The 66,821-nt window shown below is 39.3% G+C and overlaps 2 protein-coding genes and 1 pseudogene across 6 annotated transcripts; 1 reads left to right on the plus strand and 2 right to left on the minus strand.

Moving 5' to 3' along the window:
• Positions 1 to 16,065: 16,065 nt before the first annotated feature.
• LOC144528250 (uncharacterized) lies at positions 16,066 to 17,216 on the plus strand (annotated as a pseudogene).
• A 10,500-nt stretch (positions 17,217 to 27,716) lies between these two features.
• On the minus strand, positions 27,717 to 45,931 carry LOC144527511 (ubiquitin-associated and SH3 domain-containing protein B-like). Of its 2 annotated transcripts, none has more exons than XM_078265605.1 (14): positions 45,102 to 45,931; positions 33,636 to 33,689; positions 33,205 to 33,391; positions 32,922 to 33,120; positions 32,439 to 32,608; positions 32,028 to 32,236; positions 31,204 to 31,348; positions 30,867 to 30,987; positions 30,636 to 30,758; positions 30,398 to 30,490; positions 29,720 to 29,864; positions 29,519 to 29,625; positions 28,893 to 28,993; positions 27,717 to 28,794 (listed from the first exon to the last, which is right to left on the minus strand). In XM_078265605.1, the coding sequence occupies exons 1-14, from the start codon at positions 45,227 to 45,229 to the stop codon at positions 28,657 to 28,659; spliced, it is 1,920 nt and encodes a 639-aa protein (XP_078121731.1). In that variant the 5' UTR covers positions 45,230 to 45,931; the 3' UTR covers positions 27,717 to 28,656. The 2 variants fall into 2 exon arrangements, with proteins under 2 accessions (XP_078121731.1, XP_078121730.1); XM_078265604.1 differs by having other exon boundaries at positions 28,893 to 29,002.
• Positions 45,932 to 47,973: 2,042 nt separating this feature from the next.
• f11r.1 (F11 receptor, tandem duplicate 1) lies at positions 47,974 to 59,463 on the minus strand. 4 transcript variants are annotated; one of them, XM_078265488.1, is made up of 11 exons: positions 59,445 to 59,463; positions 59,085 to 59,193; positions 55,284 to 55,343; positions 51,025 to 51,141; positions 50,378 to 50,521; positions 50,004 to 50,206; positions 49,809 to 49,911; positions 49,402 to 49,509; positions 48,580 to 48,592; positions 48,329 to 48,392; positions 47,974 to 48,169 (listed from the first exon to the last, which is right to left on the minus strand). In XM_078265488.1, the coding sequence occupies exons 2-11, from the start codon at positions 59,134 to 59,136 to the stop codon at positions 48,134 to 48,136; spliced, it is 900 nt and encodes a 299-aa protein (XP_078121614.1). In that variant the 5' UTR covers positions 59,137 to 59,193; positions 59,445 to 59,463; the 3' UTR covers positions 47,974 to 48,133. The 4 variants fall into 4 exon arrangements, with proteins under 4 accessions (XP_078121614.1, XP_078121613.1, XP_078121612.1 ...); XM_078265487.1 differs by lacking the exon at positions 59,445 to 59,463 and adding an exon at positions 59,325 to 59,371; XM_078265486.1 differs by lacking the exon at positions 59,445 to 59,463 and adding an exon at positions 59,312 to 59,360.
• Between the last annotated feature and the right edge of the window lie 7,358 nt (positions 59,464 to 66,821).

Below are 66,821 nucleotides of genomic sequence, written 5' to 3' on the forward strand. Positions count from 1 at the left end.
TGGCTGGTTTTCTTCTTTGTCTCTTTCAAGTCCTCGTGAGTTGAGGTGGTGTGACAGGAATTCAGACACATTCCTGTCATGCCAGTAAAAAACAGAAAGAATCTCCGTTATGTAGCTGCCATCCCAGTGGCGGTTTGAACAACACTTAGAATAAAATAATAATATAATATTAATGCATTAAATCATGACAGAAAGTACAGCATCATGATGCACATGTCAAAGGCTGAAGATCATTTACCAACTAATGCTACTTAAAATATTTTTCTGGATGGTTCGGACTTTTGGACCAATTATAGGAAGTTCAGGCAGGCTATTGTCGGAACGGGAAAAAGGAAAAACAATGCAACAAAACGAGCCGCATTAGCACATTAAGACAGAACTGCCACGCTGTGTCAGACGTGGTAATAGGCTTTTTCTCTGCTGTTACTGACTTGACAGACACTGAAGCTGACAAGACCCACCCCAGGTTTATACTTTGAGGATTTTGAGAAGAAAAAAGAGAAAAAGGCTTTTTGGAGTTTGGAGTACATTACAGTAACAACAAGGCTCTCCACATATTTGAGGCCACAAGAACATGTCCTTAATGGGATATGTGGAGGTTTATGGCTTCATTGTATAGCAGGAAGACATCTACCCCCTTTCACAATACCCCGACAAAACTCTACCTCTCCTCAATGAAAGGCAGTGATTGCTGTAACATTGCCTTTGTATGAATGAATGGGCTGTCATACATATATATTATGCTCAGACATCATGGTAAGCTGAGGGGCAATCCAATGTTTGGAAAGGAGATATAAATTAGAAAGTGAGTGAGTGGGGGATAAAATACCTAGTATTCAGACAGAGACTAAAAATCCCCTCTCATAGTTGTCTTCATTCGTCTTTTCTCAACAGGGAACATAAGAATACAGTACATATTTAAATGCAACAGGGTCCGCCATCCCATTAGCTAATGTTGTCAAGAGTAATACTGTACAAGATCGGGAGGTGGTAGGTGACATGTTCCTGATTATACGCCTAATTGTACTTACAGTATGCAGTTTTTATTGATACAGTATAGAAGACAGAATGTAGACTTTGGACATCTGCATGTCCCAAATTCTAAATATGGTATCAACCATGAATAACTCTATCAGACCTAATAACCAAATTATATGCATTAGTTGATAACAGCATAACATGGTTTCACATGGTTATTATAATGTGATATTGTCATACAGAATGCTGTGATTTGTGCTGAAGTACAGCACAGCAAAAATGCATCCTTTGAATAAATTCTCACTGTATTTACTCTTTTCTTTTTTCTTTTTTACTACTGCTGTTTTCTTTGCTGCAGTGCTCTGCGATTGGTTGAAAACTTGTGTCAAGTCACTTGAGTGCTGTGAGGATAAGGAGCATCATTGGCTGGTGCGCCAACCCCACTCCACCCACGCCAACCACCCACTTTCCAGAGACGTGGCGTAGATGAGTGGGCAAGCAGATGTGTGCATCAGGTGGGGCTGCACTCCTAAAGAGGTGGAGGAGGCACTCGGGGCCACCCCAGGTAACAGAGCACCAGCAGGGGCTGCTTTTCACTACCCTTATTTTTATTCACAGAGGGACGAGTGCAGGGATGCAGTGGAGGGATAATCCACCTGTGCTTAGTTTTTGCAGTGCTGTATTTACCCAGAGTAGTAAATTCAACTTTCACGTGAATTCATCCCAGCAAGTAGCATAAAAATGGTAAAATTAGGTCACTCTAGGATAAAATATTTCAAGGAAAAAAAGGATTTGTACATAAAGCTGGTCATTTGGGCTTACATTGAGGGTAATTTGCCTTATGATGATCTTGATTGATTCTCCATGATAGGACAAGAGACATGTTACCTTTAATCTATAATTCACTTTTTTCATATAAGTCAAAGTCATGGCCTCTCTCAAGTCTCATTAAACCTTCGCTGACTGTACAGACTCACTGACAAGCTCAAAGCTCACTTTTGGGTAGCACATCAAAGCTCAACAGTATTGACGAAGCTGGCTGGCATCACAAAAAGACCTTACAATGACACTGTGGTATAAAAAAATTAGGTCAAGCCAGTGCTGTGAGTCACTTCATGTGGTCGTCTGCCATAAACCATTGACATAAATAGCACCAACACCACACAGACAAAACAAAACACAGATTCACACTCACATACTGTAGTACTAAGGTGAAGTGGCCATCAACAATCTGTCGCTTTGACACATCACACCGAACTTGGCAGATAAGAATGGTGAAATGAGAGTGTGGATTATTTTGTGGTGTTATTGCTGGTATTGTATTGTGTGTAGAGCACACAGCAGTGTGTGTGACCTCCACCTGCAGGCCAGCCCAGGAAGTGAGACTCAACTTACCAGTGGGAACATGGTTTCTGCTTTCCATCCACTACAAAAGGTCATACAGCCACCTATGGATGAGAAAAACAAGGATCAATAGATAATTTGCTCCAAGTGTATAGACTGAACTGGTAATGTCTTTTATGTGCTCTGCTCCCCTCACTTGGACTAGCCTTCAAAAAAACTTGAAAATAAAAGAATGTGTCTCTCTGCCTGATTCTAAAGCTCTTGTAAGTACAATGGTAAATTAATCAGTTGGTATTTGTCATTGTGCGTGAATAGGTATTTTAATATTTCAACATGTTAATGTAATTCGTTTTCTTGTGGTTATTGTTGCCTGTAACTTGTATGCTGCTGTCTTGGCCAGGTCTCCCTTGTAAAAGAGACTGTTGATCTCACAGGTTTTACTTGGTTAAATAAGGGTTAAATAAAAAATGTACAGCAAGTAGCAGTCCAAATCATTGCGGAACAACAATTCTGTAATGTCTGACAGATTTTCGTTTCTGTATTTCACATATTTCAGTGCTGATATGAGCCTAAAATATTAATCAGAGCAAGAGTGACTGTTTTGCAGATTGAGGTCAGGATTTGGCTTGGTATGTTATGTAACCTGGTATATGGACCAGAATAATAGTAATACATACAAGATTGCAGTTGAAACGGGAATCACAGTGGTGTAAGGCAGGCTGATGCAGACTGCGGCAGTGTCTGTGTTTTCAGGCTGTGGCTCTGTGCTCATAACAGACAGACATGCCCAAGAGAGAAGTCTTTTCCTTCTTGCCTCGTTTCATTTCTCCTACCCCATCAGTTTGTGTTCTCCCCTTATCTCACCCACGCTCTGCTATTCTGTTTCTTACATTTGGTTTTCTCCAATTCCCTGATATCGCCACATTGCCACACTTTGATGCTTCCACTTCCCCATTTAGTCTGTCTGTGACATATTGCCAGACAACCAGACAGACAGATAAATCAGATAGATAGATAGATAGATAGATAGATAGATAGATAGATAGATAGATAGATAGATAGATAGATAGATAGACAGACAGATAGATAGATAGATACATAGATAGATAGATAGATAGATCTCAGTTCATCTCTTTATCTACAATCTCATTAGGGTCTTGTCAATCTGTCATTGCCACTTTTTGCACACGTTTTTTTTCCCTCTCTTGCTCTAGAAGGGTGGGATAGCCGCATTGGTTGCTATGGCACCAGACAGCTCCTTGTTTCCTCAGACAACGGCTAACTGTGATTGTGTGTCTGTGTGTATGTGTATATGTGCATGTGTATGTGTGTGTGCATCTACATGTCTGTGTGCACAAGCAATGCAATGGGTAAGGCCCCTTGTGTGAGGAGGTGCAGCAAAGTGATAATCATCAGTGTCTGGTTTAATGTGCCTTTACTGCAATCAATGACTGCATTTACATGCACATAATATTCAGGTTTTTGCCCTTATTCCGACAAAGACGATATTCTGACTAAGCTGTTTACATGGCTAATGAAAGTGAATATTCCACTAATATTCACGTTTACATGTAGCCGTGCAAAAAGTCAAATTTCAAGGTTTATCAGCGGTGTCGGACTTGTTGGACTGTGCGAACACAGCCTCCCCCTTTCTTTCCTTCAGCCAGCTCCTTGAAAAGGTTTTCTTAGTGATGTGTGTGCATATCCAAAAACCTGTTGATATCCAAGTCTTTGATGATATTTAAAAGTAGCTGTGTTTCTCCTTCTTATCGGGTCTGCAGCTTTGCATATTGTTGGGTGGTTGGTTTGTGTACAGCAATCATAGCAACGCACAGAGCTGACCATAAGCCTGCGGTAAAACCATTGACATATATATAATGGACCAACAGATCCCGTTGCTCTGGACAGAGACCAGTGAAGGCCATTAGAAGCACTTTTCCGGTGATGGCTGAGCGTTACTGCGCAGCCTCCAACTGAGAGAGAACACGTAAATGTGCCGTGAGCAACCTGTCTGAAAGTTGTAAGTCTTCTGGTAGCTGTGCCAAGAGAAATCTCAATCATTCTGAATATTGCAGAGACGGAGAGCGTAGGTATATGTAAGGAGATAACATAGGCACAGGCTAATTACTGCTAACTAAAATGCTAGTTAACATTAGTAATTAATCTTAAACAGCTAATGGAAGTCGAAACTGCCTGCGAGCTTCTCCTGTACTATACGGTAATTTCTCTACTGTGCGACAGTAAGTCGCGTGGTTATGACACAATCGTTAGCCTATTTTTACAAAAACTCCTGCTACGGAGCCATAACGTGAGGTACAACGTAATGGAGCCTTTTATACATTGTCGTGTTTCTTTTGAAATAAACAATGGACAAATAGAGTCTTTAAACGCTTCGGATGTAAAGTTATTCGCTGTCAAAGTGGTGCCAAAATGAATGGCAGTCAATGGAATGCTAACGGGAGGTGATGGCTTGTTAGCATCAAAATGGCGCCATAGGAGCTACGCGGTCCGAAGAGAAGCTTACTACCTTGGGTAAAACCCCCAAATGAGACGCATATTCCCAATGCTCTTTATACATGTCCAAAGAATCAAATTTGGAATATTGTCATATTCAGAATAATAGTGGAATATTGGTGTGCATGTAAGCATACTCAGTGATACAATCCACTTAAGATTCATAATCCATGACAGGTGAGCAGCTGTAACTCAACTTCATGCTATGTTTTAAATCCACCTGATGACTTACTTGATTTATTCATGAGATGTGAATGGGGTTAAGGTAAGGTAAAGGTACTTTATTGTCACATACACATACATGTAGCAAAATTCATTCTCTGCATTTAACCCATCCCTCAAGGGAGCAGTGGGCATCCATTTACAACGCCCAGGGACCAACTCCAGATCTGAGCCAGTGCCTTGACCAGCACTGACTGGAGAACCTAGTACTTGTTTTTTGACGGTGGGGGAAACCAGAGCACCCGGAGGAAATCCACGCAAACATGGGGAGAACATACAAACTCCACACAGAAAGACCCGGAACGACCTGGATTCAAACACAGAACCTTCTTGCTATGAGGCCACAGTGCTAACCATTGGTTAGCATGCTGGCCAGTTACAGCAGGCATGCAACTATTTGAGAAGTACATTGAATTTATATCAATCCTAGATTTCTGTGCTGTTTTTTTGTGTAAAATGTTGAGTCTGTTTGACTTCACAAACCCTATTCTTTGGGCATCCATCCCTTTTGACCTGCCCTTTCTCCACTATGTGTTTCTCCAGCAGAGGGCAGTGTCTGCTTGACACTATACTGTGCCTCTCCCAAGCTACATCCACTGAATGTTTATTCTAAGCAGTGACAGAGCTTGACTCAGAAAACATGTATTGACCTTGCCCTTTTTTGATAAAAATGGCTTAAACACTTGTGGTTTTATTTTCCATACACAATCAAGCTCAGTACATAGGCACACCAAGAGGTTAGCAAATATCTACTACTGACTGACAAGAGAAAACAATGAGTAAAAGTAAAGGGGCTTCTTAGTGCCAGACATAAGCTTTTTTCACCATAGACTGACATTCAGTGTTTTCTAAAAACCTAAAATATCTAAAGCTACTACCATTCTACTACAAAAACTACCATTCGCGTAATTCTTTTCCCAACAAGATGAAATGAATAAGGAGGGCTAAGTACATGAAGTTGACTTGCAAGAGATCTTGAACCTGTCGGAACTACAAGAACTTGCTGCTCTGACAGCTGGGGTGGTAAAGAAAGGGAACTTGAGTACTTGTGTGTCTGTGTGTGTGTGTGTGTGTGTGTGTGTGTGTGTGTGTGTGTGTCCGTTCATGTTTGTGTATGTGCATGTACGTGAGGAGGCTGTGGCGTTGGGTGAAAGAGGTGTGTTTTTTTCCACCCTGTGGGGCCTCAGGCTGGGGTAGGGCAAGGCGGAGCTTTGGGGAGGCGCAGCATGGGGCGGGCTGTTTCAGCTGAACTCAGTGCACTGTAACAGCACTCGGGGCGTGAGGTCACAGAGTCCAGCATTCCTCTAGAGCGCTGTCTGTTTACACGACTGCCGCTGTGCAGGGGGGAGGTGGCAGCGCTGCATAACTACACCATGAGATAACAGTCATTGCTTGTATTAATGTTCATCATCTACCAAGGAGATAAGAACCCTTTAGTCATTGTTTCAAATATTATAAAGTATTCAGGCTTTTTACTCCATTTAAACCTACATTCTTTCTGTACATAAATCCCAACAGTCACTACGGCATCACGGTAGACTAAAACTTAGAAACAGTATTTTTGCCTCCACATACTGTACATACAGTCAACTCTTTTCTTTATCCATTAATATAGGCATAGTGATACACTGTATGTCTCCTCCTTTTACCTTTGTGTTTAACATGCACAGACAGTGAGGAAACACTTGACTGTATGAACTCTATACAGTACAACCTAAACATAGCTGACAGTACCTGTAATGCAAACAGAGCAATAGAGAGTGTGCCTCTCCTTTCAGCTGAACCCTTGTCAATATGTGCAATAGTAGACAACACTGTTATTGCAATAAGCCAAATGTAACTTTTAACACCATTCTGGTATTTTACTTAAATGTGTAAAGAAGCTTTGAAATATAGTGCTTGTGAATACTCAAGTATATGTAAAATATGAAGTGTAAAAAATTGTTCTCTAGTATCCAATCTTGACTGTTAACTGTTAAGAATAGACTATAATTCACATCTTTGTCATTGTGAGATCATATTCAGACACCAAATTATACATATTGTGTATATGAATTTGATATTGTAGTGTGCGTGTACTGCACCACAGTGTGTGTACACACTAATTCCAGCTCCAACGAAGCAACCAAAGTCAAAAGCATTCCTGCGCAGGACAGAGAGGCCATACCAGAGCTGCGATTATCTGTGGTGACTAAAAAGGACCAGTACAACCTCCTCTCAAGTGGCCAAGCTCATCAGGTTATTTATGCAGGAAAAGCTTGAACTTGGCTGAGCTGAGATGCTGCTGGCATCTCTGCAGGGCTAATCTGTCTGAACTTTGACTGTAGGTCCTCTGTGCTGCTGCTCTCACATCCCAGAGCCTAGAATCCAGCTGGTCAGCACCAGGGGAGCACAACAGAGATGGGGAGTGACACCCAAGCCCAAGAGAGACAGTGCTCTGACTGTACTGTGGACTAGGGAGGGGGGTATGGCTGTCAAAGGATTCATTGTTTGACAGGCCAACATGGTTTCATGTGCAGCGCATGATTCTCGCTGCGGGTCTGAACTATAGCCCAATCTGACCTAAACTGTCCAGGAGGATGTAGCTGTGGCCTCCCTGGGCAGGTTAAAGTGTAACCATGTACGTGTTTTCTCAGGAAAGTGTGTTTATCTAGAGGACCAACACGGAGGCCCTTTTGTTTAACTAAGTAGTGAGGCTCGCCCTAAAAGTAAAGGTCTCTGAAACACACAGGAACCAGGTGGCTCTTCTCTGTTCGATTTACTGCTAGTTAGGTACAGTTTGCATGAGCATGTGTGCGCTCGTATGTTTGTTTACATGTTGGCAAGAAAGCAAAATGCAGATACAGACAAAAATAACAAAATGAGCTGAGATTCTTTCTTCCAGCACAAACAAACAGCACACAATAAAAATGCACACAAACTCAGAAAAAGAGAGGCACCTATCTCTGTGGAGAGTGAAACAGCTGCAGCCAATTAACTGCAAATAGTGCAAGGCAGATGATCAGGCACACTGTGGCACTGTTAAAGGGATATTCTGGTATTTTTGTGTTTTTGTCTTGTTCTTATAATTGTGGCAATGTGGCCAACAACTTTTCACTTGCTAACTCCATTGTAGCGATTCAGCAAACGGATTGTGGCAAAACAACTTAAAGGAGATGCTCATTTTCAGGTTCACACAGGTATTTGGGCTTTCTACTAGAATATGTTTACATGCTTTAATGTTCAAAAACACATTCTGTTGAATATACCTGTATTTATTCTGTCTCAAACGCTCTGTTTTAGCACCTGTCTCTTTAAGCCCCCTTCCCGAAGAGCCCAATATGCTCTGAATCGCTTGCGAGAACAATACGGCGCACTTTTGCAAAGGTAGTTCTCAAGCCGTGGTTGGAGATACTCAGATGGGGGGCGGTATATTCTAATGAGCCTGCATGTGACATAGAAAGGGGAGCCACATCTGAATGGCTTGCTGAATCACTCCAAAAAAAATTATTTTTTATCTCAGCATATTCAAGAAAATTAGGTGCTATGGCTGGTTATCCAGTGGACTATTACAAGGATGATCATAAGTATATTAACCTTCATGGCCAGCCATAATTATAAACAAGCTTAATTAAAATGAAAGTGACTTTTAAGCGGATGATGGCACTAGATGAAAAAAAGTTATTATATTCATCCTGAGGAAGAAATGTCAAAAAGTAAGTTCATGTACCAATTTAAAACTATAGTGTGTGGTTTCTGTCTCCCCCATTAGGAATTCTAAGTAATGACAACAATCTGTCATTGCATCCACATGACACAAGCCTTCTGTAATCGCGCACCGCCCCCACCCCTCCTCCACACAGTTGCTTGTAACCAAGGAGGACACAGAAGATGAATAAAAACATGATGGATTCTTCAGAAGAGGTAACTATCTTCACTTGACTTGCGAAAGTCGCCGGATGAGAAATACAGAGAGAGTTTTGTGGAGCTGATAGTCTCAATTAGCTTTGTATGCACTCGTTTCGCAATGGCTTGAATGTAACGGACGTTCATTAATATAAAAAGGTACGCACTAAAGCTTTAACCCTCTATTGCATGGTGTTGCCATATGGCAACAAATTCTTTTTCTTATTTTTTTTCACAATAAACAATATAAAATGCATTGTTTTCTGTTTAATTGTGTATATGGGTCTTTTATTTTGAACTTTCATATATTGGATGACATCACCTAACCAGGAAATCCTGTTTGACGGCCCCTTTTCTGCAGAAAATAAAAAATTTATTCTTTTTTTATCTTTTTATCTTTGAAAGAAAAAAAATTCAACTGTTATCTGGGGCAAGTACACTTTCAATTTTCATCATTTAAACCAGTTAAAATGCAATATTTTTCTGTAAAAGGCTAAAATTAATTTGTTGCCATATGGCAACATTATGTGAATATTGAAGTGAAATGGGTCCATTCAGTGGGCTCAGATTGAGTTACATTACTTTAGGCTACTCTGACACTATGTTTGCAATTATTTACAATATTTCAAAAGGAAAAAAATATTAAATGTATTTATATTATGTTATTCCAGCCCTTTTATTATTATTAAAATAATAAATTAATATATTATCTGACTTATTAATTACACATTAATGTAAATGAATTTCTTGCATGTATATAACTGTCTTATTACAGTGTTATTATTAATAATCATCGCAAACTACAATTAAAACTAAACTAATTTCACTGTAAACACATTGGGCTATGCATTTTAATAAATACAAGTTGAATTTGTTTGATATTTTTTTCAATAAAAGCATGTTTCTAAAGAAATAATGGATTTCTTGGCACTTTCCACGAATGCGCGTTGTTGCCATATGGCAACAAATTACCAACTACATACATTTACATTTGCATTATTTAAGCAACCTGGAGTCATAAAAACACATCAAGACATTTTTACCATGTTTAAAAAATAATTCATGCAATAGAGGGTAACCAATCCATCCAATATTTATTGAGATATACACTAAAAACTAAAAAATGTAAACCTCATGGCAATGGCTTGTTAACTACAGTTCCCGGCACAAATATGTTTGCTTTGTCTCTCTGTGCCCCTGCCAGGGATTAGCATGCCAACTGCCATCAATCAAAGAAACACAATGACCCACCCTTCCAGGAGGAACAATCAGGAGAGGAAAGTCATCATCATTTTTGACAGTAGAAGGTAATGACTACACGTGACTTCAATTGGACTGAATTTTTTATTTATTTTTTATTTAACAGCACTAAAAGCAACTTTCAAGTGTACTGTAAGACCCGCTGTTTTAATGTGCTGGGTAATGTAATTTTTCCCGCCGTGCGCTAGAGCTTAGATCTGGCCCAAAAAATCAAGCCCGACCCAACCCGAGCCCTTGCACGTTGTGTCCGAGACCGGCCCGACACATTACCTGGAATTATGAGCCCGAGCCCGATTTCAACCCAACACTTTTTTAATACATGGGCCGTTACAACTGACGTTCTCAACTACAATTCAGAGTTGTTTAACTCAACGCATTTCTCTGTGAAAATGAAGGAGCCAGTTGAGGTGGTTCGGGCATCTGGTAAGGATGCCCCCTGGGCGCCTCCCTAGGGAGGTGTTCCAGGCACGTCCAGCTGGGAGGAGGCCTCGGGGGAGACCCAGGACTAGGTGGAGGGATTATATCTCTAACCTGGCCCGGGAACGCCTCGGGATCCCCCAGTCGGAGCTGGTTAATGTGGCCCAGGAAAGGGAAGTTTGGGGTCCCCTGCTGGAGCTGCTACCCCCGCGACCCGACCCTGGATAAGCGGATGAAGATGGACGGATGGATTTCTCTGTGAGGACTTGCTTCGCCCTCATGCTTGGAAAAGTAACAAAAGAGAACATTGAAGGCTGACTATCATCTTTTGTGCCACGGCAAGCCTGCTTCATGTGTCTGTTCATCATCCAAGTTCCCGTTTTATTTGCTGTCATAGGCAAGCAGCGTGCCGCACTTAGCCTAATGCACTCGACAAAGCCGACACATATGTTGTCACTGCCCACGACTTGTTTAAAATGGTTCCATACCTCCGACTTTCCTCCAAACTTGCTCAAAGGTAATTCTCCTGTTTTTCTTTTTTTCTTTACATCCTCAAGCTCCATGTTGCACTTAAGCTCCACCATAGGCTACAGCCCAGCAGCCCCGGTGTGATGTGTGGGAGAGGAGGAGACTTTGCGCATGACACGTGTTGCATTTTGTAACTGTAGTCCAACTTGTGTAACTTTTTAGACACATTTGTTACTTTGGCCTAAATATAGCCTATATAGATAATATTTCTGATTATGGCATACTTTCTCCCCACCCAATTAGGCTAATAAAGTAATGATTAAAAAAACACAAACGCTTGATCAAGGGCCCGGCCCGGCCCGAGAATAGTGGCGGAAAATAACGGGCTCAGCTCGGGCTCGGGCAGAAAATCTAAACTCTACCGTGCGCTACATTAAAATCAATGCGACACACCTTACAAAAAGCGTGGAGGTTGTTGATATGACTAGGTAAGATGCATGTCAATTGTTGCGCCCAACACTGTTGAAATTTCTAGCTATATTTCGATTTCTTTGCGGGAACACCGCCTTCACCTGCCTTTTTTATCAGCTCGCTTTCGGGTCTGAACTTTCCGCGAAGCTTGCGCAGAGATCAACTGCGCAACTAGGTTGTATATGGTGTGTGGATTGTGTGAATAGGATGTGTTTCATACAAGATCTGGCAACTGGTCAACCTTAGACAAACATATTGGTCCGATTATTGATAAAGGAGTTTGGGCCATGCAAATTACGGGAGTTTCCCGGGAGAAATAACAAACAGGGAGGGGTCCAGGAGATGGGACTAAAAAACGGGAGAAAAACGAGAAAAACTGGAGTGTTGGCATGGTATTGTGGAGTGTTGGTATGGTGTTGGCTGCCTTGTGGCAGCTATACACCTTTACGTTTACATTCAGATATAATGTTCGACATATCACCACCAAGTAACAATACTCTTCATCCCTTTAAACTCACTGCTTCATATTGTTTCTTTTGAGCAGCAACTATCTAACTACAATTTTAAGAAATTAAGAATTTAAGAGCAAAGAAGGCAATATCCATGGGTGCTGTCCAAAATAAGGAGAAAAACTTTAGAAATGTACACTTCTGTCTTTTTGCTTTTCTAAGAAAATGCACAGTCAGCAAGTATGTCCAACATACTGGAAGCAGATATAATGGCTTTTCTCTGGACCAAGGGTCTTTATTTTCCACTCATAATGCTGATTCAGCCTACGATGCAGAGGCTTACTATGAGGAATGGATTGCAGGATAGAAAAGAGGATATTGTGCACTGTTGGCAGTAAGGGAAAAGGGCAAGAGGAAAAGACCATTTCATAACCCAGAGCATTTAAATGAAATTAATTTCATAAAGATTAATTTCAAAGAACAGTATACTTTAAAGAGGTTATACAAAGTTTTAACTTGCTCCAGGTGACTGATAACTGACTGTTACGTTAGGCCATGATAATCTTAGCCGACGGTCCCACAATGCCGTGGTTTTTGACAACAATGACTGTCCCATTGTACGGGTACTGTATCTACATCACAAAGGACTCAGCTATCTTGCATAATTTTGGGAAACTATGTAAGAGGAATGTCAATCAGGGCAATGTTTTGGTAAAAGATGCTCTGTGCTTTGTTTGTCTGATCATTATCAACTGGAATGACCTGGATTCAAACCCAGAACCTTCTTGCTATGAGGCAGAAGTACTAACCACTGTGCTGCCTTGTGTGCTAAAGTCTTTCCCTGTGTTCCTCATTTTTGTGTTGGATCTTTAGTAACCTGTTATCAGATTACCTGCCAGCCTCTGGACACTTTTTGTTTGCAAGCCATTTTCATTTTATAAACCTTCTAAATCTTCCACTGCCCCATCTCTACCCTCTGCATTTTGGGTCCAAGTCTGCAATTTGAAGTTGTGACACTGTGGGTTTTCTTTTTAGGAAAAGTAGAGTTTCCCACATTAAGTTTCCAATTGCAATTATGCAAACCATTTATTTTTCTCAACAATCCTATTCAACAAAATGAAAACAAACATATCCAAAAACTACTTATACTACAACTATATACTTATACTTGCCTGAGTACAATCTGGTTTAACAAAGATGCTGCATCTCACTCTCTTGAGACAATCACACATGCCACCTTTTGCATATCATAGCAACTATCAATATTTGGTTCGACCCTCTCTCTTTCAAAGATGTCAATCCATTCTTTATGTGCACACAGCAAACCTCTTTTGATTTACGCATGCAAACATTATTGCAAATTTGATTATCCACATTGTTTGAATGCAGAGCTTCATCCTGTCTGTGTCTGTGTGTCGGTTAAACCTGTGAGTTGGTATGAGAAGCTTAAGGGCAAAGTGGCGGTTGGGAATGACAACAAGCTGCACACGGCACGCTGTTATTGGTTAGGGGTCATAAGTGATGATCGAGAGGGATTATTTGTTTCTATATTATAATTTTTTAGGATAATACTGCATGTTATATCTAAGTAAGATTATTCTGCCATCTTCATTTTTATTTTTATGAACTTGACTCTGTTTTACAGTTACCACAACAGTTGATGTAAGTGTTGTCACAAAGTCCAAGTGAAAAGCACATAGAAGATATGAGTGATTGTTGTGGTTGAAAGGATAATTAAATACAGCCATCCCTAAGGGATGATGGAGAGTAACAGGAAATGCAGGGTTACTCAGAACCCAGTGTTTGCTTTCTATCCTCATATATGGTCATCCCTCATGCATTGATATAAGTATATTGGCATAATTAGCGTATTGCAGATATATCGTATTAGTGTATGTCAGCCAACAGGTAACAAAAAATTGCAGTGCAGACTTTGATTACACAGTCTGTCCCCAATAGTGGACTGACAAGCTTATTTTTCAACTGTAAACTGTCCTGCTCAGTACATATCTTGGTCTCTATCGATATCTGCCTAAAAAAATCTAGTATTGATGGGGCTTTAATACAGTACACAGAACCATAATATAAGATCATCCAAAACATTTGAAAACATTAATTTCTACACTAGATAACATGTAAAAATTGCACCGAACACCGAATTAAATGATTCCCTGTGATGTGACAAAGTGTTGATGTGACTGACCTGATCCAGGGCCCAATTTTAAGCTCTATGCTCATTATTTTGCATTTGATAAACCCTAAAATCATAGGCAACAACTCCCAATTAGAGAAAATCCAAAATAGACACAAAGCTGGTTTACCATCTAGTAAGCTGAAGAGGCAATTTTGTCAGGAGAGAGGGCAGAAAAACAAAACTATTAGTAAAGCTAAAATGCCAGTGAATCTTTGAATTGCATCAACCACTGACATGAAAAAGGACTCAAAAGGGATGTCCATGTTGCTGTGTTTTTTGCGAACATCTAAGAAGGCAGTTGTTTGCTACCACAGAAAAAAACACAATTAATAAATGAATGATGTCTTAATTCCATTTAGCTGTTTCGGTTGCAGGGTCCTGGTATTGTGCATCACTGTCACAGCTGTAAAAAATGTCTATAGTCAAAACTCTCAAAAAAATTCATCCAACCACAATTCGGTCAGAGATTCCGGTGCATTGTGCTAGTAGTGCCTTGCCTCGAACAACTATCCTTAAACTAAGATGAGGAGCAGGCTACAGAGGTCTGGTCAACTCGCTTCTTTCTAACTTCACACCCACAAAACATCACATTAGTGATCAGTTGGATTATGCCACATAAGTGATATTGTATGATAATGAACCTTGTCCAATCACAACTGGGGTCCCTCAAGGTTCCATCTTGGGCCCCTTCTTGTTCTTTCTGTACACCAACTCTCTCGGTTCTGTTATTCACTTACAGGGCTTTTACTACCACAGCTACACAGACACCCAACTAAGTTTCTCTTTTTCCCAGTAGGAAACACAAGTAGCAACTCGTATCTCTGCCTTTTCGCCCTTAGGGTCCATTTTAAAAAAACATAACATTTCTTTCCATTGTTTTGCAGACGATGTACAAATCTATTTGCCTGTAAAAAACAATGAAAAGGACACTATCCAGCCTTTGTTGAACTGCTTGAGTGATCTCAAAATTTGGTTGGATCAGAATTTTCTCTGTCGCAATGATAATAAGTTTGGTCGTGCTGTACATTTTAGTGCCTGTGTAGATGCTCGTGGTACTTTAGGTTCCCATATTCGTCCTTTTACCAAGAATCTGGGTGTGATTTTTGACAGTGCTTTTAAATTTGACAAACAGATTAGTTCTGTTGTTAAAACCAGCTTCTTCCAGCTGAGACTCTTGGCTAAGGTCTATCCCTACCTGCTACGCAAAGACTTCGAAAGAGTCACACATGCATGTATTACGTCCTGCTTAGACTACTGTAACTCTTTGTATGTTGGATTGGATCAGTCATCCCTTCGTCGGTTACAGTTGGTCCAGAACGCAGCAGCTCGACTTTTAACCAAGACTAAAAAGCGCAACCACATTACACCGGTTTTGGCCTCGCTCCACTGGCTTCCTGTTTGTTTCAGGATTGAATTTAAAATTGTATTAATTGTCTTCAAGATTTTAAATGGGTTGTCGCCTTCTTATTTATCGGAGCTCTTACATGTCCACATACCTGTCAAAGCACTGAGGTCTTCCAATCAGATGCTCCTTGATGTGCCCAGATCCAGGTTAAAAAACAAAAGGTGACCGAGCCTTTTCAGTGGCTGCTCCAAACCTCTGGAATAGTTTACCTATTCATGTAAGAACAGCTCGGATCATTGAAACGTTGAAGTCCTTGCTTAAGACCCATTACTATGCATTGGCTTTCAATTCAAGTTGAGCTTTGATATCTTGACCTTTTTCTACTATTGGTTATTTTATATTGCATATTGTGTATTGTTTGTGTATATTATCTCTTTGATTTTTGGAGCTTGTTAAGCACGTTGGTCAACTATGGTTGTTTTTAAACGTGCTATATAAATAAAATTGAACTGAACTGAACTGGTCTGACTGACATCTCTCATTGGATGTCCACACACCACGAAACTCAACCTTGACAAGACTGAGTTGCTTTTCCTTCCAGGGAAGGGCTTTCCCACCCAGGACCTTATAGACACCATCAACAACTCTGTGGTAGGCCCCACCCAGACTGCTAGGAACCTGGCAGTCACACTTGACGACCAACTCTCCCTTACTGCCAACATTGCTGCAACAACCCGATTGTGTAGAAACATGCTGCACAACATCAAAAGGATATGTCCCCTTCTAACCCAGAAGGCTGCTCAGGTTCTGGTTCAGTCATTGCACGTCTACTACTGCAACTACCTCCTGGCTGGTCTGCCTGGAAGTACCATCCGACCTCTGCAGCTCATCCAGAATGTAGCAGCTTGACTGGTCTATAACCTACCCAAGTTCTCTCACACTACATCGCTCCTCCGCTCCCTTTACTGGTTACCAGCTGCTGACCGCATCCTTGGTACTTGTGTAACGTACTGCATACGGATCAGGCCCAGCTTTCATCCAGGATATGGTTAAACCCTACGCCACAGCCCATCCACTCCGCTCTGCATCAGCCAATCTGCTTGCTGCTTGCTCACTGCGAAGGACACCTAATCACACAACAAAATCCCGACTGTTCGCTGTCCTGGCTCCTAAATGGTGGAACGAGCTCCCTATTGACATCAGGGCAGCTGACAGTCTACACATCTTCCACCGCAGGTTAAAAGCACATCTCTTCTGACAGCACCTTAGCTTAAAAGATGATGCTATTAAAAAAACAAAATGTCACTTACATGTTACACTTTGTATTTTGGCTTATTTGAAGCTAATGTACTTGTACTCGATTCTTGCAGTTTGGGGTTTGTACCTAATGTTATCATAGTCTCTATATAATATTGTATAATTAGCCTTCCCTTTGTCATTTTCCCATACGATTTAGGTATAACTTTGTTCTTACTACAAGAGTGCTTCAGATGCATGTATTTAATAAGCATCTAACCTTAAGCAATGGTTAAAACCTCCTCAGTTCTTCTTTCTTTCTTTACAATAAGCCTGATACTCGTGTGTTTTTCTCACTGGCTCAGTATGGGGACAGCTGGAAACAAAGGATCAGTTCCATACTGTGAGACCCTCTGCTTTTCTAGCAGGTTGATCACATCAGATGGAGTCCAGGACGGCAAAAAAATGCTAAGAGTTTCCAGAGGGGGGCTCTTCATGAGCAACTCTCGCCAGTTCACTCCTCTGCACACTACAGCTCTGTCACGTGTGTTACCTGAGGAGGATCAGGAAGGCAACATCTGGATATGTTCTGAGGGCTGTAATTTTAGAAGCTCTTAATCCCATCACAGTATGTTGTTTATTTTGGTCCTGTTCTCTGGTCAATAGCCAGATTTCTTAGAAGCAACCACCAGGTTACTGTGACTGACACGGTGAGGCCCCACAAAACAGAAAAGGGCAAAGAGTGAGGAGAGAAAAAGGGAAGCAGCATGGTCATATTTTACAGCAGACAGGGAGCGTGTGGTCTGCAGGCACACCAGGAGTTAGTTTATAGAGTCGTTTCTTTTACGAGGGGCTGTCCTACCTTAAAAAAATGAGCAGGTTCAGACCAGTCATCTCTACCCACTGTCTTGACACAAGGATATGGCTCCATAAAGTACTACACCGATTCTTCCTCCTCCTCCTATAACCAAACACATGTAAACCTGATGCACGTGTACACTAGAGCAGTGATTCTTAAATGGGGGTATGCGTACCCCTAGGGGGTACGTGAGATTTATAAAAAATAAAAATTAAAAGTTGTTAAGTTACACTATACTGTAATTAAATGTGACACATTCAGTATATCACAAGGCTTCCTGATACCTGCATGTGGGGTGTCAGGTCTCAGGCAGATATGATCGCAAAATCACTACATAATGAACAAGCAATCAGCACGAATGTTACTCTAATGTGTTGAGGAGTTTACAGTTCCTGTCCACATTACATCAAATTAAAGCTATAAAGTTCTAAAGAGATTTTAGCAGTATTTATTCAAGTGATGATTATTCTTGTGAGCTTTTTTTTTTTTTCACATCCAAACAGTTGGCACAATTTTATAAAAAGGTCGGATAAAAACTTTTATTCACAGAGGAGTTTTCGTAAACGTATACTGCCACACTGGAATAAATTATGTTTGGTTTAATGCCAAAGCTGCGCAATTTTGCCCACCACCATTTTCATACATGGAACAAGAGATTATGAAATTTTTTTTATTTGAAGCAGACCCTACTGTATAAAATACCACAACCAATCCTAAATGTTAACAAGAAGCATTACCTTTCACATGTCTGCTCCCCAATGTATACTCAGTGTATAGGACTATAGTGGAGATACTAAAATTACTCTTTGCTTCCAATGATGCTCTGGTAGTTCTTAGTATAAATGTGTACAAACATCAGGCCTACAAATATTATAATACATATGAGAGAACACATATTCCCAAAATCTGATGCTATTAGGGCTGAAATTGATCACATGGGTGCCTCATCATCACAGCGGCATAGACACAAAAACTTTCTGTCAGAGAAGAACAGGGTCATTTTCATTAAGAGATATTTATTTAATATGCAATCAGTCAAGCAGAGTTTTTCACTGCAACTAATGCTTTGACCTTTGGTTTGTGTAGGGATTATTCTAAACCGTTTAGTGAAATGGTGTGTGATCACTGCAATGATACTGTCTTTTCAGCCCTAAGCCTCATACCAGTTACAGCAGGGAAGCCGTTTTTCTGTCACATCCTTTCACTCGCTGCCTAAGCTTCACTTTAGCCTCTGACACTGACCTCAGTCCCTTCATTTTTCTGATTTCCAGACTGCAATGATCCACCCTGTACTGATGACACATCACAATAAAACATAAAGAAATATTTCTGTAATGAACACCATCTCTTTATCTCGAAGATATCGTTCGGTCTCCCCTGGATAGACCACATATTGATTAACAGATGCCCTTAGCCCTTTATAGAGCTTTTGCTACAAAAGGACAATAATCCTCAATAAACTTGGTCCCACTTAAAATGTAATAGCCCACACTATTAACATGCATGAGATGGACAATTACAAGGAATAGAACTATCCTTTAACATTTCTAGCCTTGAACGCACAACCAGGCAATGTGGAAAAAAATAATGTTAACTTTAAGTTATCTTTTAATGTTTCAATAATTAATGTGCCATATCTACCCTAACAGATTTTACAATTACAGCACTAAACTTACAAACATCATATTTGGTACCAGGAACGAGCCTCAGGCACTGGCTAGGGCAGGGTAACCTTCAAGCCCGGCTGTTGTTATTTTCCATAGAGGTCAGCAGCTAAGAATGTAAAGCATGCAGAGCCTGAAACATGCCTTTCCCTTCCCAATAACCCCCACCACTTTTCTGTAAATAATTTATGACATTACTCCTACACAGCACCTCCATCTCTGTTTGTTTACAATACATTTACATTTTAAAGCATACTCTAAGTAACTCCATCATCCTACTGTATACACCCATGTCTCACCCATGTATGTTCCTAGTTTGTAGGCCCACAGCATTGTGAGCAATATCACTAAATATGGTGCCATAATGATGTTAATCAGAATTTCCAAAAGTAGTAATTAGAGAGAGAGACCTGTGAAAAAATAGGAGCGCTATTTTGACCTGTTTCCCTTCAGGATATCCTTGGACAGCATGTCGATTTTCAAACTGCCTAACACACAACAGACTGGAGCTGAAGGTCAGCAATTCTGAGTGTGCCTAACCTTAAACTGTACATAATATAATAAGATCATAATAATTCATTCAGTTATCTTTTTTTCTGAAATATTTACTTTTAAGCAGCTACTTTTTTAGGTATGTTTTGATACAGTATGTAAAATATATTGGCTCTATGTAGCATCTAACAGCAGGATCTGTATTTCTAAAGTGTACGAATGTCATGTAGATGCTGCGATGTATATTTAAACAGCAAAGAAAATATACCAGAACATAACAGCCATCTGCATGTACCAGATATCACAACATGGGTTGTCCATCACAGAGCTATGGTAGGAAAAGCTAACAATTGAGGGCAATAGTTACTGAGTTAGTTATTGTACAGAATATACACAATTAGTTGTGCTACAAAATTATCAATTTAATGATTGATCATGATTAACGTAATGATGATTAACACTGTTAATAAGTCTATTTAGCACCAAATAAACAAAAAGGTAGTTACTATCTGGTGCAGAAAATCAAACATCTAGTTAGCTAAAGAGTTTGTGGCTAAAAAAAGACTTATTTACACTTATTAGAAATATTGGAGTTGGATGAATAACAGAGGGCTATTATGGCTAAAGGTTACTAATGCTGAGTTAAAGGACATTTTTAATGCTGCCCTGTTGTAATATTGAGTATAGGTCTTCACAGGTCCACTTGGTTCCTAGTAATCGAGTTCTGACTCAGGAGCCAAGTTGGGCAGGGTCCAAATTATTTTCAAACAAATCAGGTCCAGGTTTTGTTCTACAGCCATGGGTTTTGGGTCTGTGTCAATTTTTATGATCGTGGATCCAAGTGGACGTGCTACAAGCTCTGATCATGTGGTGTATGTTACTCGTGATAATTTTTGACTTGCAGGACAAAAACATGTTTTTCAGTCAAGGCAGATAATGTGAACGGTGAAGTCAAGGGGAAAACATGTGTTGCTTCTCTTTTTTTAATGAGGCTGAATTAATCAGGCTCAGGTTGTCCACGGGTCTTTTTCCAATCAGGTCCAAAATTGTGCTGTGTCTGGATGCTAGGTCTCAATGGTGACCTAAAACATTTCTGATCTGTTATAAGGTTATGTTTAGCTCTGATGAACATTTGTACAACAAATACATGGAAAAACCCACGATGCTCATTTAACTTTTAATTTGTGCCACCTTTTTTATTTAATACAGCCAGAGTGATTCATTCTGCACTTGTCTGTCAACATCCATTTAAGCTGCCAACAATATTCACTACTGCCCTTAAACAAGCAGCCACACTATTTTAGCAGTTACAGTAGCAGGCCGTCTCTCTATTGCATTCATCATGCACAGCACAATGCATGCAAGCATCCACTGTGTCCTTTGTGCTCCTGATCATGCTTACCCATATTTATTTGAATACATTTGAATTTTGCGCAAGAACCACAGGTCTGACTACAAAAAAAAAGAAAAACAGCATTAAGCAACAATTTCACAGAACGTGAATACAGTGAATTACTACTGCAACAAACTTGCCAGGAATATCAAATATGGTATTTTTTTGTTACAAATACCAAGGGTACATTTTCACTAATCAAACTTGTCCACAATGTTAAACTCTCCTGAGATAATCTACCACCAACACTCCAGACTGAATGAGTTATTTACAATGGTATTATGATTGGAGTAAGGGTACATATTATTGGTTTACAAGTAGGCTGCTGTTACTTGAACCATCAGGAGAAAATTCTGTCTGCTCTGGAGACATCACACTGTCCTGTTGCTTCCTGTGTGTGGAAGTGTGTGCCTGTGTTTATTTCTGGAAATGTGAGTTGTCTGAACAAATGAACAAAAGAAAACAAGACATACCATGAAAGAACCGGAGCAGCTGAGTCTAATCCAAAGATGAACCACAGACCAGCCAATGCATCATAAAACCCAACAAACACAACACACGCCCCCACACACACGTGTGTACACACAAATTAACAAAGCGATAAATAAAAGCTCAACTGTAGGAGTGCTACAGTACTGTACAGTTTATTTAAGTATATTACAGCAGTTGTACAAGAAGGTAAAAACTTTTATACTGATCCTGGTTGAAACCCCACAAATTAGAGTAACTTCAACTGTGCACAACTTACCCTTTTCAACACAAGTCTTCTTGTTGTCAGTCCTTCATTCCAGCTTGGCAAGTTTGTTCCTTAGAATTCTTTTGTCTCAAGATGGAGGCAGAAACTCTCTAAACTGAATTCTTTTGCTCTGAGTTTTTGTTATTTTCAGTCCACCAAGTCCAGTTCTGCTTCTCTCCTGCTGATTGCTGCACGAGCTGCTAGCATGACAGCATTGATAAACAACCAGTTGGAATGAGAGAGACCAGTGAGGGCTCAAACACACAGGTGCATGCTGGCTCCCAGCGTATACAAACAGAGAGAAGCATAGACAGCTCAGAGGAGCACAGTATGAAACGGCTCCTTTGCTAGTGGTTCCCCTTATGTGGGACTCCAGCCTTACTCCACCTCCCTCCTCCCCCTCCTTCTCCTCCCCTCCCTCTCTCCCCAACAGCTCTAAGACAGAACAAAAAAACTCAGAAGTTGCTGTTTCTTGAGCTTTTTCCTGTGAACAGTTGTAGGTAGAATACAGAACCCTTTTCTTTTTACTTGCATAATTCACAGAACAAACTATGTACAAGAAAGTTGAAGTGTAGCTTCAGTTTTGGAAACACTACTAAATGCCTCCCTTGGGCAAAAGTTGGCCTCAAACAGCTCATGCTAGCTCTCATTTGCCTAATATTCTGAAAGCCCAAATAGCTTACAGAGGTCAATGCAGAACTGAAATGTTTTCCAAAATCAAGAGTCATCAATTACTTGGTACCACTTCTATAGTTGAATATGTATAGATGAAGTCCAGCCATTTGCTGCAGTATATTCACATACCCCTGTTCTTGTACTCTGAAGCCAGTTTAGCCCTCTTGAGAATATGTAGTGGCCTCACTAACTCGTGACAGCTGTGTCAAACCCTATTAGTGGTCAGGATGACTAGCACCGTTGTTCAGAGGCTAAATCTTTAATCACAAAAACCCCATCAATATACAATTATTCGAGCCATCTCCAGATATATTTATACGTCTAGCCGGTCTGTGTAGGCAACTGTATTGATTAAAATAGAAGCTTATTGTTTCTGTCAGACTGTGAGACGGACGAATGACAAACAAGGTTGAAACTTTTTTTGTGTAGAGGCGCTGTCAGGCAGTTGCATTTTTAAAAGTCAGCAAACAGCCTTATGCTCATCCTGGATTTCTCTAGTTATGGTGTAGAATCCAAAATGCTATTACAAATGACTGCACTTTTTCTTACAGACCTGGTTCAGCACAACTCAGTAGTTTCCTCCATTTTACACTAACAAAGAAAACAGCAACAGCCTAGTTTACTGATGAGCAACAGTGCAAGCAATAGATCACAGGGACAGTGCATTTCGAACGAGGGCTGTTGTGCGAATTTTTTAATTCAGACAGATCATTACACAGATCAAATATTTTTATGATGGGGGCGAGGGGAATAAATGCTAATGTTGCTCCATGTCTGCTGGATTTGTAAATAGGAAACTGTTTGCTAATTTGTTTCCCATTTTAACGCAAATAATAGATTTTTCATTTACACAATAATTACACCTTCTCTAATCATTATTTTTATATTAAACAGATTCAATTATTATTACACTATGTGTAATGCAAATGTTATGATTCATAGTGAATAACCCACGCAGAATTATCACCCAACTCTGCAGTTCCCCTCAGCTCTACAAAGAGTTTTAGCATCTTTCCTCTCACGATCAACATCTCCCTTTTTGATTCAATCTTAGCGTTTTCATCAACATTGTTTCCAGCCACAGTAGGCAGCAGACAAAGTAAGCAACAAGGGAGCAACTAAAGAGCTGGATATTTCCCCCAGGAGATGGTGGAGCCCAAAACAGAGCTAAAAGGAGAGTAACTACTGGACTCCAAATGCATGCCAGAACACAGCTGAAAGACATTGGTTATTATCTAGATCATACTGCACAACAGGTGCATGGCTCAGAGGGTCATGTTCTGTTTTCCAATGCAACCAAATATCTAAAACTGACAAAGTAACAAGCCAGATTTAGGGGGAAAACCCATACCTGTGGAATAACAACATACAGGCTCTAAATACAGCTCTCGGATCATCACTGACATAAAGCTCAAATCACAGTACGTTTTGAGCTTTCAGATATCATATTAATGCTAAAAGACTCAGATGATAGAAAATACAGTATTTGAGTAGGGAGAAAGGAAAATCAGTTTTTCTCACTGGAAAAGATGACTGGCTAATGACAGCTCCAGTTAGTTTTACAAGGAGTTTGCTATTTCATTGTTCAAGTGTGGCAGAGTGGCTGCATATCTTGAAAATTAATGGTAGATGGTGTTTTTTGTTTGTGTGGATAAGAGCCAAACTGTAGTAGGCAAACAGCAACAGAGATGGAGTATAATGTAAGACACATTAGTAAATTTTTTTTTTTTTTTAAAGAATATTGAATGATAAATTAAAAATTAATCAATAAACTGATGTTTGAGATTTATTGAGTAATTGGTAATCGTTATACATAGGCAACTGAGCTGTACCACCACTATTAGACTTTTTACATTTGAGCTAGTTTGGATCAAAAATAGTTACATCTGGCCGTTTTATATAAAGTATATGAATTAAAAATGACATTCCCATTCTTATCTAAGCCGTTTTCTCATATGAACTCCAGACAATGTCCAAAGAATCAGGTCTGGAATCCGGAGTTGCCCTTTCACACATACAACATGACATTTTCCATGTCAGACATGTTCTCACCTACTGGAAATACTCCATTTGGTTAAGGCAAGGGGTGCAGGAGGCAGGACATGACGCAAAAAGTATGCTGCAGTTGTAATTTGGCATTGCAATCTAACTACTCTAGACTAATGCAGGTGGCTGTTTCTTGACTGAATGCATTTTAAATTACAATTTATGTCAGATTTGCAAATCACCATTACAGCTACTGTCCTCATTTTCATCAGAGACAGAGACAAGAACCAATCTCAATCAGATGTTTAACTACAATATATCTTAGACGAGCGAGTGCATGACTTAACACCTACCTGCTGCCTGCAGGGATGTTTGTCCAAACTGCCACTGTCCTCTAATACCCTGCAGGGAAATGCATGGGTGAAGTAACATAACCAGTAAGCACCAAGCTAAATTATTTCACTCCTGCTATTTTATGAAGAGTGCATGCAAATGTTTTACAAGATATGTTTCGTATCAGCTGTTTCAATGGGATAGTCAACAGTAATCAGCTTGTAAATGAGTTTGTCACAAGGGTCACAAATACTTCTTACAATAATAATTTTTCTGATTTATTTTTACAAATGCTATATCTATACAATGCTATACTATCATGTGGTCTTTTTTATCCAAGCAAAGTAACCCATGCTTTCCTATATTCTCAGAGTAGTCTCATACATCATCCTTATCAGGTTGGATGAAAAAGCTAATCTCCTGACAGTGTCTTAAATACTACACTAAAACCTTTTTAATCTATTTAAATATTTACTGTTTGAATTAGATTTTTTTTAATTGCCAAATCACTACTGGTCCCGTCAGATAAAAATACTGATTCTCTAGAATGTAGTGCACATAACCCACATAAAATGTTTAGAAATTGCTGTGCCATAGTTCAAGTGTGCCTGTAGTTCACTATAAAAGGACTACTGATATTAGTCATCAAATAGCACCATCTAGCGGTGTATGTGTGAGTCAGACAGTGTATTCTTTTTCATTTCTTTTTATATTATTTTGAAACATAAATAATTATAAATAATGTATCTTGAGATGACTTTCATTGTGTTATCCAGGGATCCTGCTTACCAAATAACCAAATGTAAGAATTTATACTCTCAGAGAACAAAGTTTACCATGTTCTAGGGGTGTGTGCAGGTCAGAACCGCTGTATTGAATTTATGGTTAGCAACATTTCAGGGCACAAAAGGTTTCTTCATAATAAATTCAGAATTAATTATAATGATGCCTCATACATTCAAGACGGACTCTTATTTCATGATGTGTTACATTTTTTCATCTTTTTAATCAAGCAAGTCCAAGAAGAGAGATTCTGCTATGGTACATTTTTCACTTTTGACATAATTGTTTTTGTATAGGTTTCGTTGTATTTCAGGCAATTTATGAATGGCATATAATTAATATCGAAGTATGGCTGTATGTTATCTTCGAAATTCATCATTTTACTTTTTTGATAAAGTGAAGACGGTTAAACTGAAATCTGTATTAATTACAATTATTTCAAAGGTTTAAATCCACATTTGTACATTTGTAAGCAGCTGTAAATGTTCACAAGATTAGGACCATCACCATTTACCTTGCATGCATGAAAGTTAAAATACAGCCAAGCATTACTTGGAATCACATTAGCTAGTCAAAGTGCATTGTTAGCTTGAAATTAGGCGGGGCAGCTGTTTCCAGACCATAAAATCGTTGAGTTCTTTCAAATGTACATTTAGATGGATGTAAAGTTAACATGCTTACTTTTTTATCACCATATTTAACTACACTAGCTACACAATTATGAGCAAAGACGCTTTAACAGTGTGGCGATACGTGGCTCAGCTTTGAGCTATCACCTGCAACATTAGGCTCCATTAGCTAGAAATACTCCTCTGTAGCTACCTAAGTGTAAACGTTATTATATGGCACTTAGCTAAATTACAGCTGCTTCAAATGCCTTTAACATTACCTTAAGGGTTGTTTTTTTGTTGACGCTTCCACAGATGAAATCAACGTTTCAGCAGACTTCAAACAAACACATTAGCTAGCTACATGAACAAACACAAACTGCCTCACAGAGTTAGCAAGCTACGGCTATCAGAATAACCTTTAGCTAGTAACCGACTAACTAAACTAGTTGGCTAAAGTAAGTCTCGCTGTACGTTAGCGTCTGTTAATTTATCACAAAAGTAAACGCTTGGTGCAGCATTCCTAAACGGTCTCTATTTTGCCTTTTCCAAACATTTCAAGCTTATTAAAGTTAAGTATCAATTAATCCCCTTCAGGGTTCAAACTGTCCAAAAAGTGCTTCTTGAAGATAGTATTTAAAAAGCGCTTCTTGAAGAGAGTATTTAAAAAGCGCTTCTTGAAGAGAGTATTTTCCTGACAAAAAGCGAGAATTAGCTATTTCAGACTCTGAATTCCTAAAGACTTCTGAGAATAGAGCCAGTATTCTGAAATGTATCAATAACAATATCAACATTACAAATCTAAATTCTTAAATTGAATTATTTTCTTTCCAGAATTATGAGTCTCAGAACTAATAGACCAAGCATTATGTCATGTTACAGGAGGAAAAGCACAGGTGTATTTAATAACATTAATGATGGCTGCATTCCACTTAGGGGAAGTCCTGGTGCATGTCGGCTCACTGGAATAGCTTACTTAATGAAATGAGCCATCATTAGTGTTTTTATTTACACCTGTGTTTTTCCTGCTATGACAAGTCAAAATTTCTGCTGTGGAAAAGGCTCTATTGTTTTTTTCATATGCCCCTTATTCTTTTTAATACTGCTCTGCATGTGACAGATAGGCCAATTGCAATTGGTGATAAGTAAGTTATAGTCAGTAAAAAATATTTGGTAGATGTTTTCAGCATCAACAGCATATTGACACTGATGCAATACAAACAGTAACTGTCAAAGTGTTAGCTGCGCATTGCAATGCCTGCTCGTGTTTTTTTCTTCTTCTTTTAACAACAATAACAGCCGCACTGCCGTTTGTGTAAAAACAGAACTGACTATTAAGAGCAACCTTAATTCCCACTGATTACTAACGTGAAGTGATGTTTTCACAGAACACATGGCACAGGCTGGTATGTAACGGCCTTTATAACTCCACAACCTTGCTTTAATCATTTGTGAGTCATGTAGCAAATAAATGGTATAGGCACTAAGCACTTAAAGCATTTGACATAACCAAAGGAATAAAATACAATTGAAAAGCAGTGTGGTTATCAGGCTTACAGAGTTTTAGGGTCGTGATGAACAAGCAAAGGTTTTAGTCAGTGCACTCAACAGCAGTCTGTATTTCATTATATTAATTTTCTTAAGTCATACTGACTTGTTTGCTCATGTGGGTGGTAATCAAAACTGCATTACAGGAAGGTACAATATTCATGTGTGCACATAAATGTTAACTTAGAAGAATCACTTAATGATATGACATTTACAGGAATAAAACAGGTATCATAAACTACCCACCTCAGCACCAGGAACAATGAAGATCAGTTTTCCCTTGTCTGATTGTCAACATTTCTTTTTAGCTTTTTCGCAGGAGGGTCGTAGCTACAAGTTAAATAATCATTTCTGACACATGAAAAAATATTTCTGTGGTTTAAGTCTTTCTCATCTAGTTTTTGTCACACGGTGTGAGAAGGCAGCAGAGCACAAAGTCTTGTAGAGCCTGAGGAGGAGCCATAAAACCAGATTCATGCGCAACCATCAAGAACTATACATATTTCTCGTAGCACCTCCACATTTTGGGCAAACACGTACAGACAAAGGGGGAAAAGCAACAAACTGCCGTCCGATCTGTAGCTCATTTTTGCTGTGTCATCTCTACACAAACTGTATTTTCTCATTCCTGAGCTGTGCGTCTCAATACATTTGCATGATGTCTTTGACGGAAGCTAGACGTGTTTTGTTTTTTTTGGTAGTTGGGCTGGATTTATAGCAGAAGAGTAGGTTCAAAATAAATATTTTTTTAGCAGTTCAGGGCTTCCCAAAAGATAGAGAGCCAAACAGCACATCTTCAGTCTTGTATTAGCATTTCCCTCCAGTTGAAACTGTGATTGGGTCCATGTGTCAGAGGCAAGATGGGTGGGTCGACCAGCTGCCACACCCCGGTCTCTCCCATTTCTTCACAAGCGCAAAAACCCAAGTAAGGAATCTGCACAAAGAGACAACAGATGTGCATGTTATCAAAGAAAAAGAGATGAGGAGAGGATAGAAATGAAAAAGGCGTTGTAACTAAAGCAGCAAACTGACCTTTCGGACAACTTGGACAAAGTCCTTGGAGTTTTGGGGGCTGAGGCCTTGTATCTGGCGAGTGCAAGCCTCCAGCGAGGACGCATGGGCCACAATCAGGACTGTGTTTCCTGTGTGAAAGAGGTACAGAACAGAGAACCGCATTCCACAGATACCATTAGCTTTCTCTACTGTTTATGGGCACTCAGTTGTCAAAAATATGCAGCATGAAATGTTCGGGTTCTTTGACTTATTTCCTTTAATATGAAGATTAGGAAAGCATCCAAATTAAACATCTTGAATCAGAAGGCCAGCAAGCTAAAAACAATGTGCTTATTGTGTCACCCTATTGAATTTCAAGGTTTTATGGTATGGTGTGTAGAGTCAAGTACATTTTCTTTGTGTAGGGCCAGCAAAGCAGGTTTCAGGCAGATCCCATTGTTTAGTTTTGATTTCATTGGCTCCTGCTTAGTGTACAGTGGCCGCCAGAGATTCAATTTAGAACAGGAAAACATCAGTTAACAATAAGCATTAACATGTAATCATCTCCAAAAGAAAGTGGACTTGTAGCCAGTAAATGTTGCCAACATTAGTAAAGGTGGTATTCGTTTAAAACCCTGGATAATATGTTTACAACTCCACCTTACCCAGGCCTTTGCTCTCTGACAGGATCTCTCTGGTTACTTGGAAGCTCCTGCTGATGTATGTGTCATAAGTCTCTGACACCACCAACTTACTTATGGGAATATGAGGTCTAGGGACAAAACGGTAAATAGAAAGGATAATAGTAAATTGCAACATCACAGATAAAAGCTTATAGATGATATAGCGTGGGTGTCGCTATGTACCTGTATGTTGTGTCAACACTCAGGTTAGCTGCAGCCAGCTCAGTTGGGGGGATCCAGACGGGTAAACATGTGCCTGCCACCCACTTCGTCCATTCAAACAATCCAGGCTCCACACGGATTTTTGTCTTTCCCTCCTGCTGGAGACCTGACACAGAAAAACAAACAGAAACTGTCAGGCAGGACGATGTCTCTCCATCTACTCTGTCATGTCAATTTGTCTTGCTCTTCCTTTACAGAAAATCTATAAATACATCTTCACATGAAATGTAAGACTCGGTGCAATAAGAGTAATGGTGATGGTCACGTGTCCTAACATGAAATAACTTGGAAGTTTAAAAGGCTGTGACAAAAAACAACATTCATTAGGTTTTTTTGCTGTGATGGGAAAAAGAAGTTAGACCTCCTGATAAACCTCTCTTTTCCTATCCATTGTGTTTCCTAATGATGTCTCTAGGTACCACAGACGTCTTGTTGTAAGTTTATATAACTAGACAAATCCTATTGAGATCCGAGCCAAACATCATCATCATCATCATCATCATCATCATCATCATGCAGCAGTAACTTTTTGAAATGTATATGCCTAACATGTCAGCTGAAGAACCTGAATATATGTTGTGTAACTTGTCTGGTCTTGTCTTGTCTGTGACTGTGGTCAGAGTATTGAGGAGGTCCTACCCTGCAGAATGTGCTGAGCAGTCTGGATGCAGCGAAGAGAAGGAGAGCAGTAAACAAAGTCTATTGTTGTGTGACTTTCTAACAGGGCTTCACCTGAAATGGACCAAAATGCAGCGTGATTTCATTGTTATATAGACATAATCTTTACTGTATTTAACAATCCTTAAAAACCTAAAAGCCTCAGTAATCTATAATGTTTTAACAACATCCAAATAAACTGTATATAAGATGTACCCACCTACAAGACGGGCCTGGGTGGAGCCAAACACAGTAATTGGACAATCCTTATCATAGTCCCGGTGACCTCCGATTCTAGCTGGCAGGCTGGATGGCATGTTGAGATTAGAGCGAATGTATCGGCCTGGCCAAACACAAATGAGAATCTTAAACAAGAAGGGATTACTTTACTTAAAAGTGTGTAATGTAAGCCTTCAGTATAAAAATTACTATATGTCCCCTGCAGGCTAACCTTTGGAGTCAAAGCACTGAGTAATCCAGTGTTTCCCAAACACCACATCCATCCTCTCCCCATGGCGACACACAAACAGTCTCATTTTGGGCAGGGAGGATTGACTGGTTGGCCTCAACACCTGAAATAAAGATTAATTTTAAATCGTGAAGCATTAGAGAAAGGCTGCATTAAATCAGCATTAAATCTTAAGCTCCTGCTGGAAGCACGCAGTAATTATTGGGATTATAACGCACTCAGTGAGGTTCATGATGTTCTCTTCACTTCAGCATGCAGCCTGACGATACCTTTGTTCTGCAAGTCATAGGAAAAGTCACATAATGCAATAATGCTGTACCTGCATAGGAGGACAGAGGCCAGCGAGGCCGGGAGTATCCATAAGACTGTCAAGCAGGCATTCTTTCAGCTGTCCATCAAATAATAACCCAGACACGGCGCTGCCAGAGTTAGATGGAGAGGCACAGGTGAGCATAGAGTGAGACCTGAGGATCAGATAAAACACAGAAAATTCTAATTTATTCACACTTGCACTTTAAATACAACACCATTTATCCACAGTGCAAAGAAAGAAACAAAAGAAGATGTACACACAATCAACAAACTCCTACAGATATACAGCGTACAGCATATGACCATAGAGAAACACAGGGATAAGCAAAAGTAAGGCACAGTGTAAAGTCAGTGAGTAAAAGTGGGGTTTATGTGTCTTGAAAACATCAATAGAGTGAGAACAATGAATGGAGGAAGGGAGGGAGCATAACCTGTTCAAGGAGTGTAGTAATGTGGGCGAAGGAGCCAGTCAAACGGTTAGTCAAGACGCAGGCCAAGATGATGATTCTTTTTCCTTTCTTTCTGCCTTTAATCTTTCCAATCATCTTAGAAACATCCTCTTATATGTGTGCATTTGTGCTTAACACTGAAGGGATTTGTGAATTGTCAGTTTTGAGATAACACCCACTGATTTGTGAAGTGGTTGCAAAAAGGCACATGGTGGATTTGAGAAGCAATCAGTGATGATCTGCTACTTCTGTTATTGTATGTGCAAGTCATTGATCAAATCCGATCCCAGGGCTTCCCAGTAGGGCGCCTTATGTGTCATGGAGTTTTTCATTACTAGAAAGAAACACATGGTGTTGTGGATATCGTGCTTCCCATCCTTACCCATGGACGACCCAAGTGTCAGACTCATCAGCACGGTTTACATAGTTCTCAGGCAGCAGGCCCGACAGCCCCGATCCCAGCGAGGTGCCGTACAGCCAGCCCTCACTGGCACTGCTCTGCTCCACCGAAGACATGAAAATAAAGTCTCCTGGCACCAGCTCGAGCTCATCGTCATTCTGAGGCACATACGGGTACATGACTTGCAGTGTCTACATGGGGCAGATGGTAAACAGCTATTAGACAGAGGTACTGTAGAATAAACATTGGATCTATTCTTTTAGGGATAATTACGATTTATAATTAATATTTTTTTCACTTCATGTCCAAAAGAAATCTAAATTAACAGACAAGTGGGAAATATACTGTACATGTTAAGAGGAAGTACTAATTTTGAATGGAACCAACTCAAACCTCATGATTAGCGAACCGAATATCCCGGGAGAAGAGCACAGCCAGCCAGTCACAGCCTGAAGACACATCCACCGTTTTGGCCAACTTCTCCAAAATTGGAAGGTGACTGGCTTGGAAGTGGTATGCCAAAGTGACATGAAGTTGTTTCTTATGAGGCTCGACATGAACATCTGGACAAAGGAGAAATGGAGAAATGTGCACAGCAGATGTATTTACGTATACTCATGACAATGACGTGCTGTTTTCCATTCTTTGGCGGTTCTCCACTGACAGAAAAATGAAAATGTATCTGGTGATACTGCTTGGCTCATCCCCAAAATATGATTACAGTAAACACAATTAGTCCACAACTGTCCACATATGGCCTCTTAAACGGCATCATTCTCAAACAGGCCTGGGAACATTAACCCTGTACACTGTGTCTACAAGACGGTGTACATGTTTACTGTGATTTCCATCAAAGGGACATAAGGGGCCTCAAACCTGCTTTAGCGGTTGCTTCAGTTGCAAAATCAGAAGCGAAACTCTTCAGCACCTCCGCCATCTGCTCCTCCACAAAGAGGCCAATAAAGGTTGAGGAGGTGTAGAGCTCCAGCGGGAGGGGCATTGGTATACGACCTTTCCACTTGGCCATGGTGGTCTGGAGAGCATCGGTCAGAGCCTCCACCTTCCCGTCGGCACACTGAGACAGCAAAACAGGAAGTTATCAAATGTAAAACTGCTATAAACAGCCAGAACATGAGCAATTATAAACGCTGACACTGACCATAAAGAACTGGCAGAGGGTGATGTGGGGGAAGATGTTGTGTGCCTTATTCTTGCCACAAGAGAGGCGGGACTGCTGCCAGAAGTGCGAGAGCTGCTGGAGCAGCGGTCCACTCGGTCGCAGATACAACACATACTCTCTGGGCAGAGGGTCATCCAAGAAGGGGTCATCCACGTGGGAGAAGAGCCTGGAGCGACAGACAAGAATACACAAAGTGATAAGTGAGGAGAGGGAGCTAAGTAGGAGAGAGGACGGCTGATGTCCAACAGAGGGCAGTACTGTTGTACTAGCGCAGTGACACATCAGTACAATGTTGAGGGGGTTAGGTCACTAGATGTTGTATTTACCATTACCAACATTCCTGTTTGCATTCCAGTTGTGCATTAATAACTGTGGGAGAGCATGTGGGTAAGAGTGTGTGTAGCTCTCACCAGTCACAAGCTGCCTGGACGTTTTTTCCTCCTGTCGAAACCAGAGCTTTCAAACTGCAAAGAGAAAGAGAAATGGAGATCAAAGCACAGTCACAAAATCAATAGTTTCTCTTCCGGACCGTGTTTATTAGGAGGAGATTGCTGTGCTTCCACGTGACCAATGAACAAAGAACAACCATCCCAAGAGAGCAGTAAAATAACCCTAAAAATTCAGAACAGGAGTTTATTATTCAGACCAGAGGTTCATGAAACAGCATTGATGCGGATTTAAAACACATTCTTTGCTATGAAAACATAAAAAATATCTGGTTCTATCATCAGTGAAGTCTGTTCAGCTCAGTATATGCAAATCCCAGTATGCAGTGTATACTGGGTTTAACATCTGAATGTGAACATGATTCTGTTACAAGTGATTCAGTCAATGACTTAATAATGAGCACTGTGTTATCGAGGAGAGGGTTTTTGGCGGCAAAACAGCTCACATTCTAGGTTAACAATTAATTTCTGTAGCAGCCAAATGTCACAATAATAAGACCCCCTAAATATTACAGTAAGAAAAAGGAAACGGAATCGTCCATGTCCTACGACATGATTTATCTGTGTCATTTCATAAAACTATAACTTCTGGAGACTTTTCTGAAACAAGAGAGAGCTGATTGCATGATTACTCTTGAGTGTTCAAAATCTAATTAGTGTCTTTTTATAAAACCTCTGAAGGGATTCACTGCTTCCAGCAGCTTTCTTCCGTTTCGAGGGGACTAACACAGAGTATCTAGATGTGACTGTAATTCTTCATCTCTGCCCAGTTTTTCAGTCAATCAACGCATCAGTGTCATATTTTATGTATCACACTGGACACACTTGTCTGCAAAGCCTGTATTGTTATGTTATGTTTGTAATTGTGGCCTGCTTGGTTTATCGTGGCTGCACTGCTGAACTGAACTGAGGTGAACTAAAAGATTTGCCACACATTAGCGCAAACTTTCTACTTAAACAGAGCCTCCATAATGATGCCATGCTTTATCTAAAGGCTAACTCCATAAAGACAGCACTAATTGTCACTGCGCTAAATGGCCAATCTAATGAAGAGTAAACAAACATCTACCACTGGTATTAAAGTAAAATGAACAAGCAGGAAGTGCTGTTTCCTTCACTATCGCAGAGCCTCTGTTTGACTTAATTCACAGCATGATATAGACGTGTTGCAGCTCTCTATGTGTGCCAATATTGACAGTGTCCATTGTGCCACTCCAGCATTCAAATTCGATGAGCTATTTTTAAATTTGTCCCACTGAGAGGGTACTAGATATGGCAAAGTCCCTGAACCCCGGGGCAGTGTGCCCTGACCGAGCACAGCATGCAGCATGGGAACGCCAAGGCTACATCAACCTAACAGATGGCTCAAAGAGCTACTATATGCATGCACACACAAATGTATATAAATATGCAGGGTAAATCGGAATTAAAGACAGACAAAAAGCACAAGACAAAACTTGAATTAAAGTCTCCTGTTTGTTCACTTTATCCTGGCAGACAGCAGCTGACAACATTTGACCTAATTAATCAATTTGTATTCCTACAGTATAAACCACTGCTGCATGTAAGACAGAGAATCATTTGCTGGCTACAGTTGTCTTATTCAGAGATTCCAACTAGTGCTGTGTGGAGGAGGAAAAGAAGAGGATTTTTCTCTCAGAAGGCACGATGGGATTACAAGCAGATGTGACTGAGGCACAATCCAATCCAGGCTAGAACATTGGATTGCTTGCCTCTTATCTCTGTGGTATTTTATGAGAGTGAACCCTTGAGACATGAAATAATAGAAAAGGTTTTACGCTCACAGAGAGGTTTACTTGAATTGAATCTGCTTTTAGGCTGCTTAAATAATTATAAACCCTGTTCCAGGTATAAATAATAATACATTATCAAGCATGACATACAGCGTGGTGTTGCTTTCCATTTTTACTTATTGATGTGGGACATACTTTTCTGCTGGAGGAGGATAAATAACAGCAATGTCTAAAACAAAAGATGCTTTGGTATTTGCTCAAAATGTAATGCAGGAGGCTGGAGGTTAACCTTCAGGACTGTAAATGGGTTATACAGTAGATGGAATAAGATGTTAACAGTGTGCAAGGCTTTTCATGGCTAAATTGATATGAAAAAGACAGTACTGTCTATGCCAACGCTTGCCAAAAGTTGTCCAAATATGAAATGAAACGATAGTTGCTCTTAATCATTTAATATTGACTATATGCTGCTAGCCTGATCTACTATTTATTTTATTACATTTTATTACATTGTTCACCTACAAAGCTTTACAGTGCGTATTTAGACTACAGAAAACATAAAAATTCATGAAATTTATATTTTATTATGTTGAGGAAAAATGGGATTTTTTGTACATTCAGCGTTAAAGTTGAATTTAAATGTTTAAATAAACTTCTTGTTTTTTGTTTTCTGGAGGATCCTTCTGCTTAGTGAGAAAACAGAAAAGATTAGTGCACTAAGCTAGACAACACTGCTAGTGTGTTAGCTGAAGCCATCAGTGCCTGTAGCCCCACCCAGGTAAATAACCGCCAGCCGACACTGCCGACTTGTTATATGCTCACAATTAACTGTGGATTGTGTCTTTACACCACACTATATGTTATGAATTACGTGTTTGGATTATATATTGCCAATTCTGTTTTGTTTCCGTTTCTCAAGACAGAAGAAAGCGGGACACGGACATCAGAAACTGACCGTCTGGGAGCAGCACTGGACAGAGATGGTGGAGATTAACAGGCACGGTCTCTCTCTTATGGGCCAGCTGGTCCATGTTTCGGCAAGGAAGACAGCACCTCTTGCACAATAGCCATGTGTGTCGCATCTGCAGTTTGACACTTAGTATTTTTAAAAATAAATATTTATTCAAGTTTGTTTTTTGTTGAGCTGAATATTTACTGAAACAGTCATGGGCCAACTATCCTCAATAAATGCAGCTAACCCGGAGGCCTCTCCTTTGCTCTTATCATGAACTGAGCAAGTTATTTTTAAACTGCATTTCCTATTCACAGCTAGACAAAAAGCGTAGAGGGTGCTAGGAAGAGAAGTCACCCCCTAGTATGGCCTTTAAATCAGCAGTAATGTTTTTAATTAATAACAGTGTCCATTATGAGATGATGGCTTATAATTCATTTGCACATGTACTACAGCTGGAGGTGGTATTGGAAACTAATTCATTTTTAACTATATAAAATTATTTTTTTCATCCACATATGGCAAGAGTTTTCAGTTCCTGTTCCCACATTTAACCCTACTACAGATAAAATGTTCTGGCTGCCTGTTGCATGTTTAAACATCAGCATTTGTGGTTTTTCATATACAGTATGTAAACATTCTTTGGACTGTTACAGCTGACCTTTTTACTAAACTTGGATATCTTCCAGGCTGCTAAAGAAAGTTATCGCTTTATATCAGACAATCTACACACTTCGCATAGTATACCATTAGTGTGAGGACTTTGGATTCCCGTAAACATTGTGTTTGAAGTTCCTGTGACAAGAATCAACTTTCATGGCTACATATTAGCCAAGAAGTAAAAAGGAATTCATAAACTTAAGCCAAAAGTAACAAGCATTTCAAACTGACGTTAACAATATACCATGTCACCCTGTCTCAACCTACACACACAGCTACATACTCCCAAGAGCCCCTCCCAGACTCAGCTCTATAGGCAAATCAATATTTCCTATTTACAAGCCAACGGCGAACAATCATCACTAACTACTTATCACTCCAACAGCGCTGAGGGCACTGCTGCTCCCCTCCAGACTGCACCCTAAAGGGAGCCTCGTCAGCAGAGGAAATGTGCTTCCGTACGTCAAGTCTGGCGACTATGCTAAAGCCTGGTGAGCCCATGCCGAGCCAAACACCAGATGTTACCGCCCTTTTCACTAGCTGACTGCCCAGTCCAAAAAAAAGAACAGTTTGAATCCAGCTTATGGCTTTGCAATAAATCTGTTCAGGATATGATGTAGGACACAAAGACGGTCAAAAGGTGTGTAAAGTTGTAATATTATAATATATATAATGAAGTTTTATATAACATATATATATATATATAAAAATTATATATTGAAATTAGTGTTAATTAAAGTTTGACATTTGCGAGATAAATGTATTCACTTTCTTGCCAAGAGTTTTATGAAAAGATAGATACCACTCTTCATTTCTGTGTATTAAGTAGCTAGAGCTGGGAGTCAATTAGCTTAGCTTAGCATAATGACTGGAAGCAGAGGAAAACTGCTAGCCTGGTTTACGCTAAAGCTGAAAAATCCACCTCTAAAGCTCACTATTTAACATGTTGAACCTCATTTGTTAAACCACACACAAACTGAAATGTAAAAGCTAATGTAAAGTGCTAGTTACAACACGTAACTTGCCAGAAAATTCTGATTGTGTATGGATTAAATACATCCTGTTACAGTCGGTTAATTAGATACATTTAGAGGTATTAGCATGGTCAGAGCCAAGCTAGCTGTCTCCCCATCTGTGGCTACACTAAGCTAAGTGGCTGCTAGCGATAGCTTCATATTTACGGTACAGACATGAAAGTGGTAACAATTTTCTCATATTACTCTTGGCAAGAAGGTGAATAAGCATATTTCACACAATGTCAAACTATTCAATTAATGGTGGGAATGAATGGTGGCAATTGTTTTGCGTGTTTTGGTACCACAACATTTTGTTTAGGGTCACTAACACAACCAGCTCATGGTTTTGCACACTCATACAGCTTTTCTTTCAAGCTGACAAGGAAAACATTTCAGCACCACATCTTTAACAAAGCTAGCTGTTTACAGCCAGTGTCTGGAACTGCTTCTGCTCGTTTCACTTCATTATTTCTGAAGGAGAGAGCTGAGAAGTCCACAAGGGCAGACAGAGCAAGTCAGAGATTGACACCATTAACTGTGCGGGCCTTTGTGGGACTAAAGAATGTTAACAATTCTTCGCTAGGTGTCCATCAAGCATATCAGATTAAACAAATAATTATCAACGCTTATCAATTAACTGTGCCGTTTCATCACAAGTGTTATTTTTAGCGTTGCATGAGTGACGTCAGTGAAACATGTGAAAGTGAACAAAGCAAATGTTTTAATAAAGGGGCACAGTGCCAAAATAGTGACGCATCCCCCAGCACTCTTCAGAGTCCCACGATGTGTCATATGAAGCTAAGCAGACAAAGCATGTTTGAGAGTTACAGCTGTTTTAATTAAACCCTGATAATTTGATTTCCAGATCACACAGATCAGCTGAAAAGTGATCTGTCAGGAAGTACAAAGCCTCAGCAGATAAACATAAACATTTATTCTGTTCAGTCAGTAAAGTTTGCAATCTTCAGGCCTTCTTTTAATGAGAAAAATGTTCTCAGTCAGTATACCAAACTTCAATCTCAATTTCAATCTGTAAGTTACATGTGAATCCCCTGCTTCAGCCACCCTCAAACCACCGTCTCAACAGAGCGCTTAGTAAAGGTCACAAGCCACTTCCAGAAATGGGCGATTTCCTCTAGTCTGTCTTGAGTACAAGCTTAGAGTTTGTTCTTGCACACTGCACGTGCAGGAACCAAAGTATCACATCCATGCATAAGTTATGTGTAGTAATTATTATGTGGAGCCCTCGTTTAAACTAAAAAGGTTTCTGGTAATGCTTTTTTGCATGTACGATTAAAGTGGAGTGAGACATGTAGTTGTAATGGCAGGAGTTATAAAACTGATGTCAGTGGAAGAACAGTCTGAATGCACACAGACTTCCTCTTTCAGACACAAAGGCTTCACAGACTGACGGGATGAAAAAAATTAAACTGTACCGTACATAATGTTATCTCAGCTAGATGTGTTACAGCTCAGTAACCACAGGGGCTTTGAGTTTGAAGTCTTCGTTTGAGAAGCACAATGAAACATTAATGAACATGTGAGAGGCAAAGGTTTTGTCTGTATGAAATAAGCACTGTATAAAAGCTACCTCAATAGTTGAATTACTATTAAAGCATACAAAACAGAGCTGTTCTATAGATTTTGCCATTGTTTTATAAAAATGGAGCTCGCTACCAACCAAGATGAGGATGCATAATCTTAAACTGAGTGCCCTTTTGCATGACCAATTAAAATCAAATATCAGTCAAATGGAAAACACTCAGTTCAACCTTTTTAAACAGACCAAATATAGATGCAAATTAGATCTCTTAAAAGCTCCTAGTGAGGAAAAATATAAAAAATTGCAAACAGGGATGCAAAGAAAAACACAAACCATTGAACATTTGTCATGCATGGTTGTTTTAGCCTAAGTGTCAAATTGTCAAATGTCATCAGGCAGTAGTCAGTCTAGTACAGAAACAATTTTTCAATGAATCAATCTAATCATCAGATGTGAGGATTTGCTGCTTTTCTTTATTTTATGCCATTGTACACTGAATATAATTGGGTTTCTGGACTGTTGGTTGTAAAAAATAATCTTAAAAGGACTGCACTAATCAGTCAAACACCACTGACATGCCACCATGCCCCCCCAGTAATTGTTGCCTAATTATTTCAGTTACACTTTAGGAAAATTTACCAAAGAAAACATGACAATTGGCCAACAACTACAGATATAAATTGGCATTTGTATAAATATAAAACCAGTCACAATTTTATTTATTTGATTTTAGGTGGAAATTTAAGTGGTGCCTGTGTTTCTTCTTTATGTGACTTCAGAGTTATATATTTATTTAAGTAGTAATTGACCACTCAGAAAGGAGCCATATTGTTGTTGTGAGCACAGGGTTTCTGACCAAATTATGGCAGTTGATTTTTCCACACACCAGCGAAACTGTGAGAACATCTGTGATTGGTCTAAAATATCACACGACATTGCTGCATAGCCTTGCAGGAAAATTATCTTTCTCTGGTTCAATGCCTCCGTCTACATCTTGTTAGTACCAGATAGAGTAAAAAGGCCTTGGCCTCCGTCACAGCCGTCGATGTTCTCTTACATTTTGGTCATCAACTTCCTGTTTCCCTTGCTCACAATTGCCACATTATTCCTCTGTGTAATGAAATAAAATAAAGCTGAAGTAGATACGAAGGAGCCACAGACATGCCATCTGTTTACTGTGGTGTTATAAGGTTGCTTCCCAGCACCTCATTTGTTTAAAATCAAGTGGTTAAATTCAGCTCTCCACTTCGTTTAGAAAACAATAACTATAATTCAGATTCCTGTGTTCAGCCAAGCAGCACAGGGACTCTTTAGGGTGATAAGTGTTGCTCCCAATTTTCAGGTGTATATATGACTCCAGTATGCCCAGTTATTTTGGCCACAAGCACAACATTTAAAACTGAACACACAGACACAGACACACACACAGACACACACACACAGACACAGACACAGACACACACACACACACACACACACAATAATGTGTTTCTCATGAGATTGTTCCTCTATACACGCATCATATACTTCAAGGACTTTGAATACACTGGTAAGACTGCACAGGCACAATAAAAGGAACGAGTGGAAAATATAAAAGAAAGTAACCTACAACAAATAATATTTAGCCACAGTCACGATGATACAAGGAAGTCCCCTTTACACAAGTGCAATGAGAGAAACCTCAGAGAACACATAGGCCTAGTTTACACATTAGGAAATGATTAATCATTAAATAAGAGCAGGTTCCCAGGGATTAAAGGGACAACCAAAGATATACAGTAACATCACAACAGTCAGTGCCTGGCCATTTCAGTTCTCAGAGAAAATGTATCTCATGACAGGAGACTGCTCACTGGACCTTAACAGAGAGTTATTAAAATGTTAAGCCAAGTCTTCAGGATTTTATTGGTTACATTCTACAATTAGAAAAATATTCGTCAGGCTAATTCCTGTTTAAAAAATAGACTATATGTACTATATATGAACTATATTTGAACTGGATTAGATTTAGGCCAACAACAAAAATAAAAAATAAAATATAGATTCAGTATTTGTGTACATTATGTTGAGAAATTTAACTGCAATGGTTTATTTTACAGGTATGTGTAATTTCCAAATAGGTTTTGGGAACTTTCTTGGAAAACACTATGTAATTGGTTACCAGTTATAAAGAAAATAGAGGCAACGTTTAAAGAACTCCTTAATTCAATTAAAAAGACCTGACCTCAGTGTTTTCCAAACTCGCTGTGGCTCTGGTTAAACCAGGTAATGGAGGAGGGAGGAAGGTGACAACTTCCAACTTCCATAATTCAACAAAAATGATCTAACTCTACTTTTGTCCAATTCTAGCATTCTGCAGCTACCAAAAGCAAAACAAACATGACGAAACTGTCATATTCTCAGTCGGATCAGTTTCCAAACCTGCTTCCAAGACACATTCAGAACAGGGAGAGACCACTGACCACTAGCTCCAATTACACTAGTCAATTCCTGAATGACTCAGCAGAAAATCCCCCCAATTAATATAGAGGGGCAGTTTCTGTGTATGTGTGTGCATGATTCATGCTCCCTACTGGCTTAGAAAACACTTCCTCAATCACAATGAAGACCTTGTTCCCTGAAGCTTTGACTGATAACTGATGTTCCTATTATTCCTTCTTCCTCTCCCACCAAAGTCTAGGGAAGGGCCTGACAGCAAAAACGTGCAAATCAGACGTTTATTTTTGTTTTACAGCAATGTGTCTGGGTTGGTGGCTGAACCGAAGAGAAAGTGACAATCTGCACAGCCACAGATTTCCAGGAATTGGATTAGCGTCGCAGTACTGAAAGCTGGCATCTTGCACAGCTGCTTGTGTTTAGAAACACAACGCTGACACATATTGTTACCTTATTATACCGTGTTATGGCGAAAGTGTTAGCAAACAGTTGCCTGTTTACACATCGATCAGGTTCCACTGTTAATATTAATATTAAAAAATGTCAGTATAAAAGCTTTAAGCATGAAAGAAGATTGTGTTGTACAAATAAATGTAAAACATTAAGTTATATTACAAGAAAGTTGTTTAGTACAATAAATGTATCTTTTTGGTATTGATATCAAAACTTGGATTTCGTGTCGGTGCTAGTATGACTTTTTTTTATTTTTTTTTATATCCATCAATACCCATGTTACTTAATTCTGTATATACTACTACTGTGATAACTACTGTGCCATGAGCTCCAGAGAGAAAAATCGAGCCAAACCAACACACCAAACTTAAACACCCCAGGGTGAAGTGCATAGACATCATGTTGCATTACATAACTATCTGTATCGTCACATTCCATTGTTATTGTGTCTCCATTAATATTAAGCCAGACAGGCTTGAAGGTAATGACTTTGAATTATTCTGCCTCATTTAATTGTATTGCTTCGATCAAAGTATATTAGTCTGTCATCAGTAAAAGATGTTAGTCTGCCAATATAACCAACCACAGTCACTCATTGTGTCTGCAGTGGTTCATTAGGCAGGAAGAGAGAGCTGCAGTCTGGAACAACAATAGCCTGGATGACCTTAGCCAGGTTTGCCGAAGATAAAAAAAAAAAAAAGGCTTAATTTTGGAGGTACTGTATCTGTCTAGTTAAAAGAATAAAGACTGTTTAACACTTTTGGCCTAATTAGCACAACTCTGATAACTGCCAACAGTCATTCCTAAATTTTAGTCCCTTGTTTTACATGGGGAGACAGATTTACATCCTATAATTCAGATATTGAAACAAGAAAAAGATCTGGGAGTTAATTACAGCACTCTGAGATTACTGTCGCTGCTGTCAGAGACTCAAAGTGAACTATTCCAAATTTCTTTTGTTACATGGGAGTGGGACACAATTTAGAGACACGCTGCACATACAGAAAGGCTTTTGTGTAAGATGAGGCTGTTCAAATCATCAGGCTTGATATATAATTTGGGAGTCACTGACAGCCTGAACAATGAGAAGGGACATTATGATAATAGATTACATATTTAGGTAGAGTTCATACAGTGAGAGCGCAGGCTGAGATGTAAAATGTGTGACCATACGTGCCACATCAAAGGCTGTAGTTAGGTGTAAAACGATTAAAGCTCGTGTTAAATAGGCATAGTGACCCTGAAGAAAATAGGCTAAGATGGGTTTTATAAAGCATACTTTGAAACATAAATGTTACATTCTGAATGTCTATAAAGCTACTCTCCCATTCATGCAGCACCTCCATATTTCACATTTTTATAATTTCTCTGGTTAAGAGAAATGCTTCTGTTGATTTTTGGTCACATATATATTGACTTAATGCAAAATGCTGCTTTAAATTCCCTTATGAAATTCATATGAATAATCTACTATAATCAATTCAATCAATGTACGGTTTAACTGAGATGTTGTGGTTGAGCCAACAAACACTAGTAGCAAGCAGACTACACATTATTTTTTAATACAATTACATAATCCATACACTGCATTCACAAGCCAACACTGCTTGTTTCCTGGCAACTTCTCTCAAAGATGAATGAGAAGAAGTGGTGAGGAGCATGAAAGAATTCCCACAGGATCAGGTTTTCATTGAAAAACAAGAAGAGTTGGCGAGGGAAAGGCGTGACTCAGAAAACACTGAGCATCTCTCGTATTTTTCTTTTGTAGTGGGAAACATGTCCAAACAACATATGGACACGTATACGCACAAACACAGCAACACAAATACTGTACCTATACAAGTGATGATGCTGTTTTTCTGTTGCATTGCTGGTGAAAAGTAACTAAAGCACAGTAAGTGTATTAAGTACTTTTATTAAGTAGTACTTGCGCTTTGAATATTTCAGAGGCAATTTTTACTTTTACTTATTTATTTGCAGTTACTGGTGACTTTGCAGACAATACGCATATACAATATGTTGCATGTTATACAGTACATTTAACTACATGACTGTATAAAATAGTTTTTTTTTTAAATAGCTCCAATTCCACTATCCACAACATCAAAATGCAGCTTATGTGTTTATATACAATATAAAACTGACAGGGTACTCAAACTATAAGTACACACAGGTACTTTTACTTTTGAACTTTAGGTACATTTTTCCGGTTATACATACTTTTCTTTAAGTAAAGTTTTGTACTTGTAATGAAGTGTTGGCAATTTTGTATTGTTACAAGGATCTGAAGACGCTACTCTGCATTGCACTTATCACGTAGCAACAACAACCATGTTATAAAAGGTCAACGTAAGTTTGTATTTGACACTAAAAAAGAGACCAAACTCAAGACCATGGCACACCAAATATCTAAATAAGTGACATTAATTTTCACATCATTTTGCATAACCTTGCTGTGGAACATGCAGTATGGCTGTGTATTCCAGAACAAAAACTACAGTTAAAAGGGGTAATTTGACTTGACCCCAATGACGTGTGTGTGTGTGTGTGTGTGTGTGTGTGTGTGTGTGTGTGTGTGTGTGTGTGTGTCTTGGGACAGTGCAGCTGTGTACTCACGCCCTGGTCTTGGGGAAGCCCATGGACAGCAGCACGTCCAGAGTGGAACCATGTTTGATGGTGCTTGGCCGGCTCTGGCGCTGCCTCCGCGGCGTCACTTTGGCATAGAGTTCCTCTTTAGCTGCCATAATTCACTGCTCCATCGGTATGTCAGGTCCTCTGCTCCGCTGGTGTATTGTCATTTATCAACAAAAAAAAGAGGGATGAAAGCGGTAGACTATTTAAACCAGGATGACTTGCGTAAGGCGGAAGCACGTATAAAACGTCAAACCTTCTGAGGAAAAGAGCATTTTTCTAGGTTTGACAAATGCTCTGAGCTGGATCAAGCTGCCTCCTGACGGCTCGCACATAAAGTCAAAACCATCAGCAGGGGGGTCAGCCATGGGAATTCACTTCTGCTCTCTCCACTGTGACCCCGATACACAGTGCGAGGTGAACATGTCTGGTTCCTGCTCGCCCCTCTCATACGGTCCGCTGAATGAAAAATCAGATGTTGTATGAGCTTCCTTTTCCACACGATGTCTTATTTATGAATGGATCCTGAGTGAGAGGAGGTTTAGCCTGTAAAAGGTTGCAGCTTCAACTGCGCGGCCCCTTTAGTTAAAGGAACAGTACACCGAGTTGTGAGAGGACAGGAAGTCTGTGCGTTTTTAAGGCGGAATATGGGTTAAACTGAGAGTAACACACACTATTCTCGGTTAGACGCGGTAGATGCAGTAAAATTAATACTAAATTAGTTTAGACAGTATGACGAAAAGTGCCGAGATCTTATAATAATACATCCATGGGTAGGGCTGGTGGAAAATGTTCGTCACTCTTCCTGTCTGCGAAAGTGTGTCGACACACACGCATGCGCAGTGTACATTAAGGAGATCGGCACGCCATCCTTAGTTGCCATAGTAACGTAGGGTGGCAAACTTTGTAAACATCCCTCCATAGGCTATATTTAAAAAAAATAATTTTATAGTTATATAGTTATTTTAATTAAGTTCCCTTTTTACTCATTTAAGTGTATGCATTTTATTTTGAAATGTGTCTGTGGTGAGCAAAGTTAATATACATCCATGGCATAGGCATACATATTATTAAAGACTGGGCAGAACTTGGCCTTATGTCATAACCAGAAGCATTTCTGTGTATTATATAAGGAAACTGCCTCCCATTTTTGCATTTACAGTTTTATGTGAACTGCCAGACCTTACTCCACAGTATGTTCAGTGTCTCCATCAAAGGTGACAGGAAATGTTTATTATGGCTGGATGCTAGATGTAAACCTCACTTTTGTCATTTTTATACATGGTGTTGTGTTCTCAATGTCATACTAGTGGTTTATATACTGTATGGACACAAAGGGATGTTGAGGATATGCAGCATGTAGGAAAACACTAGATGATATATTGGTATGTTATTTACATCCAGACTGCTGCTGATTCAAATGTGCAGTGCTCATAGCAGAGGGATGAGGCTCTTCACTGGAGTAGTCATCTGCTGTGGTCAGTAACATACGTTTGGTTTATGTGTTAAGCTTTCAGTCTTCAACTGTAATTCTCTAATTTGCAGCCAGTGAGACATCAGTAAACATTTACCCTGACACACCTTCATAAAAAGATAAAACATTAGCAAAGATAAGCAATTTATACTGTAGTTTAACTGTTTATGCAAAGCTTAATATTATCTTGTCTTACAGGACAGTAGACTCAATTTATCAACAGCATTTTATTAGCCAATACATAAAGCAGAGTTACAATCATCAGTTTCAAATTTTCTACAAAGAAAAGTCAAGAAATGTAGAAAGCCTAGTAGTGTTTGTAATGTTAATATTGTACCCGATAGGTTAAACTCATGATATATTGATCAACCACTTTAACACATGGACCTGAGGATTTGTGGTTAATCAAACTACATAATGCACTTTTACTTAAAGTAGACAGAACTAATATTAGGACCATCATGTCAGAACAGTTTGGGTAATTAATTATGATAAGGCTACACACAATGCCTTATAAACAAGCAGGTAATCATTTAAAAAGAAATTGTTTAACACATTACCCTCACACTCCCGTTTCTGATTCATGATAAAGTGCAGCATCACAGCTGACATCCATTTGATTCAACAGGAAGTTTACTGAACTGTCAGTCTACACCCTGTTAAATACGAATTCCCTTAGCCAATGTAATTAAGAGGTTTACCTACTTATGTCACAGACAACACAACCAGACAAAAAGGTACTAGTTAGACTAGAAATCATGTGTTAAAGAGAATGTGCACATAACATCTTAATATCATACAAGCAGTAGTGGTCTCATTTTAATGGCAGGAAGATTAGATAACTGCTTTTTAAATTGTTCTAAATTACAAAATGTGAAAACTGTGGTTATTTACAAGAAAAAAACTTAAACTTAAATAGAAAAAGAATATTGTACATTACAACCGTTGTGGTTTTGTTAAAAGAAAAAGACCTCTCAGAGACACTCAAATCTATGATCCATGTATGCTCCCACAATGTTTTGGCTTAGATACACAGACTGGCTGATAAGAGAGATGTACTGGAGGGAATTAAGTTGATGGGTCAGTACATGTAATAAAAACATGGCTGTAAAACGTACTAATGTATCCATTTTCCTTATTTACCTAGTACTGGGTATCTGGAGTATCTGTACTCCCAGTGAGTTGATGCCTTTACATGCAGATGCATCATTTGAACAATAGTTCTGTTAGTAGGAGGTGCAGAAAACCAGAAGCACACAGAAACACACTCCAAAACATAGATGGCAAAAATGTCTGAGGCTAAAATGGGTCACTAGCAGCCACAGCTTATTCTATTAAATTAACCTACCAACGTGTGAAAGAGGTCTCATAACCTGTAGTAAATTAATCCTATAACATTGATGTATCTGAGACAGGTCTTGTCAACTCAAACAATCACACTGGTCTATAAAAACTGCAATTTAGGAGAAAATAAAAAGATGTCACTAAAAACTTCAGGAAAATCCCATGCTGAGAGAAAGTTTTCTCCTGTCGTCATTGAAGACTAAACCACGAATGATGACTTCGGTTTGAATTCCCCCTGAACACAAAACATATCAAACATCAGAACTAGAACATTTTTCCTACAGCTCTCAGTCTGTTAAAAAAACTGGACTAAAACTATAGACTGCCCTTAACTAAACAAACATGCTTGACTGTGATATACATCTCTTGGAATAACAGCAATGCTCATACTTACATCTTCATCATCACCACCACCATACAATGATGTTTGCTGGTAGACCACGCTGGGCTTTGGTTTGCTGCAGGGAAAATTAAAAGACTATGGTGAGCTAGTCACAAAGAGAGAAGACCCGTTTATAGATACAATCTGAAGAAACCCTTCATGTCATGGAGGAAATGGTGTTCAGTCAGTCTGGAGCAGCAATGCAGTCTATGGATTATCTGCTAAAGTTAATTAGAAAGTATAAAAAAAGAAAACCCTCTTACCTTTCCTTCTTCTCTGTAAAGAGAAGAACAAAAAAAAACAACGTCATTGGTATAAAGTACTTGAAACATATTTCAAATATGTATAAGTTTGTGATTCGACTCATTTTTGATTGTTGCAGGTTGTAGTATGAAGATTAATGACCAACATGTTACTTTTTCAATAAACTTTGTGCTGGTAATGTGTGGGAGTTGACAACCTTCTCTAAAAAGGTCCCATTGCATGAAAATTTCACTTTGAGGTTTTTTAACATTAATATGACTTCCCCTAGCCTGCCTATGGTCCCCCAGTGGCTAGAAATGGCACTAGGTGTAAACCGAGCCCTGGGTATCCTGCTCTGTCTGAGAAAATGAAAGCTCAGATGGGCCGATCAAAAAGGGAAAGGTTACCTCCCCTTTCTCTGCTTTGCCCGCCCAGAGAATTTGGCCCGCCCATGAGAGAGAGAGAGACATCATAAAATGCAAACAAGCGAAGCATGGCAGTTGGTCAAGGCCACACCCCCCCCCACCTCTCTCCTCCTCAATAGCATTTAAAGCTACAGACATAGAAATGGCACATCCGAAGGAAAGCTCATTGTGGGACTGGCTCTAGTGGCTGTAATTCTGCACCAAGGCTGAATTTCGGAAGACTTCAGATACAGTACTAGGGGACCACTAAGGCCTATATAAAAGCATCCAAAAAGCAGCATGTCATAGGACGTTTAACTTGTTAAAATAGAAGAAATCATTTCACTATTCAGATAAGTTTCTGGTAATGTCAACACTCATAGTCAGGATACTGATGATCACAGTAAATGCTATGTTAATATAATGTAGAAAACTCACTGGGCAGGTATCCTTTCTTGTTGGCATACCAAATGCCAAGTGCCAGCAGGATCACTAGCAGCAGAGCCACTATTACCCCAGCAACAATTCCTCCAGTGTTTAAGTCACCTTGAAGAAAACATCACATTTTGAGGTTCATTAGTTGAATTACAGTCAAACATTGTGGTGTGGTAAAAACAGAAAAAATAAACTCTAAACTGTTGTAGCACTCAAATGATGAAAAGAAAATGTAAATGAGAGTTGTATCATACATTGGTTCCTACAATGCAGCTAAACCTGTTTACTATCCTTGATGTGTTGGCATGCAGCAGTCCACACCAGCTGAAACTGGTTTAAGATTACAGTCTCTAAGAACACGTGGGCTTAGGCTAAAGCATGTTTTTAACATTAAAGAGAAAAGTACTTACGGGCTTCCATGTTCATGGCTGCACAGCGCTGAGGAGGACCAACACTGTTGAAAGCCTCACAGAAGTACTGACCTGAGTCCATCTTGGTTACAGCCGGAAACTCCTGAAGAGACAGACAAGGGTCTATTTTTAATTTTAAAGGCGACCATAGCTGTTTCAGTAACAATGGTGCCAAAGTAATAGGTCGTAGCTGACCAGGTTGCCATTGACTGCATTTAGCAGGTAGGTGGCATTTTGGAAGCCAGAAATCTTCTTAGGTTCAGCAGGCAGAAGGATGCCATTTTTGTACCAGTTGTATTGGGACGGAGGTGAGCCATCAACGTCATGGCAGGACAACAGGGCCACCCCGCCCGTCGTCACTGAGGTGGGGACCCTACACAGGGGCGGAGATGGACTCACTGCGGGACATAACATTCAGTTTTCAGCTGTACGCCATGTAAAGTAATACACAACCTCTGTTCCAGTACATAAACTTCAGACAAAGAAGTTTACATCACAAATGCATTTATATCTGGGTGGATACAAATGAAAAGCTGTGTTTGCAGAATGTTAATACAAAAGATCTTTACCCAGAACAGTCAGCTTCACTTCGACTTCCCCAAACTGGCTGGTGCTGCCAGTCACCTCACAGTAATACACTCCATTATCAGTGCGGGTCACTTTGGAGAATCTCAGATTACTACCGTACATCGTCACTCGGCTGGCATACGGCGCTGTGGAAGAACGGCAGCATTATGGAACAGACTCAAACGCATCACGTGACTTATTGACATAAAATGCGTTGCTGCCATCACATTTTGCAGGATCACTTTTAGCTGACATATGTGTCACCTAAATGTGTCTGCAACTGCACAATGCATTTAGGAATTAGGTCATATATACAGTTTGGGCCACAAGGACAACAACTTTGAAAACCATTATGGATTTTTTTGGAAATAATTTTTTGGTAGGATCATTTAAAACTGGTTGAGATATGTTCAAAATAGGTACTGGTGGCCCAGGAAGGAATCCAGGAGATAACACTGATCAGTTCTTTCTTGACCCAATTTTGAACCAAATGTCATTAAAATCTTTTAAAGTAGTTTTTGAGATATCCTAACTAACAGAGAGACAGACAAACAAGATCAACAACAAAAACTTCCTTGGTGGGAAAAGAAACTGACATTTGTTAACATGCTTCAAAAAGGACACAAACAAAGATTGTCAAACTACTTACCTGTTGGTTTCCCATCAAAGACCACATACGACTGTGAGCCTTTTAGGTCCTTAAATTTCCACTCAACTCTAGGGCTTGAACCGAAGTCGGCTGAATACGTGCACGTAAGATCAGTCCCTGAAATAGCAGAGTTCAATTACAAAATATGTAATACGAAATAAAAATGATTTAAAAAAAAAAAAAATGCAATTCTGAAATTTGTCCCTCTTAAGCTTGCACATTTACTGCATGATCGTTAAGATTTTGAAAACAACCTCTTAGGCCATCATAAGTTACAATCACAGGCATTCTTTACTCCAGTGATAAGACATTTAAAAATGACCTTACAACCTTAAAATATCAGCATTTTGAGTAGTTAAGTCCTCCGCAAACTTCCTAATAAACAGATACGATCGATCAGATTTGAAACCAAACATGCAAAATTATGGGAAATTATCACAGGGGAGCTTAGGTCACGTTAAAAAATAGATGCAAGAAACAGGTGGGGAATATGCCGCTCCAAATACAACACCACTATACAGCATCACCAGCTCCCCCCAAACTGGAGAAAATCTAAATCGGTGTGAATCAAAATGCTGGAACTTACTTCCCTTAAGGCGACACAACTTATACACAGAGGTGTTCTAAAAATACGTATGATGTAGGTGTGCTATCTAACCTTGTTTAACAGGTTACAAAAATGATATTTATGTTGCCATGCAAGTCAAAGGACCCTGTGCATGTGCCGAACGTAACTACAATGTAGCAGATGTACTGGAGATTGACTTAAAAAAAAAAAGAAAAAAAAAAAAAAAAACCTACAGCCAGTTATATTCTCCGTTTTAGTAACACACATTTAGCAGAGCCATTTCCACTGCAAAACTTTCTCTACATTCTCTATGGCACGTTTCCACCAAACACATGTAGCCACACGCTAATGCCAGGGAAAGCTGTAATCTTGGCTGCAAATGTTAATTTCTCCCAAATTCCAGGTCACATTCCAGCTGGAACATGTCCAGTTGTGTAGTATTTGGTTTAGAAGCCTTTATCGATGATTTGACAGTAAAGTGCTGCTATATTCCATTACAATCCACTGCTAACTGGATGTAACTACATGCTAACACCAGGGAAAGCTGTAATCTTGGCAGCCAATGTTGTTAATTTCGCTTAAAGTTTGTGTCACATTCCTGCTGGAGCATTACTGGTTGTGTAGTATTTGGCTTAGAGGCCTACAGTGGTGTGAAAAAGTGTTTGCCCCCTTCCTCATTTCCTGTTCCTTTGCATGTTTGTCACACTTAAGTGTTTCGAACATCAAACCAATTTAAACAAAAGTCAAGGACAACACAAGTAAACACAAAATGCAATTTGTAAATGAAGGTGTTAATTATTAAAAGGTGAAAAAAAATCCAAACCATCATGGCCCTGTGTGAAAAAGTGATTGCCCCCTAAACCTAATAACTGGTTGGGCCACCCTTAGCAGCAACAACTGCAACCAAGCGTTTGCGATAACGTGCAATGAGGCTTTTACAGCGTCCTAGAGGAATTTTGGCCCACTCATCTTTGCAGAATTGTCCTAATTCAGTTACATTAGAGGGTTTTCGAGCATGAACGGCCTTTTTTAAGGTCATACCACAACATCTCAATAGGATTCAGGTCAGGACTTTGGCTAGGCCACTCCAAAGTCTTCATTTAGTTTTTTCTTCAGCCATTCGGTGGTGGACTTGCTGGTGTGTTTAGGATCATTGTCCTGCTGCAGAACCCAAGTTCGTTTCAGCTTGAGTACACGAACAGATGGTCGGACATTCTCCTTCAGGATCTCTTGGTAGACAGCAGAATTCATAGTTCCTTTTATCACGGCAAGTCTTCCAGGTCCTGAAGCAGCAAAACAGCCCCAGACCATCACACTACCACCACCATATTTTTACAGTTGGTATAATGTTCTTTTTATGAAATGCAGTGTTCCTTCTACGCCAGATATACTTGGACACACACCTTCCAAAGAGTTCCACTTTTGTCTCATCGGTCCACAGAATGTTGTCCCAAAAGTCTTGGGGATCATCAAGATGTGTTCTGGAGAAATTGAGACAAGCTTTGATGTTCTTTTTGCTCAGCAGTGGTTTTCTCCTTGGAACTCTGCCATGCAGGCCATTTTTTGCCCAGTCTTTTCCTGATGGTGGAGGCATGAACGCTGACCTTAACTGAGGCAAGTGAGGCCTGCAGTTCTTTGGACGTTGTTGTGGGGTCTTTTGTGACCTCTTGGATGAGTCGTCGCTGCGCTCTTGGGGGTAATTTTGGGCGGCCGGCCACTCCTGGGAAGGTTCACCACTGTTCCATGTCTTCGCCATTTGTGGATAATGGCTCTCACTGTGGTTCGCTGGATTCCCAAAGCTTTGGAAATGGCTTTATAACCCTTTCCAGACTGATAGATCTCAATTACTTTCTTTCTCAATTGTTCCTGAATTTCTTTGGGTCTCGGCATGATGTGTAGCTTTTAAGGATCTTCTGGTGGACCTTACTGTGTCAAGCAGCTCCTATTTAAGTGATGCCTTGATTGTGAACAGGTGTGGCAATAATCAGGCCTGGGTGTGGCTAGAGAAATTGAACTCAGGTGTGGACAACCACAGTTATAGTATGTTTTAACAAGGGGGGCAATCACTTTTTCACACAGGGCCATGATGGTTTGGATTTTTTTTCTCCTTTAATAATAAACACCTTCATTTACAAATTGCATTTTGTGTTTACTTGTGTTGTCCTTGACTTTTGTTTAAATTGGTTTGATGTTCGAAACACTTAAGTGTGACAAACATGCAAAGGAACAGGAAATGAGGAAGGGGGCAAACACTTTTTCACACCACTGTATGTGATTTGTGACAGTAGAAAGTATTTACTCCATTGCAGTCAGTCTCCGGCTGCAACGGACTGTACGCTTTAAAAGTTGCTGCTGATAATGACCCAACATTTCCTGATTTTGCTGCTTGTTAATAAACGTTTTTAAATAAAATAACGGGTGACTTTTATTGTGAAGAATTTATATGAAATGTTCCAGTTTTACAGCTGCTGCTTTGACCAGACTCTTTGCAACTTTAGAACAGGTATGTCTGTAGTAATATCCTACATATTCGTGAATGTGGGGACGTTTTATAAAACTAAATAAGGTTATTGCATACCAGCAGTTGCCATTTCCAGGCAACCGTGGGCCAGAGAGCTCCAGACAGCTGGGGATATAAGAGCAGGCAGCACCAGAACAAAAACAGAGACATCTCGCCAATGATAACATCCAAAACACATACACTCACTCATGCTACGTTCAGACTGCAGGCAAAAGTGGCCCAAATCTGATCAGATTTAGACCACTTCCATATGTGGTCCTGAATCAGACCCAGGTCAGATTTTTTTCAACGCGGCCGCAGTGTGAACAACCAAGGCGGATTTGATGCGACTTTTACTTCAATCTACATTTGTCACAATTATGCGCCGGCGGGAGCCCTAAACAGACCATAAAATTAAAAACATGACTAGGCCTACAAAATGGAGACCAGTGATGGAGCAAGTCAATGGAGGGTGAGTGAGGCTTCATCTCTGCATCCACACAGACCTCTGTAATGAATTTGCAGCCATAGCCCCTCAAAAGGCCAAAATAGCCAATTTGGCTCTCTCTCTCTTCATTCTTCTCCTCCTCAGCACGCTCATTAATGTTACGGCTGCCATTACACAAACATTTTGAAAAAAAAGCAAAAATGCTTACTTCCTCCATAACCTCCCCAACTTTAGTGCAACAGCATGCTGCGTCTGAGGTCATTGTTCTTTTGCGTATGCAGGTCAGTTTGAAACCGCAAACAGTTCAATGGAATCTGATATAGGCCACAATTTAAAAAAGTACTGTGGACAGCCAAACAGAAAAAAACAAAAAAAATATATAGGATATGAGCAAAAAGAAATCCAAATTAAGCATTACGACTTGCGGGGTGAACACTAAGTGGTTCATGTGACATACTCTACTATTACTATACTACAAATATATAGCAGTATCTTTTGCCCAGGAGCTTATCGATACTTTAGTATTGACCAGTCCATAACCAGTACAGTACCGGTTCTCTATACCCATCCCTACCCATCAGTAGTCTCAATAGTCTCCTGAGTAACAAGACAACGCCAACCTTCCCATCTTTACTCTTTAGAACAGAGTGAATGTAAAAAGTGGAAACGCAATTACTTTTGGATACTTAAGGCCTACAATGGCTTCTCTACATTCAAAATTATTTTAGATTTTCGGGACTCACCTCCATTCTCTTTCACCTGCACATTGGTGTTGCTGCTGGTGACTGAAAAGCCACTTACACCTGGACAGAGATCAAAACAAAACAATTGGAATTTGAAGCATGCTTTCAATAAAATACATCCTTGTAATTTGCACAGGTGAACAGATATTATAGTAGACTAAACATAATGTGTAAACAGTTTTTTTTCACATTTAAAAAAGTTAATTGCATGACTGAGTCATTGTTTGAGTTTGCTAAGCATGTAAGACCTGCGCGACAGACGTTTACCACAATTAAAAAAAAAAAGGGTGCCGAGTCTAAATTCTCACTTCCTCTAAGTTAAGATACTGCTTTTAATCTTGATGGATATGATAAATTAGTCAGTGACTTCAAAGTCTTCTCTGTGGGTGTAGCAGCAGTAGCCATCCAAAGCAGACACAGCCAGGTTGTAGATACTAGGCTCTCGCTAACATTGTAAAACCAACCTTTAAAAAAAAAAGATAACATAATTTATTATTTATGACATAAGAATAAAAACATATTCCACAAGTGGGTAAATGGAAATCCTAAGTTTTCAAATTGAATTGAGGGCAGCTGGAAGCCTGTCTTTTTCATCTCCCTAATATGAGGTTAAGGCTGGTTCATTGGGAATACAAAAGCACGCTGTTGTAATATTCATAAGGATGAAAATAAGAAGGGGCAGCAGACATGAAGACTGGTAGGACGGAGGAGGATTCCGTTTTGATGGAGATTAGAAGCGGTTCTAAACTTGTTTGTTTTTTTATCAGAAAAGTGTAGTCAACTACATGGAAGACAGACGTTGGTCAAAAACTTAAAAGATAGGAGAAATAAGTGGTAATCAAGCATCAAAATTGACAGCAGCAATTCATTTCATTCAATAATTTTAAATCATTTTTACACAAAAATGTCAAACATTTGCTGGTTCCAACTGCTAAAATGTAAATACTAGATTCCTTCAACTTTCATGGTGGTATATTGAATAGCTGAATGAATAATAACTCCATGTTTTAATTTTATACTGTTGGTTGGACAAAATAAGCAATTTGAAGGAGTCAATTTGCAATAAGAAAATGGAAAAATAGGTTTTATGAATTTGACATTTTATAAACAATTAACCAATGAATTGAGAAAATGGGCAGATGAATGAATATTAAAATGAAAAAAAAAAACAAGATGTATTAACACAATCTAACTGTACTAAGTTTCATTATGGTTAAAAGTACTGTATTACCAATGAATGGAAGGGTGCTCTCAAAGCTCAAATGCTAACAGTATGACATCATATTAAAGATCACACCCATTGTCAAACACAGAGCATGCTGAAGAGTCACAAGCCATCAGGGTGTGGACAAAAATAAAGTGTCTCATTCTTGTCTGCTGAGCAAGACAACTTCTGGTGAAACTGTCAACACTCTGAAAATGGGTCTTTATTTATAAACTTTATTCTTTTTCCTCATATACAATTGACAGTACAGTGTAGTGAAATTCAAACCCATCAAGTATTAGAAGCAGTGGACAGCTATACATACAGCTTCGATCCCAGGCCGAAGGAGCCTGGGATCAAACCGCCAATATTGTGGTTGAGGGGCAACCACTCTACCTCTGAGCCACAGCCACCCCATCAGTAGTGCAGCTAGAACAGAGTCACGAGCGACTAAAGTATTAATGGATGCAGTCAGGGGCCTGTCTGTCACATAATATATGCATCTATTGCACCACTTTGCATTACACTACACTGCCATTACTTTAAGTATTGGGATTTACATGATTTAACTACTACCTTGTTGTCAAGCCTGTGTAAGCTTCAATTACAGGAAACAGCAGCAGGAGCCAGTTAATCTTTAACTGTGTGCAAAGTTGTACAGATGAAAATATACAGATAGCAAGACTTTACATTAATATGTGTACCAACATCATAATATCATTAACTCAAATTTACAAATGATATTTGTATTGTAGATACTTAAATTCAGAGTTCCTCGACACCCTTCAGAAGTTTCTTACAGGCAGTCTCAGCTGAGATCAGGCACCACAGTCACAGTTTTGGTTTGAAAATAAGCATGGATGTAAATGAAACCAGAGCACTCCATGACTTCCTTGTTTGCATACTTTGTGAGTTTCATGGTGGGGGGGGGGGGGAATAATAGTGCGTTCCATTTACCTCAGAACTGAGAAAGCGAAGCTGGGAATGACATCACACCCGAGTTGAATGCATTCCATTTACAAGTTAGATTTTCATTGTTTTTATTAGCTAGGTAAGAGAGCCACAGAAAACTCAATTTAAAAAGCACAATAGTAGATTTCTGTGCTCAGTGCTACAATTTTATAGCATTAAAGTGTCCATTTTATACAGTAGATTATCAATAAAACGGGACATCATTCTGGGGTTCCTTACAAGAAATTCTTACAAAAGATGCCCAAAAGTCCAATTAACTGGTGTTAATCATTACCAGTTGTTCATAAGTATTTTTGTATCCATGTCTTTGTTTCACTGCTAACGACACATATTACTTTTGCTCAGTAGTAGTAATAATAATAATAAATTAACCAATATTCTATACACACGCTCACACACATGCTATTTTGTTTTTAATTCAATACCTTTATTCCCCATTTTTTTTGCTGTTGCTTTATACATGTATGCATTTTTTTATTTTATTAGTTTGTCTCAATTTTATGTTGTCTTATTGTTTTCTCTGTGTTTTGTTCTCTATGATGTTTGAAATTCAAAAATTATTAAAGGTGGAGGCTTCAAATAAGCCCACTGGGATTTTAGCCTCTCCCTGCACTGTATTTGTTTGTTATCTTTGTCATTGGGTACATTTTAAATTGTGCAAATAAACCTAAACATACAAAAATAAAAAGGTCCATCCATCCACAAATAAAAAGCCAAACAATATGAGTGGCAGTTGGATTTGTGAACATAAGTATCTCAAATGTATAGAGCTACTACACTGACAAGTGTGTGGAAAGCTAAACACCTGGGTTGTGTTCACTCACACACACAGTATTGTACGATTGCTTTCTTAATAGGATGCAGTGTAATTCAATTTTTTGGGGGGGCCTACGGTGTGCTCATCTAATTGTGGCATCAGTGAACCTCATTCTGTTTTAACATAAGTCATATCTTTGTGTAAAGGCCACTACAAACAGGAATGTGGAACCACATGTCGCAGACATTCTTCCTACATTTATAATAAAGTTACAATGGCTTTAATTCTTACAAAACAGGTGGCACTAATAAATCTTATAAATCTGTCCACATCTTACACATTTTAGTGGTCACTGGTTTTACAGCTGCGCCAACATTACAGTACATTAGTCCATTTTCTGCTCAATTGCTGTAATTTAAATTTAAAAAGGGACATTGTAGTAAAAGTTTGAAATAACCTGTAATTCTAGACTACAAAAGATAATCCTATTGTACGGTCACTAATGTCAAGTAGGTCCTAAACTCAAATAAGCAGAACAGGCCAACATTTTGTTTCCAGGACTAGGCCCGAGATGCATTTGAGGATGATTAGCAACTGCCAACAGTAGGCCTACATTTACAACATAGGGACAATATTTACAACACATTTACAACATAGGGACAACATATCGGCTTACGTGCAGTTTAGTGTCACAAATTATTTTCCAAAAACTGAGTGTCCCAAATGATGAGGGTCTTATTTGAGACAGGTTAAGGTTAGGGTAGTACAGGTGGTTTTAGCAGGTTCATAATTAAGGACATTGTATGGGGAATTTGGGACACTAAACTGCACGTATACCCTTCATAAAAGTATCACCAAAATCACTCACCTGTCGTGGCGAAGAAGAACAAAGACACCGAAACCAAACCGCTGACAAGCATGCCGACCAATTTGCTCCTTTTCCAGCAACACCACTGCGTCCGTTTTTAAATATACTCCTGGAAAAGGGAACAGAAAGTGCTCAGAAATCTTCCTTACGTCGAATAAACAACTAGGCGCTTAAATGTCCCAACTAATAACACACTGTATCATAGGCTAGTTTCTATCTGCGATTACCGTCTGCTCTCACCTGAGGAGTCCGCCCAGGTGACAACAATATAGGTAACTTCCGGTAATATGATCCTCTTGGGTAGGGACAGAGTGGAAAAACAGGTTTGACTACAACAAAGTTCTTTAAAAGCACGCTTACATGGAGAGGAAACAGTGGCAAGTTGGTCGTTTATTACCCAGACAGAGCAGGACAGGTTGGGTTCAGGTCTTTGAACCCTTCGCCACTGTGACGTTGTTTTTATGGTCGTGTATGTAGGCTACTCTCTTTCAGTTCCTCCTTCACTCTTGATTAGTCAGGAATGAATCAGCAGGGGTTGTAGCCGATTGGTCTGTCCCGAGACCATTGGTCTCTGGCAGCGACATACTGAAAGTCCTAAGAAATCCTAGTTGAGGAAATATGTTTAATTCTCATCAATGCAAGATGTGTGCCAATAAGGCCAGGCAACAATACACTCCAATGGGGCTATTTTCTTCCTTTACTCCTATCAAAATAAAACTTCATACAATTAAAGTATCCATGAAAAGTAACATTTTTGTTTTCCAAGTTTCTTGGAAAAATCTTTATATTGACATTAAGAATTGATTGCACAATCTTGCCTCCAGTTGCTTTCTAAATTCTTTTTTTTTTATTTGCGAACAACCCTTACCTAATGACATTCCCCCACAGATAACATAAGAAGATAGTCAGAATAGCCATCTTAGTCATTAGTAACGTGGTGAGATTACATTTTGCTACCTTGTTGGGCAGGCTTGTGTGCCTCCGTGACCCTGAAGACTATACCGGCGGGGGTTATATTTGCATATTCAAATTCATTTCAAAAGAAACTTGTAATACAAAAAAAGTTACTTTTCATGTATACTTTTACTATGTAAAGTTTTATTGTGGTAGGAGTAAAGGAAACAAATAAGCCTATTTGGGTGTATTTGGGGCATATTCGATTTGCATATTAAAATTAATTTTCAAAGAAACTTGTAATACAAACATTTTTACTTTTCATGTGTACATTCATTGTGTAAAGTTTCATTTTGATTGGAGTAAAGGAATGAAATAGCCCCATTGGGGTGTATTGTTGCCTGGCCTTATTGGCACACATCTCGGATTGATGAGAATTTAACATATTTCCTCAACTAGGATTTTTTAGGACTTTTAGTATGTTGTTCTGGACACCTTATAGAAATGATCTAAGCTGCAAAAAAATCTTTTACAATTAGTCTGTCGTAAAACGCTACTTTTCCTGGACTATTTGTGCCAGTAAGAAGCTGGTCATGACCGCTGTGCCACTGGTCGCGACCAGTGTATTTAGCGCCCCTAGTGGTTGTGACCACTGGTCCGTGCCAGAGACCAGCTGGTCCTGACCACACGAATCTTCATAATCAATAAAAATAACAATAATAATCATAATATATCTGATATAGTGTATTTTATAGACAAAAGATTATGATATCTGACATTTATCCAGCTAACAGTGCTGCCAAAACGACAGGAAAGGGGAGAAAATACTAAAGGCGCTTCACAGACCACAGGGCAGACCACTGAGGAGCTGGTCGCGACCAGTGTCTTTAGCGCCCCTAGTGGTTGTGACCACTGGTCCGTGCCAGAGACCATGGTCCCGGGACAGACGACAGAATCGGCTACAACCCCCTCTCGAATGAATTATGTCCTGAACCATTTGTTTTCTCACATGTCCACACCAAATATTTTGCTCATCCTTGATTTTACAGCAGAAGTGAAACTGTCATGCAGCACCCATAAATCAAAATGATGTGGCATTCTTAAAATGTAAAGCTGTAGTGATCAAATGAACTCGGTCATACTATTCGAAGCTAAATATACGCCAATATACCATAATGATTAATATTACTACTATTATTATTTTAACTTTTAAGTTCAAATATATTATAGTTGCACTATACATTTATGATAAATGTACGTGCAACATTTCATATCAATAATATGTTTCTTTTCTAAGCATGTAAATTTCATTGATTTGTATTAATTAATAACACAATTAATGTCAAAATATTACCACCTGAGCACTTGTGATGTTTCAAGTGTGAAAGTAAACCAGTAGTGCCTTTCTAAACATAGCCGGTTTATATTCACCTGAGTTGGAATTCAGTTGAAAAATGTCTTGTGCAATGTGTTCAGTCCAGTCTGTGAGGAGTGCCTCTATACAATGGGGAACCAGCCAAAAGGAAAATATAACTGTGACCTAACTTTGTGCACACATGTACTTCCTCAGCAAGGCAAAATATTGTCACTCTGTATCTTGTAACTCTGTAGGTGTAGAATTCCACTATGTGATCAAAATTATGTGGACATACTATGGGAGTAAATCTCAGCAGCTAGATTCCTAAATGCTGTGAAAAAAAACCTCCCAGAAGTGTGGAGGCTGTTATATCCACATATTAACGCCCACGGTTTTAGCATGAGATGTTAGACAATTACAAATGGTTGTAACATTCGGGCATCCACATACCTTATTTGGTTGCCCACATACCTTTGGTGATATGGTTTTTAATTTGTCAAGACCTCCATGAAAGAGCAGTGTTTCCTCTATGTTGATTTAGCCGTGGCGGCCTGCCACTGAAGAGTGCACAGAACACATCCATATTTTGAGGATAGTGGGGGTATTGCATCTCTCATTTATGAGGACTGTACTGAGTAGCCACAAAAGTTAATTGTTTTCAGGATATTGTAAGAATGCAAACACATTATTTTAGCCTAACATGCTATTAATCCCTAAACTACCTGCTCAGACACAATACTCTGTTTTTTTTATTTTTTTATTTGGGTGTTGCCTGACTGTAGGGCCTAATCCCTGCAATCATTTTCTTCTTCTTTTTGACACTTTGAAGTACCATCCAATTTGACCCAGGGCTCCCCTCTACAGGACATCAACAGCACCCTCACCTTAACACACAAACTAACTGTGGACATGCATGCTGGAGCTCATGCATTAACACATTTAAATGGTTGGTTAGTTTCATTTAATGAAAATTTGTTATGTTTCAGTTCAGTTTATTGTCATTATACAGTACATAGTACAGCAGTGCTTTTCAGTGCAATTAAATGATTGTGCTTTGGCTATACACCAACTACTCAACTATATATATATATATATATATATATATATAAGTAAAAATCCTTTACATTATCAGAGAAAACATTGCACCATATAAAGCATATTCAGTGGCCATGTATAAATAGAACCTTGTGGATCTGATTAAACGTATAGCTTTCAGAAACATACTGTATATTTATGACAACAAGCCTCGGCTGAACATGGATCATGTGTTTCAGGCACAAGTGAAAGGCAAAGTAAAAACTGAGTTTGTGTTTTGGTTTTTCTTTGTCACGATAATAGAGGTACTTTATACATTGTCTCCTCATAATAGAATAGAATACAGACTTTATTGCTCATGCATCTATTAGTAGTCAGTCAAAAACAGTTTAAAAGTTTTTTGTTTCTCTGCTTGCCATTAAAGCAAACCGTGCCAAAGCTATCTTTGTTGCCCTACCCAGTTCTTATCGACTAATACAACGCAATCTTGGGCCTGTGCGGCGCAAGGTCGCCTCAGTCTGCCCTCATCATTTGGCAGCCAAGAAGAAGACACAGGGGACAGATTTCAGTCAGGTAAGATAGATTGCTTACCTTAAAGAGTGATGATACTCAGATACTCAATAATGTCACATTGCGGAGCGCAACATTTCATCACTTTTGAGCTGGGGAAATTTAAATTGCTAGATGGTTTAGCAGTTTTCAACTCTCTTTAAAATCCCTCTGATTGGCAGTCCTCGTATATAGTTCTTCCTTTCTTGTTATTAAGACTAAAGGCTCAGCTAAATATCTTTTATTACGTTTAATAAAATTACTAAAATTATTGAATGTAGATATTGAATATTACAGAATATAGACTTTCAGTTTAAGACAAAGTCACATTCATGCTTTTTACTCATCACCCTGTTAGACACATCTGTCAGAAATCAAGATCTATCCAACAGATTTGTACTGCACATTTCAATAACTGCTTATATGTGAGAGTATAAAGTGTATGCAGTTAAGTAGTATGTGTGCTTAGTATTGATTGTATGATGCAGAGTTAGCAGGCCTGTGACATACTAAATATATCCTGTACGTTCATTCAGTTCAACCCATTGCACTTTGTGCATACACACAACTTCAGGAGGGTCTAACAGCAGTCACCAGATGATTATGGGTGCAGTGTTAACGTATGCAGCAGTTTGGCGCCTTGTTCACAGCCAGTGAATTTCCAGCAGCATGGGAAGTGTCATCAAGGTCAGTAGTAGGCCACTGCAGCTTTGTAATAGGACACTCCACGCTGAGCACGGGAGGAGGAGCTCTGTAATAAGAAAAGTAATGCAGATTCAGAAGGAGGAGCATTTTGTTTGGCAGTCACTCAAATGTTTTCTTTTTGTAAAATAACAGGATGTGCACAGCTGTGGTAAACAATTGCCATGAGCACAAGCAGCTTACTTTTCTCAACTACTGAGGTTTTGGATGCTGTGCCTGAGTCGGCAAATTTGATGTTGCAGGTGAAGTTGGACTTGCCGTTGGGCAGGTTTTTAAACAGCAGGCGACAGATGTTGCCCGGGAAGATGCGGACTCTGGCGCGCTTCTTAAAGGGGGCATGCTGCTCCTCATCTGGGTCGGTGGTGTCAAAGAGTCTTTCGCCGTTTGTATACTTGCAAAATGGTTCTGGTGACTCAGCGGGAAGCGCATATTTGCAATCCATCCTGAGGTGGTGCTCATCTATTGAGCAGTAGTTTAACTGAATCACTTTCTGGGCTGACGCAAAGCCTATGTGTAGTATAACACAGAGAGATGAGCAGATATTTACCAACATTAAAAAAAATCACTCGGAGTTGAGAGTATAATTCATAATGAAAGGGAAAAAAACATGCAAATATTAGAAAATAGGTTCTCGATTCACATACTTACCAAAAAGGAAAATTGTGGCAAGGAAGAACATTCTCCCAACTTTCCTGCAACAACAAAAAAAGAAATTTAATAAAACAGTCAGCGCAAGGTAACACCAGGCAATTACTATACACTAGAACCAAACAGCTAGCCTATTTACTTTGCTGTCATGTCTTTACATTATTGAGGTTCAAATCAAATGAAGCTGACTGTGCTGTAATGAGCGGGGTCAGATTTCAGAGACATGAATGCCACACTTTCTCAGAGGTTACTGTAGAACAGTCACTGTACCATAATACTCAACAACTGAGATACAATACAGCCTCACTGTTTTTACGCTGCAAAGACATGAACTGCAAACTTCACTGGAGAATTGCCAACATTGACACATTTCTGTGCTTAACCTCCCTCCAGTCAAACATGCTGATTACGGTATTTGCCTGCTTTTATTTAATATGTTAAAAAAATATACAAAGCAGTTCAGCTCTTTTTTGTTTGCTTGATGCAAAGCTACTCTCGCCTTCATTCACATATTTGCTTTAGTGCTGACTCCAGTGTTAAGCCTAATATTTCATCCAGACTTAAAGAAAAGCATTGTACATAGCACAGTTCAATATTTTGCCATAGCTCAGACCCAGCAAATAATAGTATATGAATCATTCTCACCTTGTCTGGTGCAGTTTGAGCTACCCAGTGCTCTGCAGTGTGATGCCAGGTGTAGTATACAGTAGAGGTCGGCTTATAGAAGAAACAGAGGAGAGAGGGAGGGGAGAGGGACAGAGAGGGAGGGGAGTGGGGAGAGAGAAGGGGGGAGAAAATGCTGCTCCAGTGGACTTTGGGGACATTTCTCAGTATTGTATAAGGATTTGTATTGATTTCTACCCTCTGTTTTACCACAGGACAGAGGATCACATTTAATCTACAAACCTCTAGCCTCATATTAAAAGATTGAATTCAGGCTGAATGAGAAAGAAACAGAAAATGTTGTGATGAGGGTTTGATTAGCTGAGACACCTCAGCTGTTGTTTCCTCATTCAGTGTGCGAGTTCAATATGTGTCAGCAGTTTCTCAGCTCCTTTTGCCAACATAAATTAAAATATATACATATAAAACACAAATACGCTGATAATTTATTTCAACTAATGTATTGAAGATCTATACTGCGTTGACATCTGCATAAAAAAACATTATTAGGAAAACAAAAGAACACATGGATATGTGTCTGAGTATATTCTGCTAATAGGCGTATCATTTATAACTACATAAATATTACATTAACAGTAAAAGGGATGAATTAGCCTATTAAGAGGGCTAGGTATGTCAAAGCTGCAGCTGATCTAGAGGAAGTCCACACTTAATTTGAAAGCTGGGACAGGGGACCGGTTTAAAAGGGACACAGCGGAGTAACATGGCCCAAGTCTGTCTTACTCCTTACCAGATGTTGGCTGTGAAGCACCGTTTTGTTGTTTGCAACCGAAATAGGATGATGAAGATAAGATCTGAGGTGTTTTAGTGTGTATTCTTTTTAGAAATCTAAATCCATAATGCATGTCATTTTCACATATGGATATATAAATGATGTAACATTGGCTTGTGTTGCCTGAAAAACATTAAGAACAACCACAATTCCAGCTTGTCAAATCCACTGAGCTAGACCCACTGTTTCCTCTGTATCTTCTCACTGTATCCTCTTCACACTGCTCATCCATTTAGTCAAGGTCCTTCCTGGACAGTTGCTGAACAACTGCCACACTGAAGCAGTCTCCCAGGACAGTGACAGAAGGGTTGCAGAGCTCTCTGAAAGGCACAAACCACAGCAAGCGGTGAAAGCAGAGCATATCTGCCATTTTACACACTGTACTTAATATGTCAACACTACATTTTTTTGTTCCAATTTTGTCTCCTCCCTTTTGACTTTTAAAAGCAGATACAGCAGATGTAGTGATCCCTGCCAAAAGTATTCATTAAAGATTCTGTAGCTGTGATCCCTGCTGCTCCTCTGCTGGATGCTGCTGACGATACACTGCAGATGAAACACGGAGCCATCACCTATTCATCTTCATTGATGTACACTGTAGTACTATACTACCATTAAACCATTATATTATCAAACAGCACCAAGTATTCATTAAGTCACTACTTTTTAATTCCATGTACTTTTCCAGTTATTTGAAGGAAAAAAAACAGTTTGGCATAGTTGTTATTTCTGCATTTATAAGAAAGGGTTGTCCAACTAAAATATCGTAAGAATGCTCCATCTTCTGCATTAGCCTAAATCTTTCTTTATGTAAAAAAAAAAGCTTTATTTTTAAAGGAAATGATTATTCACAACAGCCCACTTCATTTACTGTAAGCAGGAAAACTGGACAAGTAGAATACTGATACTAAAACCGATACTAATACATTGTTATACATTCACAGTATCTAGTTCAGACATGTCTGACACATGAACACACAGCACACAGTGGGGTCTCTGACTTTTAGCTAGTCTGCATAGTAGACCTCCCCATCAGCCCCCATACACAACAGCTGGGATGCTTTGTTAGGGACCATCAATAAATGACGGTTTAAAT

The sequence above is a fragment of the Sander vitreus genome, chromosome 13, assembly GCF_031162955.1.
Source record: "Sander vitreus isolate 19-12246 chromosome 13, sanVit1, whole genome shotgun sequence".
NCBI classification, from domain to species: Eukaryota; Metazoa; Chordata; class Actinopteri; order Perciformes; family Percidae; genus Sander; species Sander vitreus.

What these genes read in the sequence shown, in the direction of transcription:
- f11r.1 (XM_078265488.1), bottom strand. Translation starts at nt 59,136, where the DNA reads ATGCTTGTCAGCGGTTTGGTTTCGGTGTCTTTGTTCTTCTTCGCCACG. An exon ending in AGTGAAGCTGACTGTTCTGG is followed by an intron (nt 50,207 to 50,377) that starts GTAAAGATCTTT and finishes TATGTCCCGCAG; the next exon opens with TGAGTCCATCTCCGCCCCTG. An exon ending in ATGCAGTCAATGGCAACCTG is followed by an intron (nt 49,912 to 50,003) that starts GTCAGCTACGAC and finishes CTGTCTCTTCAG; the next exon opens with GAGTTTCCGGCTGTAACCAA.
- LOC144527511 (XM_078265604.1), bottom strand. Translation starts at nt 45,229, where the DNA reads ATGGCAGCTAAAGAGGAACTCTATGCCAAAGTGACGCCGCGGAGGCAG. An exon ending in GTCCAGGCAGCTTGTGACTG is followed by an intron (nt 33,392 to 33,635) that starts GTGAGAGCTACA and finishes CTGTCGCTCCAG; the next exon opens with GCTCTTCTCCCACGTGGATG. An exon ending in GACACTTGGGTCGTCCATGG is followed by an intron (nt 31,349 to 32,027) that starts GTAAGGATGGGA and finishes TCTGATCCTCAG; the next exon opens with GTCTCACTCTATGCTCACCT.